General features: G+C 37.7%; 1 protein-coding gene across 2 annotated transcripts; it reads left to right on the top strand.

Annotated features, from left to right (window-relative positions):
- Positions 1–15,419: 15,419 nt before the first annotated feature.
- Positions 15,420–60,351, top strand: LOC104605819 (U1 small nuclear ribonucleoprotein C-like). 2 transcript variants are annotated; one of them, XR_016080842.1, is made up of 9 exons: positions 15,421–15,660; positions 15,900–15,952; positions 21,641–21,698; positions 21,819–21,861; positions 36,460–36,501; positions 36,587–36,869; positions 45,851–46,212; positions 59,979–60,049; positions 60,116–60,288. XR_016080842.1 is itself a non-coding variant. In XM_010270732.3 (8 exons), the coding sequence occupies exons 3-7, from the start codon at positions 21,691–21,693 to the stop codon at positions 46,198–46,200; spliced, it is 726 nt and encodes a 241-aa protein (XP_010269034.1). In that variant the 5' UTR covers positions 15,420–15,660; positions 15,900–15,952; positions 21,641–21,690; the 3' UTR covers positions 46,201–46,212; positions 59,979–60,351. The 2 variants fall into 2 exon arrangements, 1 of the variants encoding a protein (XP_010269034.1); XM_010270732.3 differs by having other exon boundaries at positions 15,420–15,660; positions 59,979–60,351.
- Positions 60,352–68,276: the final 7,925 nt, after the last annotated feature.

Raw genomic sequence — 68,276 nt, 5'->3', positions numbered from 1 at the left:
TGGGAAATATATAGTTCCTGCAACATTGTTTTATCTATTTAAGATTTATCATGTCACAGTGGATATTTTATTTTTATACTTGTCTATTATATTTATTATTACATTATAGAATAGAATGTATTTTATGTGGGTTTATTATTACATTACATTATAATGTATTACATACTTACATGTAACTTTTTCATTTTACACTTAACTGTATTACCATTTTACACTCAGAGTCTGGAGCGATTGTTGAACACGACATCTTTTGAGTAAATAATCTGATTTCTTTCTATATAAAAATTGGGTCATTGCCCAATGGTAGTCTTGGCTATTTGGAGTTTCAAGAGGGATGAGCCAGATATGAACCTAACCTTAGGATTTGCATGAAGTGGCTGCTTCTAGACTCAAAGCTACGGGAGTCTTTCGGCTATTTACAAATCGGGAAGACCGAAAGTCGGTCTATTTCCGTTTGGCACGTGGAAGATCTAGCCGCCAAAAGACGGGATGCTGAAAAGACGCACGAAGCCCATTTTGGGTTGATTTCGGGAAGCTCCAAATGAAGCTCCTGTGTCTTTCACATTTTAATCTCACGCGGAAAGACCTGAAACGACCACATAGAAAGATGTGCATTTGCCAAACGGTCTTTGGGCTGCCTAGATCTTATGTAAAAAGCTCAGTGCATCTTTTGATTGTTAGAGCTACAAGAATATATTCTCAAAAAGACTTCCCAAATGGGTTCTAAAAATAACCACCAGAAAGCCAATTTTTCTACTATTATAAGACTAATTTTTGACTTTCCAGTTTTTCACCAAACATGATTTAGTGCCCATTTGAGAGGGCTTTTCCCCTGGCCCCAGTGGGCTTTTAGCGCTACAAGACAAGCCCCACATGGAAAGTCAAAAAGTTACATTTGGTAAAAAACCTAAAAATACCAAACTGCATTGAGCTAGGAAATCAACTTGCATGTAAAGCTACTTTTGATAATTTCAAGTGTCTTGGTCAACATTGATCAATCAATGTTGAAGCCCTCCCAAATAGGCCCTAAGTCTAAGAATAACATCCATTTTTATGATTCTAGAACAAATCATTGCATCAGTTATAATTGGATTGAATTTGGATCAAACTCCTTTCCAATACAATATAATATATTTTTATAGAAAAAAAAAACACTAAGAGGCAAAATCCATGACGTTTTGAAAAAAAAAGGTGAAAATTGGTGAATGCAAAAAATAAATACATTTTTGGACAAAATTTTCCTTCCCTTCAAAGGTTCATGGGTTTTCTACCAAAAACAATAAATTCATTAATCAAGTTCCATCACCATTGTTGAAAATCAATGACATCATACAATTAGGGGTGAGCAAGAAAAATCGAAAAACCAAACCAACCAATGAAATCGAACCCAAAAATTCCAGTTAACTGAACCGATCGGTTTGGTTTCAACTTAGTATTTTGAAAAAAAAAATGAAGGTACCGATTTGGTTTCAGTTAACCAATATAAAAATCTAACAGTTAACCAAACCAACCAGTATTCATATATTTAGATATTTTATATATATTTTTCATATTATATATATATATATTATAAATGAATATATATATATATGTATTATATATTATAAACATATATATAATATAATTTATTATTTATTATTTATAGTATAAATATTTTATATGTATTTTCAAACTTTTTAATAATATCATATAATGTTTTATATTTATTATATATAATACTATGAAAATCGAAAACCTGAAAACCGTTGAACCGAACCTACAGTTAACTGAACCGGTCGACTGGTTAACTGATCAGCTTCGATTCGGTTCCAATTGCCGACTTTCCAAAAACCAATACTATCGATTAAAAAAAAAGCCCCTGAATTCCAAACCATGAGCACCCTTATATACAATAGAGCTTGCTTTAACTAAAAAAATGGCAAGCTTCTTGCACATGAAAAAAAAAACAACAACAATAAAACTATATCAAGTGCAAGGGAGATCGAGAACTCGAGAAGTTTCATAACCAGTAGAAGGTTTTGGAGCTAAGAAAAGAGAAACTTGGGAATTTGGATAGTGACTAGACCCGGAAGCCCATGTTTTGGCCAAATCATTACTAATGGGTCCTTAATCAATGTATCATATGTAGGGTATGGAATTTTCTTGAAGAACAATAATGAATTTTTCTTGACAGCAACATCATATTGGGACCCTAAGGCCATGTTTGGTTCAATTCTCATTCTTATTCAAGATGAAATTCTGAAATGGACAAGAATGGGTAAAAATAGGTTGAATGAGAAAAATATTGCTATGAACTAAACACATTTTTTCTAAAAATGAATTCTTTTTAGATGGACAAGTGTCCTATGTTGCCCATTTTCATTCTTTAAAACAAAATTGTCACGGTATTCATAAACCGTCAGCCTAGTTCTCCACTAGTCAATGTTTTCTAGTTAGCATATATGTTTCGTAAAAGTACTTTTGTAAAAGTGCTTTTATAAAAGTACTTTCGTAAAAGTATTTTTACAAAAGTGCTTTCATAAAAGTACTTTCGCAAAAGTGTTTTAGTAAAGTACTTTTATAGAAGTGTTTTTTCATAAAAGTGCTTTTATTAAAATGCTTTCATAAAAGTACTTTTATAAAGTGCTTTCATGTAAAAGTGTCGCAAAAGTACTTTTCATAAATTTATTTTTTATAAAAGTGTGTTTGTAAAAGTGCTTTCATGTAAAAATACTTTTAATAAAAGTGCTTCCATAAAAGTTTTTCGTGTAAAATTACTTTTATAAAAGTGGTTTCGCAAAAGTAAACATCTATGCAACAGTTTTGTAGGTAGAATTTTCTCAAAGAATGAAAATGAGCAAGATGGGGCATGATTATTTTTCATGTTGTAGGCTATTCAATTTTTGTGCTATGGGACTGATTTTTCATTCTACAAAGAATGTGGCCCATGACAATAATTTTTTAACCAAACACTAATGTTATTCATTCTTGCCCATGGCAACTGATAACAGTCAAAAAAGCAATGTTTTAAAAATTGAGCCGCAATTAGAATCGCGTTGGCCATCAAAAGGCGCATTCCAATTTAAAAAAAAAAAACAAAATAATTATAATTAAAATAAGAAATGGCTAAAAATCATTTTCTAGGTTGAATGGGTCAATGGTTCAGCCGCCCGGGTCAACAGATTGTTGACCAAATCAACATCTTTATCCAAGGAGCGGGTAATGGAAATGGTGCCTGGATGATTCCCAGGCCAAACTGTCCAACCATCCAAGTTAACAATGGTTCGGAAACACTTCAAAAAAGGCTTGGAATTAGTAGATCAATGTGGCCTAAAATCTTTTTTGTGATGTGGTGCTATACTAATTAATACTTTATTGCAAAGTGAATCATGCATAGATGCATATATCATTTTGGTTTATCTAAAAATCATGTCACTATCTAGTTAGTTTTATGTAGGGTGAATCCTCTCCCCTCAATTTGTGATATTTTATTCATTGTTTGAAAGCTCTTGTAGGTTGGCTAAATGGTGCAAACCTCTTAAAGTTATTTTAATGTAATATTCATCTCATTTATCAAAAAATATTAAAATTCAATAGCAATTAGCAAGAAAATGAAATGATCTAGATACTAATGCCCTTAGCATTTACAACGAGAACATCTTTTGTGTTTGCAAACTGAGAGAATTGGGATTCTCCATTTCATCAATCAATGATTGCAATATATGATAGTTGCAACTTATTTCTTGCAGATCTATAAATTTCTTCCTTTCTTAGAGAACCGATGAAAGGAAAAAAAAAGCATAAATCTACATAATGACTTTATATATTGTTGGAAAATATGTGCAGTAATATGGCGGTAATAGAAATGAAACTAGAATCCAAACAAACAAAACCAAATTGCATGAAAAAATAAAATAGTAATCTAATAAGGCAGCGATGAAAACTTATCGGTGTAGTTGGGTCGTGGCAAGTGTCCAGTCTCCTTAAAACCAAATTCGCTGCCTCTCAGAGTATTTCCATTGGTGCAAAAGGATTCCGAGCGATCAACCTCTAGGATACAACAACTCTCGACCATGGCGTTGTGTGCACTCACAATTTAAAGCAACAAACCAGTATGTTATGTGCGTCCAAAATGATTCAACCAGTGAATGATGAAAAACACTATGGGAGAGAGAGCAATAGACGCGTACAGAAGAATTGAGCAAGAACGCACCTTGAAAGGCCAAAGTTCAGTTCTATATAAACACATATGTCTTGGACACTAAGAAAACCCATAATTGAAATGTCTCCCACCAACTTTGGGAGTTATCCCACGCAATAAGAGAGTGGGAAGTTACAAAGAGAACATTTGGAAACGAATACTTGGTTAAAAAGTAAAAGCCTTAATGCAAAAAATAAAAAATAAGGATAAGGCAAGGGCCTTGGACCTACATGCGTGGAACAGCTTAGCATGGAATGGCGTGACACGGCAGGCTAGTGTGCACGTGTGTTAACCCAACCCAGCCTAGCCCGGCAAGGCATGTGCGCGCATGTGGTGGTCCACACTCCTGGTGCACTCTCTCTACAAGCCTTAAAGATAAACCCAAAACCATAAGGTAGTAGATAAACTATAGAGGAGTGCTCTTCCTAGTCCATGTAAAACTCAAGCTACTCCACTAATAGACAAAGCTTAAAAGACAAAAGGTAAAAGAGCAACAACAAAAGACAGTAATTTGAATTACACAAAAACCAAGGAAATATATCAACAATCCCTACATGAAACTAAGTCTTAAACCAATTCCTTTGTTATAACCCGGATTTACTTACAACACATATCTTACCCTCTATAACAACTGGTTCTCGTGGTTTGGTACATTTTGGCTATGCACCCATACCTGGATTTTCATAAGCACTCTACAAAACAAAGCCCTTGTTCTCATACGAGGCAGCCCCACCTCCACACTCATATAGGTGAATTCATCAAATGTGTACTGCAACAATTCATACCACTCATAAGGGTTATGAATTCATTAAGAGTAATTACCCAACCTCCACATGTTGCAGTTAGCATTATCTACACCATATGTTGGGCACTCTCAACATAATATGATAGTGCTCTACCAAGCTTATAGTGGCTTATTATTACACATTGAACTTCCTCCATGGGATCTCTAATTGTAGAGGTTGGGTTGCCACCACTGCTATTTTAATTTATGTGCTTTAAACTCATCCCCCTCAATGTATCTAAGACTAACTTTTTAGTCAGTTCCTTAGTAAGAGGATCTGTTTTTTCTTCTCTAACCTCATAAATTCAAATGTGACCACACCATCTCTTAATCTTTTTACCATGTTGTGTCTTAGCCGAATATGTCGACTCTTCCCATTGTACCTACTTTTTTTTGATTTGGCAATTGCCACTTGACTATTACAGCGTAAGGAAATAAACGGGACTAGTTTTTTCCACAAAAGTAAGTTGGCCAATAGATTATGAAGCCATTGCGCCTCTACACCATATTGTTCTAAACCAATGAATTCAATTTCCATTTTTGACCTCACAATACAGGTTTGTTTTGTGGATTTTCATTAAAAAGCTCCACCATCTAAACTAAATACATACCCACAAGTGGATTTGGCTTCATCTGAATCTGAGATCCAGCTTATCACAATAATCTTCTAACACAATTGGATATCAAATAAAATGCAATCCAAGGTTAATAGTACCTTTTAGATACCTCAAAATTCTAATTAATGCACTCCAATTCTCACATCCAAGATTATGGGTATATCTACTTAGTTTCCCAATATTTGGACATGTACAATTCATCAATAATATTAAACTACCCATGATTATAGCATACTCATGTTGAGAAACAGCATCACCATTATTTTTCTTTAATTTAACACTAGAATCATAAAGTGTTATTACTGGCACACAATCAAGTTGATTAAATTTCTCTAACAATCTTTCAACATAATGAGATTGTGTTAATGCTAAGCCATCTAGAGTTTTATTAATTTTTTTCAAGGATTACATATGTTTCTCCCATATCTTTCATATCAAAGTTAGATAACAAAATTTTCTTTGTGTTTTAAATTACTTGTGAATCCGTACCCAAAATTAACATGTCATCAACATACAAGCAGATTATTACACCTGAACTCTCATTAAATTTACTATATATACAACTATCAACATCATTTACTATCCATTATTTATTATAACGCTGTTAAATTTTTCGTTCCATTGCTTAAGAGCTTGTTTAAGTCCATATAATGATTTAACTAATTTGTAAACTTTATTCTCTTGTCCCGAAGCTCCAAATATCTTGGGCTAATCCATATATATTTATTCTTGTAAATCCCCATTAAGGAATGAGGTTTTTACATCCAATTGATGTATAATTAATTTATATATAGATTCTATGGCAATTAAGACCCTAATGGTTGGTATTTTTGTTACTAGAGAATAAGTGTAAAAAAGTCTATATCCTCTTTTTGTTTGTACTCCTTTGCTACCAGCCTTGTCTTAAACTTATCTATGGTTTCATCGAGTCTTGGTTGTTTCTTAAACACCCTCTTCCAACCAATGGTTTTAGTTCCAGGAGGTAGGTTCACCAATTCCCAAGTATGATTAGCCATAATTGACTGTAGCTCACTATTGATGGTCTCTCTCCAAATTGATAAATCTATAGATGCTATAACCTCTTGATATGTTTTAGAGTCATCCTCCACTAAGTAAGTGACAAAATCATCTCCCAAGTTTGTGTTTTTTATGGGTCTCTTACTTCTTCTAAGTTCTTGTTCATCACCTTTCTCATTAATCATACTAATTTGCTCACTTGTATGACCAACTTCTCTTGGTCTTTCTATATTTCTTTGTTTCATTGGAAACACATTCTTAAAAAATTTTGCATCTCTTATTTGAACTATAGTGTTTGGCTCTAGTATATTATTTATTGTTTGTAAAACTAAGAACCTATATGTTGCACTCTTTTCAGCATACCCAATAAACACACAATTATTAGTTTTTTGTCCTACTTTCCTCTTTTTTGGTTCAGGAATACCCACTTTAGTTAGACACCCTCACACATTCAGATATTTCAAATTTGGTATGTGTCCTTTCCATAGCTCACAAGCAAACAAAATAGCTTATCCCCACATGTTGGAAGGTAAACTTGAACTTATTAGCATTGCATTTAACATTTTCTTAAGTGTTCGATTTTTCCTCTCAGCTATTCCATTTTGTTCAAGTGTATATGGGGCTATTGTTTCTTGTATTATTCCATTTTCTCCACAATATTTAAGAAATAAAACATTCTCATATTCCCTACCTCTGTCATACCTTATTCTCTTTATTTTTCTACTTAATTGATTTTCAACTTCCGTTTTATATGTAACAAAGGTTTCCATCGCTTCATCTTTGTTTTCAATAAATAAACTTATGTACCTAGAGTAGTCATCTACAAAGGTAATGTAATAATGTTTTCCTCCTCTACTCATTGTGTTTCTAAAATCACTTAAATCAGTGTAAATTACTTATAATAATTTAGATTCTCTTTCAATTGACTTGGAAGATTTTTATGGTGTTTTGCTTCCACACAAATTTTACATTTTTCAAATTCAGCATTTGTCAATTTGGATAGTAATCCAAGTTTCTCCATTCTTTTAACAGAGGTAACACTCACATGTCCTAATCTACCATGCCATAGATCAATGGACTCAACAATGTAAGCAAAAGAACTACTAGCCTTCATTGATTCATTAAAAACGTCTAGAATAAACATCATATTACAGTTGTATCCCTTCCCAACAAATTCCCCATTACGGGACATAATTAACTTATTTGAGTTTAATGCCAACTTTGTTGAGCAAGAACCATAAATCAAATTTCTCCTAAAGTCTAGGACATGCATGACATCATTCAACTGAACCGTCTTTCCATACGTCAATTTTAACATCACTTTTCCCCTTCCAACAATAGGATAGGTGTTGGAGTTGCCCATAAACACTATTTCTCCTTCTTTCACACGTTCATAAGAGGAGAAAAGGCTTCTTTCACACATCTCCCAATAACTCCCACAAATTTTGGGAGTTATCCCAACAATAAGAGAGTGGACAGTTACAAATAGAACGTTCGGAAACATATTTTTGATTAAAAAGTTAAAGCTTTAATGAAAAAATGGAACTACGAATATAGCACAACATGACATGGTGTGGCACAGCAGGTGGGCACGTAGGTGTGTTAGCCTAGCCCAGCCAGGCCTGACCCAATGCGTACATGTGTGTGGTGATCTAGGTGCACTATCTCTACTAGCCCCAAAGACAAACCCAAAAGTACAAGTAGTAGATAAACTCTAGAGGAGTGCTCTTCCTAGTCCATCTGGGAAGCTACTCCACTAGCACACAAAGCTAAAAAGGCAAAAGGTCAAAAAGAAACAGCAAAAAGGCAATAATTTGAATCACACAAAATCCAATAAAAGATATCAACATATATTTTAAGCTCTTTCTTTGAAGAAACCCATAAAATCAATATCTGAAGAGGAGAACATCAGAGACAATGAACGAGAGAGTTGAGGCGGTGGAAAATATTTGACTCCCAAGGAAGGCGCACATATGCAAAATACAATTTTAGGGGAAAAAAACCATGATGTACCATGCATGGGAAAGGAAAAAAAAAAAGATGAAATCTTTGGAGGGTGTTTTAAGGAGGCTCAATTTTTAAGCTCCGTTCTCAACATTGATGATGGAACATAACCTAAAAATCTTTGATGAAGATTGATGGCTCCAATTTTATCGGTCGGACAATAAGAGGCTGAGAAGAGGACACTTTTTTGTCTAAAAAATAAGTTTACTTTTGGCGCTCACAAATTTCAACATTCTTCCCAAAACAACACTGGTTTGTCAAATATTGAAACTTTATTAATTTTTTCTAAAAGTCCTATGTATATGCTTGCATTTTTAATTCATTTTATTTATGTTATATCGTTTTTAATTTTTTAGGTTATTTTTTACTTTCATATCAATTTTGGGCATAGGTATATCCATTTCCACATAAACTATTTGCAAATAGGGGTGTTTACAATATGGTTAACCATGAGGTATTTTTTGAAGTTAAATTGGTACTACCAGTTTTGGGAATCCCCTAACCGAATCAATCGATTAACAAGTTATTGGTTTGATTTATTTGATTTCTTGATTTTTATATTTATAATATATATTTTATAAATAAATGTATAAATATATAATATATTTATATATAATGCACATGCATATACATATTATATATAATATGTATATGCAAATATATACATCAATTGGTTTAATTACCTTGCCAAATCATTTAGGTCAATTGAAAATAGAACCAATCCTTCAATTTTCAAAAATACCAAATCACTAACTTTCCATGGCACCAAATGGAGTGACCACTATGCCCATATTGGGGATGACAACAGGTCAAGATTGGCATGGGCTTGGCTCAACACAAACTCAACCCAATACTACAACAACCCAAACAAACCCAATCGTATATGATGGGTCCCGATTCACCTTCTAGCCCACTTCACTATAAAAAGTCATTGATAAAATTAATAACCACAATGATCCAACACCATTGATCTATCAAACCAATTCAATGGTTACTAGTTGTTGTATTTTGATACTTTTTGAAATTGTTATAAAAATAAAATCATATCGATTAACATGTGCAAACTTTTAATCTAAGCCATCAAATTCACTCATTATACTCTTTGGAAATGAGATATGACTAAAAGAACAAAATGATGGACGTCCAATTAGAATTAGACCCTCAAGTGTTGTGGGCCTTCGAATATTTGAGCCATCAAATTCTTTCACTATACTATTAGAAAGATGAGATGCGATAAAAAACAAAAAAGAAGGGCATTAGAATTAGACACTGAGGTGTAGGTGGGCCTCTAGAGGACTGACCCCTTATCCTTCCACTAACAGGGGAGGGAGGTGATCACTTCTCAATGAAAACAGCCTGAATCATTTTCCTCCACTTAGGTTATAGGGATGTCAATGGGTCAGGCCCGTAAATCTAGAGCATCGGCCCATAAATCTCACTCCCTACTTATAGGGATGTTAATGGGTCAGGCTTAGTATGGGTTTGCCTTAACCCTAACACAAATGTGTAGGCCGAACATAATGTCCCGCCACGTTATTGCCCTCGCTTGGGTTATAAATTTGAGCCACTGAAATCAATGGTAAGTAATGTTTCTTAGAATTTAATATGCATATAAAAATTTTCCTTCTTTGTCAATGTGGGACCAATAGTCTAGTAGTAATATAGTACATCATAAATGAGCAAAAAAATGATTAGCAAACTGCTCAATTGCTCATGTCTATAAATTGATGCTAAAATAGTAAAATATGATGAATGTTGAGTTGGGCCTTTTACTATTGAGGCCAAAGCTTCCAACCAATGTTATACAAACCAACCCGAAAAGTTTTGAAATGTTTTTAGTTAGTTTTGAAAAGTTTTGTAATTTTTTCATAAGGAGAGGGAATGGTGTAAAAAATTAAAGATCCGAGTGGACTTTCTAGGGAGAACCTCAACAATGACAAGAGAAACTTGCACACTACTCTAAATATGGAGGAAACTTTCTAATAGTAGAAGTTCAAAGCAATTTGGTTAATTGTAGAAACAACATCAGGGAACGATATCCAAGTTTCACTAAAAAGGAGATACCATTCACTTACTTAGGGGTTCTAATTAATAAGGGAAAGTTGTTTGTTTCTCTTTTTAAGGAGTTTAATGAGCAGGTACCCAAGAGAATATTGGGATGGAAAGGGAAACTTCTATCTTTCATGGGAAGTTGGTTCTTATTAAGGACATTTTGAGTAGTATTCCTACCTATATATTATTCTATAATAGCTACACCAAAAGGTTGGAAGAATTGAGAAAATCTTTATATCTTTTCTTTGGAATGCTACTGATGGTTCAAAGAAGTATTATTAGTCAACTTGGAAGGGATTATGCTATTCTTTCAATGAAAGCCGCTTAAATATTAGGAAGTGAGGGATGTGGAGCACTACTTTAGACTTAAAGCCCTATGTACCACTTATTTTTCTTAGATGATGTGGGCTAATTTTTTTTCCTTGTTTCTTTCCTAGAGGAAAGAGTCTATTCATTATAGATTATCCTAAGGTTGGGATGAGAACCTATAGAAAAATCCTTTATCTTAGTTTGACATTAGTAACGAAATATAATAATATGGATAGGAATGACAATGAGTAACCGTGCAATTTGTCCTTCCCATTCTTGAACCTGCCTAAGTACCTTTGATTCCAAACATACATGTTTAACTTTTCCTCTCAATTTCCTAAACATGTTAAATGCGCCTTGACCCATCCCATTTGATATCAAGTGAAACTTTTCTTCAAGTTCAATATCATGTATATAAAAAAAGTTCCTCAAAGTTTATTATCAACCAACAACATTCAACAAGAACCAACGTTACATAGAATATTTCCATATAAAATAACAAAACAAAATAGTATAAATCAAAAAATAAATAAAACTAAGTGACATAAGAGAACTGCTATTTCAATAACTCTTGTTACCTTTTAATCCTCCACTCGAACATCATCCTTAATTAAAGAGATGTACATCGAATCAACTATTGAAGAAGAACATACATATATAGATATTTTGCAATAAGATTATCATTTCAAATTTAGTTTTAATTTGAATTTTGACAAATAGATACCACTTGCAAATAATTACAACAATAAAATTTTAAAAATAACTTTAAATATTTAAAAATCATTAACAAGTATCTGACCTAAAAATAATGCTTGGATTGGACTTGAATTTACCCAAACTAATTGAGTCTCAATCTAAACTTAGACAAATAGATAGAATATGTAATCCCAAATCCTAATAGCATTAATTTAAAGCCCATTTGAATTTATAAATAATTACATCAATGATTTTTTAAAATTATTTGATAAAAAATTAAAACTCCTAGACAAATAATTTACCTAGAAATATTATTTGGATTTGATTTAAACTTGCTCAAACCAATTGATTCTTAATTTGAATTTAGACAAATAGATACAATTTGTATTTTCCAATATTAAATCCTAATTATTTTTTCTAATTAATTGAAAAGCAATGACAATAATCATAAACAGTAGGGATGGTGAAAGACAATAGTTAAATAGTAAAGGATAGTTAGTCAACTATGGCAAATTTCTTCATTTTTAAAGCAAATGACTAATGTTCAAGTCTCTTAATTTACATTCTCTTTAAAATACATATGTAATAAAGTAATATGTACAACAAAGAGTCATTAATTAACATAAGTAAAGAGGTGGACTAATGGTCATTAAGCAAAATATAGAAATAAGAGGCTATGGGTTTGAGTCTAACTAAATACATTTTAAAATTTCAATTGTTTAAGGACCCGGGTGGTTGCACAAAACCAGGACCGGTTCATTAGTTTTTTGTTGAAACTGGCTAGTTAATTGTTTTTACCGATTTTTAATCAAATGCAGTTATTGGGGCATATCTGGATCAGTTAAGGTCCCAAGTCATGGTTCAACCGGCCCGGTCCAGGTTTCTAAACACTAAAATTGGGAAATTTTGGAAGTTTAAATACTGAATTAGCACATTTTGAAATGGGTACATTTCTTAAACTACCCTTATGGTTTAGCTATTTGACTAACTATATACCCTTGCCATTTAACTATTGTCTTGCACCACCCTTATTGTTTCTAACAGTTGTCATTGCCGTTGAATTTAACATAAAGGATGAAAAGTTAAGTTTTACCCTTCTATTAAATCCTGTCCATCTTTCCTCAAACGTCAACACCTCCTTCCCGGTTCCATGCCGATCATCGTCACTGTAACTAAGATCTCCATCACCTATTGAACCATCATATGTTCTCGGCTAATTAAAATCCCCATCACCTGTTGAATGGCTAATCTTGTTCGCTCTCTACACCCTGTTGGCATTCGTTGTCGTTGCCTGTCATGCTAGAAACCTTTTTACCGTCTTCAACCACCTCTACTATGATTGATGGTGTGGTTGACTGTTAGGGTCTAGGTGGTATTGGCTGGTTTCCGTCAATAATGATTGTTAGGGGATGAGGACTAGTGGCTACCAATATGATCAACTCTAAGAAATCCAAAAGGATTGAGCTTTTGCCCCACCTCTTGAAGTCACCATAACTCCGTAATTTCACATGTTAGTGAGCTCAGTGTTTATCCCAACCTAGATTCTCTTCCTCTACCGTTTGTGGGTCCAATGAAGGGGTTGACTTAGACTCAAAAGACGGCAAATTGAGATCGAAACACGGCCACTTTAAAGAGCTGGCACTACTTCCATCACCTCCAAAAGAAAGAGGCAAGTTTCCCATGGCAAAGAGGGCCTAATCGAAAAAATCTGTTATTATTGTCGCTCCTCTACGTTGCTCCTCTCCTTTTATCTCATCACATTGTTTTTCATTGAATATTCCCATCGAAGGGACATCGTGCGGATGGCGGAAGGTTACCCGAGTGAGTGGTGCACCACAACCAGCATCATGAATGATCTTGGTGATGACACCCTTGAGGTATCCATTGTGCTCATCGAAGTCAAGGCTTTTGAATATGTCCGGTCCCTTTTGGTGGTGGGTGTGGGACTTGAACACTTACGTTGCGCTCTGATCCAACACCCTTGCGCTGATCTAGCGCCCATCCTTCTTACCATAACAGGCGAACACTAATCAAACACCCTTACATTACACTTTGATCACACGACCCATCCCCTGGGGTTAAGGTTTTACAATTGCGGGGAAAGATGTTCTCATTCTATCCCTTCTCTTTTCCCTATTTCTCCCCTTCCTCTTCTCTCTCTCTCTCTCTCTCTCCCTCTCTCTATCGTTTGCATCTTTGACTCTACCACAGATTTGAAGCCATTTCCAAAAAAGAGATTTGAAGCCATTGGTTCTGCTATCATCGAAGACACTTGCAGATGGAAAATGCCAAATCGAAGAACCAACATAATAGTCTTTCTCACGGACAATGAATCTTACCCGACTTACAAAAGGGGCGAATGGTAATATTGGGTTTAAAAAAAAATCATAGCTCATGTGGCGTCACATATGTACAGATTTTGGCGAAACATTAATGGATGGTAAAAATAGGGATAGAGCTAGTCAATTGTCAAGAACAACAAGGGGACAATAGTTAAATAGTAAGACTACAATTTGTTAATTAGCTAAATAGTAGGGATATTTAAAAAAAGGGAGAATTTATAATCAATACCTTATACGTTGGCTCGAGTGACAATTTGGTCCCCAAACTTTAAAATGCGACAATTCAATACTCGGACTTTCAAAATGTGACAATCTAGTACCCAAACTTTCAATACGTAACAATCTAGTACCTGCCGTTAATTAGTCCATTAATTAACCGTTAAGTGACTTTTGAAAAGTCAAAAATACCCTAAGAATGCCATGTAATTCTCTTTATCAACCATCTAAACATTGACAATAAAATGACCAGTCCCAAATTATAGATTATTTTAAACAATCACAAACTTTTTTGAATAAAAGTGGCTAGGATTTGACATTGTTCAATTTTTTGTCAACGTTTGGATGGTTAAAAAAGATAATTAGATGGCATTTGAAAGACATTTTTGACTTTTCAGATATTACTTAACGGCTAATTAACGAACTAGTTAACGACATGTATTGGATTGTTACATTTTGAAAGTTTGGGTACTGGATTGTCACATTTTGAAAGTTTGGGTACTGGATGTCACATTTTAAAGTTCATGGACTAAATTGTCACTCGAGCCAAAGTACAAGTACTTATCAAGAATTTTCCTTTTAAAAAAATTGGAAAAGTACGGATAGTCCCATTACAAATTTATGAATTCTAATGCAAACCTATAAATATTCAAAATGTCAAATACCCCCACTCTATACACCGATGCCCATGGTTTTTAAAACCGAACCGGTGACTGGTTCAAATGGACCGGCCGTTCGGGCCCGTTTTGACAAAAAATAAAAAAATAAAAAAAAAATAAAAAATTGAAAAACGATCAAAACCGTTCGAACGGTTTGCACGGATAATTGGCTGGTTCAGCAGTTTGCTGACCAAAATCAACGGTTTTGGGAAAAAAAGCAGTTTTTGGGGAAAATAGAACCGGTTTGGTGATCGGTTTCCGGTTTTCCGGTCCGACCGTCCGGTCCGGTCCGATTTTGAAAACCTTGCCGATGCGCGTCCGTGAATTTGCATCAATTGTTCGACACCTACCCCAACTGTACGCCTAAGAATTCTAACCGTGGGCCTAAACGTCATTCTCCCTAAAAAATTTGCCCTGCAATTTACCGTTTTTAAAATTACAACACGTGTGCTTTATTTTCAAGTGGGAGGAGGGGTGGGGTAGTAATTTTGCCAATACAGACAATGGGCATTGAAGAAAAGCCCCAACTCGGCAAACTCCCATCACTGCACCATCACTCCCTTTGTAACGTTCTCCCCTCTTTCTTTTCTGTCGAATCCTCGTTTCCCTCTCTCCGGCTTCCGACCATCTTCTCCGGTGAGACATCACCGCGAAATCGTGAGAGGTACCCTAACATCTTCTCGCCGCACCAGTGTTTGTCTCCCATACCAGAGATCGTGGGAGGAACCCCAAACCGATCTCACAGAGCTCAACTCTCTTCCTTCTCCGGCGACGATTCCCAGAGGTAACGTAAGAAATTTATTGGTTTTTACATTGATTTGTTTTAAAGGACAAAGAGGGGCGCCTCTGGCATCCGATATCCCATTTCGCAGAACTCTGTTTTCTTTCTAGGCCGAGGAGATATCAACGAAAACCATATACTTACTGTTTTTTTTTTCTTATTCTTTGGCTTAGCAGTAGTTGTATTTGTTTTTCATGTTGTTACTGTTTTTATTTTTATATTTTTTTGGTTCTGTTTTGCAGATTGTTGGTTCGAGTGACCAAACCCCTCCTATTTTCCTGTAAGGAGAACTCAGGTAACTTGATCTTATCCTAAATCCCTGTGGTTAAAATGAAGGAGAACTCATGATTTTTCCCTACCTGTAAAAACTTGAAGTTTCTAATCCTACATTCAAAACAGTTGTTTTCAAATGGCCCTAGTAATATGGTTGTAGCATTAGTAAAAAAATTGTTGGTTCAGTTGTTTGTAATACGGTTCAAACGCTTCTTCCTTAACAACTCTGAAGTCTGAACAACAACAGGTGGTTGGAGATTGGCGAACGATGAACTGAAAAAAGTGGATTCTGAAAAAAGAATCCATCATATACATCATATAAACTGAAAAAAGAAGAGAAAACCATCAAAAAGTGGATTCTGCTTTCCTTGCTGCTGCCTGATGAATGTTTCTTCTCATAAATCTAATCCAAGAAACATTCATCAGGCATATTGTTGATCAATTTGAATGTTTCTTCTCATAAATCAAATTCATAGTTAGCCTTGGTTAGGGGTGGCCACGAGTCGAGATTCTCACGAGCTATTCGAGCTCGGCTCGGCTCGGTTTAAACCGAGCTTCGAGCCGAGTTCGAGCCTGATATATAGGCTCGTTTGCTAATCGAGCCGAGCTCGAGCCTAGTGAAGTTTGACTCGTGAGGCTTGCGAGCCTAGTATAATAAATAAATATATTTTTTATTATGTACATACATACATATACATATAAATATATATATAATAAATAATTTTTATTTTATATAATAATATTTTTATTTTTATGTATAATAGTAAATAATTTTTATAATTCTTATTTTTCATGTAAAATAAACTAATTTTTTATATTTATATCTTTTATTTTTTATATGTATAATAATAAATAATTTTTGTAATTCTTAATTTTTTGTATGTAAAACAAAAAATATTTTTATATGTATATTATTTATTTATTTTTTAAAATTTGGCTTGCAGTTGAGCTCAAGCTAGGGGTGAGCATTATTCAATTAAAACCGAAATACCAAACCGAAAATTTTGGTTTGGTTTTGTTTTTTTCGGTTTTTAGGAATTTTGGCTTTCGGTTTCGGTTTTCAGATTTAGAAATTCGGTTAACCGACAAAACCGAATTAACTAAAATTTATTATATAATATGTAATATATAATGTATAATATATAACATTTAATATATAATATGCTATATATTTATATATTAATATATTATATAATGTATTATAATGAAATTCAATTTCATAATATATATTATAATATATATATATATATATTATAGGTTATAATATATAATATTGTATATATTAATTAAATTTGGTTTTTAACCAAAATAGTCGAAAACCGAACCGAAAATTTTGGTTCGGTTATTTCGGTTTTATTGTAATTCGGTTTCGGTTTGGTTGATGGGGGGAATAGAAATTGGGTTGAGAATTTGAAATTGGTGGTTAGTTTTTTTTTGAGAGAATGCATGGTTTAGAGTATCGATACGATATGCCCCTTCGGAACCCCACCTTTTTTTTTTATAAAAAAACCTATTTTTAGCTTCCTTAAAAGCAAAATTTGAAAAAAAAAACTAAAAAAAAGGTGTTTCTAAGTACTGATATGATACTGCCGATACGCGTATCGTACCGATACTTTAAACCATGAGAGAATGTCTAATTTGAGTGTTAATTGAATAAAAGCCACCAACTTGGTGTGGAGAACTTAATAATTGAAGGAGACTCCAAGATGGTTGTGGAATGGTTGTCTCACTTGGGGCTATAAGGACCTTCTAAAAAAAGTAAACTGCCTTAAACTTACAAGGAATATGACAGTTAGATTTCAGTGGGTGGACAGATCTGCAAATGCCTTGGCTGATTCTCTTGCCAAACAAGGGGTTTCTCGGGTTACTTTGTATTGGGCTTTGTAATTTTATTTTTGCTTAGTGTAATCAACTAAAGGGTAGGTGGTATCCTTCATCTCCCTTTCTTAAAAGGGAGGTAGCATCTTGTGCCTCTTCTTAGGCTGTATTTCCTTGTCTTATGAATTAATAAATCTCTATGTTCAGTTGTAAAAAAAAGGAATAAAGGCCTAGTGGTGGGTATCAATTTAGAAGAAAGGGAATTGAGGTTAGTGGCAGAGACTTTGGGTTGTGAGAGTGGGGAATGGTCGTTAAGATTTAGGATTACCCCTAGGTGATAACCCTAGGTCAGTCAGTTTTTGGGACCCAATCATGGAAAGAGTTGGGAAGAGACTAGTTAGGTGGAAAAGAAATTATATCTCTTGGGGTGGGAGACTTACTTTGATTAGATCTGCTTTAGCTAATCTCCCTGTATATTACATGTCAGTCTTTAGGATGCCTTAGGCAATCATGAGGGATTTTCTCTAGGAACCAAGGGAGGGAAGAAAGATCATTTGGTGAGATGGGAAATGGTGGTTAAAAGGGAGAGGTGGTTTTGGAATTGACAATGTGAGCATGAAAAACTTGGCTCTTGGCTGTGGCGCTTTCCTGTGGAAAATGAGAGATTGTGGCATAAAGTGGTGGCTAGTATTCATGGGCTATTTAGAGATGGATGGGATCCTAGTTGTCTACAAAGAGCTACTCTTGCTGCACCTTGGAAAGTTATACAAGGTATCCTTTCCTGTTTCCTTAATCATGTAAGCTATATAGTTTGGCTTCTGGTCATAAGATAAGGTTCCAGGAAGATGTGTGGATAGGGGAGTCCCTTCTACAAGAAACATTGCTCTGCCTTTCAGCCACAGCAGTCTCATTGACTCCAGCCAGCCCCTTTCTTGGCCGAACAAAGAATAAAAGATAAGAGACATTTGTAGGTCCAGGGTGTCGGCAGTTCTTGGGAACCTTGTCTCTGCAATTTTCACTTCTTTTTTGCATTGGTGGGTTGTACATTAGGAGCCATGACAAGAGCTTTGATAGGCAAAGAAACAGAGAGCGGTGGTGGGTTTTTATAGGAGTCACGGGAATTACAGTGGGCCAGAAGCTGGTGGTGAAGATGAGTTGAACGAGTTAAGTTGGGGAATGGTGGTGGGTTTTGACGCAGTGGTGGGTTACCACATCTTCCTGCAATAAAGGGTGAAGAGAAGGACCAAAGACTGTAATGGCACTCAAACTTTCAATACGTTCATGTTCTCTTTTCAGTCCTCAAAGTAAACAAGATAAAACAATCTAATGGAAGGTTTACTAGAGAATGGAGAAAATTGATGACTGAACATACTTACTGTCCAAGGGAACATGGATTAGATATGAAATATGATGAGACTAATATGGATTCAGGAAGACGATTAGAGAAGTTAAGTTGGGGATCGGTGGTGGGTTTTGACACGGCAGAGCTTGATCCCGAGAACTCGCTAGCACCCATCTGATTCTGTACGGCACTAAGCATCACTGGATCAATCTGCTCCCGAACAAATCTTCCACCTGCTCCCGAACAAGTCTTCCACTAATTAGACTCACGATAACATTGATCAAGAAACGGAGACATCAAATTCCTGTTTTGTCGTTATGCCAAAGATTAAGAGAAGACTCAAAGACGTCAATTGAATTTCAGCGGTAATTGGTTCAGCATTCTGCTTAAATAATCTTCTTTTCCCTGCTTTCTTTGCATTTTTTGATGTTAAAAATGTTTTTTTGATAAATAAATGAACTTTTTATTAATTTGGAAACATTAGCACATACAAGCAGCCCTTGGAGAGGCGCGAGCTGCGATCTCTCCACTAAAGAAGAAAACAAAATAATAATTACAGTTGTGCCAGGACTTCCCTAGCTGCCCCTTGCTTGGCTAGACAGTCCGCCATATCATTTGCTGATCTCCCCACCCATTGTATTCTTAGGTCCATGTTTCTTGTCAGCACCTTAAACTTTTTAATTTCATTCCTGAAGCACCAAACTACTGACTCTGGGTCCTACAACCAGCTTATTACAACCTTTGAGTCACCTTCAACTATTAGCTGGTTCACCCCTAATTGAGCTGCAAACTATACATCTTGCAAGGCAGCAAACATTTCTGCTCTAGTAGAGTCTCCCACTCCTAAAGGACCTGAGAAGATAAGTATCACATTCCCGACTTCATTCCTCAATACCCCACCTAACCCAGAAGGACCTGGGTTTCCTAGACAGCTTCCATCAAAATTCAGCTTCAAGAAGCCAGCAGGAGGAGCTGACCAGCTTGTTCTCACTTTAGTCTTGGAAGAGGAACAGCTTGCCACTGCTGCCCAATTCCATTTGATGTTAAAAATATTATGGACAGTTGAAAAAAACCCACCGGTCCCTGCCAGGAACCAGCCAATTTTCGCCCACTGGGATTTGCAGAGACTTGATATTATAAAAGGGTGTGAGTGGTGGTTCTGATCACAATAGCCAAAACAGGGTGTGAAGATCCATGGCTTTTGATGTCGGGTGCCTGTATTCACGCCGGTATAATGCCGGCAACCATTATTTTCTCTTTGGATATGGTGGTGTTGATTTACCTTAAGTGCCGATGCCGATGAAGTAGTTCTTGAAAATTTTCATCAGTTGGTTTTTATTTTGAAAATTTGAAGAATAGTGTAGGGAAAATTCAACATTTCATTTTTTTTTTTCTGTTAGTACTTGATGATGATGTCAATTGTCAGAAACCTGGGGGGGTACTTTAAGACAATATGTAAACAGTAAGGGTAGAGTTAGTCAATTAGCTAAAGGGCACTAGGGTAGTTTAAGAAATTTGCCCTTAAAATTATATAATCTTTTTTTTTTTTGGGTGTAGGGATTAAGAATTTAAGGCCCTAACATTGACTTGTTTGGGCTTGCCTCAAGGGGCTTGGTTGGGGATCTAGGGGCAGAGCCCCCACACCAACTGCTATGTTCAAAAAAGAACAAAAAGCACAAAAGATAAGAAAAAGGTGCATTCCTGGGTTGAAGCACAAGGTGCACCAAGTGCGTGCTTTTTGAAGGTGCTGCCTGGGGCCTAGGTGAGGTACATACCTTAAAATGTGCCTCACCTGTGTGCCTAGGTGGCCTTTTAAATCACTGCTTTGTTGTAACATATAAGGGCAACAAAGGTACACAAAAGAGAGGGGAGGTTTTAGTATTGCAAGGTGCAAAATGACATATTTGGAGGGTGGAAATTGGAATGGAAGGCAGCTGTTATATTGAAGAAAAAATTACAAAAATATGTATGAAATGAGGGTCTATTTAGGTTTGAGGACTTGTAACAATTGATTTTTATGTGGATTGATCTGAAGAATTAGGCCTATACAAACAACATTTCTATTTCTGTAGAACAGAAATATGTTCCTTAGGAACAATTTGCCAAACAGGTCACTTGTTTCTTAGGAGTAAGACACAGGATCACTGTTCAGGAATAGGAATTCCCCAGGAACAGAAGCAGGGATGACAAGTTGTGCCACCTTGAACCAGGAAAAAATTAATCTCTTTGTGGATTCGTTAGCGACTCAGAATTGGGGCCTGAGAAACTCAGCTAGGGTTTATCCTGCATAATTTCTTAGCTACAGACTTACTGTTATTCATTGAGCCACGAATTTAATTGATTTTCTCATTAGACCTAACTTCGATTTCACCTAATCACTACAAGTTCATATTTGTTAGACGCTACACTGGTGTATTCTGAATGGTCCTATATTATGCTTGGTTTGCTTTAAAAATTTAATAATCTTTATTGGAAAATAGTATTAGGTTATTGCATTATCTGATATCTCCCTCGTATTAATTTCATTGTTGTTTTCTTTTAACATTGCAGGTTTCAGTGGATCAGTATTATTTACTACCTATTGGTTCTAGCCATACATCATGCCTCGGTACAGCATTTTCATCCCTCTTGATATCAAAATTTTAATATTTTTGATGTATTATTTCATCTTTGTCTACATAACTTTATTGCTGTACTGATCCATCATTTGATTTTTGTTATTTTCCAGGTATTATTGCGATTATTGTGACACATACTTAACTCATGATTCTGTGAGTTACTAGTCTTCTTTCCACACTCCCATTCAGTTTTTTTTAAAGGGTTTCTGGATAGTAGGGTAACTTTTGGGGTTTAATATTAATAAAAGTAATATATTTAAAAAAAATTAAAAAATAGGTTAACTTTTTAAAAATAATATCAATAAAGGGCAAAACACTGTTCATCATATTCTTCTTGCCATTTGTTCACCAGAGCCGCCGTCCGCCCACCTCTGCCTCTGGCAACGGCAACCGCCCACCTCTGCCTCCGCCTCCGACAACGTTGCCGGAGGCAGAGGTGGCGGCGGCGGAGGCGTTGGTGGTCATTCCTCTGCCCGCCGCTGCCGCCACCTCTGTCTCCACCCATCTCTGGCAACGTTGCCGGAGGCGGAGGCAGAGGTGGGCGGAGGTGGCGGCATTGGACAGAGAAACCACCAGCGCCGTCGCTGCCACCTTTACCTTCGGCCTCCTCCGGCAATGTTGCTGGAGGCGGAGGCGGCGGCGGACGGCGGTTCTGGTGAACAAATGGCAAGAAGAAGAAGATGAATAGTGTTTTTGCCCTTTATTGATATTATTTTTAAAAAGTTAACCTATTTTTGAAATTTTTTTAAACATATTACTTTTATTGATATTAAACCCCAAAAGTTGCCCTTATATGCTATCACCCCTTTTTTAAATAAGCAAATGACATGGTTCTACTGATTTTTTGCTGCTCTGGAAGCTACTTGAGAAGTGGTTTAATATTTTATTATTATTATTATTATTATAGTAGAAAGCTTGCTAAATTAAAAAATATGAAATAAAAGGAGTTTCTTGAAGAAAGAAGGAAGAGAGAAGGAGAAGAAGAGAAGAATAGAAGTTGAAAAGAAAGGAGAGCAATACTCTGACCGCCCCCTTCACTTATTATTTATACTAAAAATAATAGAACAGTACAAAGACAACTATGCCCTTATAAGGTGACAAGACATAAAACAACATATATAAGACACAAAAACAGAATAAAATTTGGACTCACATAACTACTGTGGTCCCCACATCTTATCTAACAACTAACATAAAACATCTACTCATAAAAAACATCATAAAACTGATTAATCTTCAACACTCCCCTTCAAGTTGGGAGTAAATGTCACACATTCCCAACTTGCGTAGATCATGTTCAAGCTTGTTCTTTGCCACCCCTTTAGTGAGAACATCAGCCAGCTGCAACTCTGAAGATAAGGCAAACAAACTTCTCCGGTTGTTATCCTTTCTCTTATAAAGTGTTTATCAACTTCAATGTGTTTTGTCCTATCATGCTGAATTGGATTATGGGCAATATTGATTGTAGCCTGATTGTCACAATATAACATCATAGGTTCTTCTGCTTTCATCCCAATCTCACTCAAAAGAGATCTAACCCAAAGAAGTACTAAGACACCATGAGCCATGGATCTATACTCAGCCTCTGCACTTGACCTTGCCACAACCACTTGCTTCTTACTCTTTCAGGAGATCAAGTTTCCACCTACAAAGGTACACACTCCTGACGTAGACCTCCTGTCATCTAAGCATCTTGTCTAGTCTGCATCTGTATAGGATTCTAGCTTCAGATTCTCATGATTTGAGAAAAGAATGCCTCTGCCAGGGTGCTTTTTCAGATATGCAAGTATTCTCTCAATAGCTTCCCAATGCTGAACCCGAGGTGCATGCATGTACCGACTCACAACACTGACAGCATAAGAAATATCTGGTCATGTCATACACAAATACAACAGTCGACTCACTATTCTTTGATATCTCCCCACATCCTTTACCAATTCACCATCCACACCATTAATTCTGTGATTTGGATAAATAGGAGTGTTTGCTGGTTTGGTCCCCAACTTCCCAGTCTCTCGCAGTAGGTCAAGTACATACTTTCTCTGTGAAATGAAGATCTCATGCTTGGATCTTGTAACTTCAATTCCTAAGAAGTATTTGAGCTTACCAAGATCTTTGATCTCAAATTCTTGCTGCAATGATTTTTTGAGATCATCAATCTCCTCGAGATCATTTCCTGTCACCACTATATCATCCACATACACAATCAGAATTGACACCAAAGCATCTCTCCTCTTCACAAAGAGGGTATGATCAGACTGTGTCTGTGTGTATTCAAAACGGATGAGTGCCCCTCTGAACCTGTCAAACCAAGCCCTAGGTGATTGTTTCAGTCCATACAGAGATTTTCTGAGTCTGCACACCTTTCCTTTACCAACATTTTCATAAAAGCCTGTTAGAATGTCCATATATACCTCATCTTGTAAGTCACCATTAAGGAAAGCATTTTTGACATCAAGCTGGAATAAGGGTCATGAATAGGTGGCTGCTAGAGATAAAAGGAAACGAACTGAACTCATCTTAGCTAATGGTTCAAAGGTTTTCAGATAATCAACACCATAGGTCTGAGTATACCCTTTTGCTACCAACCTTCCTTGTATCTCTCTATCTTTCCATCAACCCTATACTTCACTGTGAATACCCATCTACATCTGACTGTCTCCTTGTTTGGGGGGAGATCAATTATTTCCCAAGTTTGATTTTTAACCAAAGCATCCATCTCATTTTGCATGGCTGTTTTCCACTCAAGTTTGGAGAGAGCCTCAGTAACATTCCTGGGTATAGACACAAAATCTAGGGGAGAAAGAAAAGCACGGTAGGAGGGTGATAAGGCATTGTAGGAAAGATGGTGTGAAATGCAATGGATTGTACACTTTCTCTTCCCCTTATGGAGTGCAATGGGAAGATCAAGGTCAATGGGATCAGCGGCAACAATGGTGTTAGGGACAGGAACATTATTATCAGAAAACATAACAGGCTCAGGCTCAAGAGGATACCTAGAACTGTATCTGCCGAATTTGGAGTTTTAGAAGGACTGATAGAGAGTGGTGTGGGTTGAGGATGTGTGGAGTCAACTATCATCTGCCGGCGTTGATATTTCTGTGAGGCTGCCCGTAGTGGCTCAGGTAGTGTAACTGGAGGTGTGGGTGCTGGCTGAACTGATGAAGGTGCTGGTTGAACTGATGAAGGTGCTGGTTGAACTGATGAAGGTGCCAAAGAAACAGGAAGAGGAACAGATTGTGAGTTCTCCTCCCCAAAACTCTCCCCCTGAGGAGAACCACTTGAGAAGAAGAAGGTGGGTTCAAAGAAGGTAACATCCATTGTGACAAATCTGCTCCTTGACACTAGGTCATAACAGTAATACCCCTGTTGGTTCTCAGCATACCCAAGAAAAACACATTTCTTGGCCTTAGGATCCAATTTCTTGCAATGAGAGCCAAGAATGTGAACAAAGGAAATACTCCCAAAAACCCTAAGAGGTATATGAAATATCTCCCCATCTGAAAAAAGTAGACTAAATGGCACCTTAAACCCCAAAGTCCGTGAAGGAACACAGTTAATCAAATGCATGGCTGTAAGAACTACATCTCCCTAGAACTGCACAGGAACTGAAGCACACACCATAAGACTGCTTGCCACCTCCACAATGTGTTTGTTTTTTCTCTCAGCAACTCCATTCTGTTGTGGTGTATATGCACAACTGCTCTGATGAATTACCCCATGTTCTAGGAGATACGTGGCCAGGTTCTTCTCAAAGTACTCTATGACATTATCTGATCTAAAAACCTTAGTTCTCACTCCAAATTGTGTGAGAACCATCTGGTGGAACTGTCGTACCAAGTTAGGAACCTCATCACGTGATCTCATCAAATATATCCAAGAATATCGTGTATAATCATCCACAAACAAGGGAAAGTAACAGAATCCTCCCATGGAAGGGATATGATATGGCCCCCATACATCAGTGTGAACAATATTAAAAGCAAAAGTACTTTTATTACTTGGTTTAAAAGACTGTCTACAATGCTTTCCTAACTGACAACTCTCACACTCCAAAATAGATAACTGAACAAACTCAAACAACTTTAGGAAAAGACATTTCAAAGAACTAAAAGAAAGGTGTCCCAAGCGATTGTGCCAGAGCATAATCTGGTTCACTGACTCTGATCCACTACTACTGCTGCTGCTAACATGATGGCCTTGATGTCTCGGAATTTCATCTAGAAGGTAGACTCCATTCACCTCACGACCACTCCCAATCATCTTCCTTGACTCCAGATCCTACAAAATACAATTACCAGGAAGAAAGGTCATGGAACAATTCGAATTCTTTGTCAAAGAACTAGCAGACAGTAGGTTGGTATGAAGTCTAGGGACATGTAAAACAGAAGACAGAGTTATATCATTGGTCACTCTAACTGTCCCTTTCCCAGCAATGGGAATATGTGAACCATCTGTTGTAGAGACTGTCCAAACCTCTCCAATTCTGTCCTCATTGCTGCTACTGCAATGGATTCCCAATCAGCTTGGGAAAGAGGGATCGAAGAGTCTCCTGTAGTGGCTACATTTGCATTTTCCCTCTTGTTCCTTATCCGGGCAGGCATAAGATTTGGATGAAGCTTCTAGCAAGTGTCCCTGGTATGCTTAGGCTTCTTGCAAGAATCACACACTAAGTCCTTATCGTCCCTTCTAGTCTCACTACTCCCCCTGTCTCCATTTGGCTTAGGTTTTGTTGTACCAACCATAGCCGACTGGTCAATCCCAGGCCGTCTCAGCATTACATTCCTCCTACTCTCCTCTCCAGAGACAAAGGCATAGGTTTGAGAGAGTGTCACACCCTCCCTAGAAAGAATATGCTGCCTAGCAATGTCGAATTCAAGGTTCAACCCTGCCAAGAACTCAAAAACCCTATTCCTCTCTACTAGTCTGTGATAGGTTGCTGCATCATTTACACTTTCCCATACCACAGTTTCTAAGTGATCTATTTCCTGCCATAGGGTTTTCAGCATGGAGAAATACATAGCAAGAGGTTTTTCTCTCTGTTTCATGCTTATCATCTGATTCCTTAACTGATAGGCTCTGGCTTCATTTTATTTATGAGAGTAGGTTTCAGTCACTCCATCCCAAATCTCCTTAGCAGTATTAGTCCATAGGAAATTTTTTGCAATATGAGGTAACATAGAATTAAGGACATTACCATGTAATTCTCCTGCATCCATCAGGAAGAGTCTGTATTAGGTTTCTTCTCCTCCCAGCGAGATACCCTAATTTTCTACGGGCACTAATAGCCATCTTAGCTGATTGTGCCCACTCCAAATAATTTGTACTATCAAGTTTTACTGTAGTAATGATCTCAGACCAAAAAATATCACTACTACCTCCAACACCCAGTCCCACAGTTCCAGTAGATTTCATCTCGGTATTCAACTCTCCATCTTACTTCAAACAGTTCAACAATAAGAAAAAAATAGATTGGAAACCTTCCAAAAACAATTTAATATCACACACATAGAAACAAACCCTTTCGGAAGAAGAAAACCCTAGGTGGAGAGAAATCTCTCTCCTCCCCATGCCTCCCAACAGAGAGGAGTGAATCGATCACTCTAGAAGGCTCAGAAAAATCCAAAAACCAAACCGCACTCTTCAGAATATCAAAAGAAAGCTAACAATACCTGGCCGCCCAAGATTAGATAAAAACAAAGAGTCCAACTTTTCTGGGACTCTTCCCCGTACTTCAGTTCTTCCTGATTTTGATGCCAAACAGTAGACCACCTTCTTGATGACTAGATCCCACCAAAAAATCCAAGAACTGGGCAATCTACTGCAGATCGATCAGCCCTTTATTACTTCATGCAGTTGGCTGATCTAGGGTTGCATGAGAATGCTTCTAGAAACCCTAGCCGCCGCTCTGATACCAAGTAGAAAGCTTGCTGATTTAAAAATTATGAAATAAAAGGAGTTCTTGAAGAAAGAAGGAAGAGAGAAGGAGAAGAAGAGAAGAATAGAAGTTGAAAAGAAAGGAGAGCAATAATCTGGCCGCCCCTTTCACTTATTATTTATACTAAAAATAATAGAGCATTACAAAGACAACTATGCCCTTATAGGGCGGCAAGACATAAAACAGCATATATAAGACACAAAATCATAATAAAATTTGGACTCACATAACTACTGTGGTCCCCACCTCTTATCTAACAACTAACATAAAACATCTACTCATAAAAAACATCATAAAACTGATTAATCTTCAACAATTATTATTTGTATTTTGATGCTTAAATGCAATAGTAGTGGGGATATTTCTTTTCCTTTTTACAAGGAATACTTGTATTCCTCCTCCCATCGTGTATTCCATTCCTTACTTGCATTTTTTTGATAGGTAAAATAATTATATTAAATTACAAGAAAATGATTGTTCAGAACATCCAACAATCACACAGGAGGAGTCTTCAACCATCTAACTTCAGACAAAATTTTTAGCATGACTAGCAACCTTATAAACAGGCCCATTTCTAGATCTATGAATATAGACAAAATTTACCTGGTTCATGTTTTTACTCATAGATTTAATATCACCTAAAGTTCTAAAACATGACCATAGAATAGAAGAGGAACAAGAGTCTATGGTATTAAAAGCATTCAGGGAGTCTGATTGGATTAAAATTGAATTCTATCCTTGATCCCTAGCAAAAAGAAGAGCTACCAAAATAGCCTTCAGCTCGGCTTCAATTGTTCCATCCTGTAAATTACAACTTACCCTGTAGCATAAAAAAAAAAAGAAATTATCAGAATTGAAACAGACAAGATTCAGATCCATCACCTCTATTCTGTATGTAACTACCAAGAGGTCCCAAAAAACTGGGGTTTGCAGCCCTCTCCTTGGATTCTCCATACGCAGTCGCATGGCCGTCTCATTAAAACAATGATCTAAGTCCTCCACTTGAAGGGTTAGAGACAAGCAGCGGTTATAATAGTGATGATTGACTCTACTATAAGTGTAACATACATACAGCAGCAAGTTTTTATATCTATAAATAGCCCATATTCTTGGACAAACAAAAGCACAACTTTTCAATGGTTTATCAGTGGAGATTGCAATGTTAACCTGAATGTGTTAGTTGTTTGGAGTAACAACACGAACTTCACCAATGTAAGCACCTAAATGCCTTCCTACTACATCCCTAACATGGTCAAGAGGCAGTGCATGAATCTGCACCCAAACCTCTGCCTCTTGAAGGATCCAAGAAGATTGAGGTTGCCCAACTTTCCATTCTTTCCATAAATTCCATTGGTTAAATACCAACCAAGACTGTTTTGCAAAATAGTATCATAATCACTTTGGAATTGAAACCATGCTTTAGAGTACCTTCTGTGCAGTGAGAAACCTAACATAGATGACCGGTTCATTCCTCATAAGCATACAAACAATTTTCAAGATCACCAAAAGGAACTTACACCTTTGGAGAAATTCTTCCAATAATGCACAGGCACCAGGTATTAAGAGTTCATCTGGCAGGTCACCATCAAGATTAACCAAGTCCACCCGACATTCTTGAATGCAAACTATATTTCTTGCAACTCATCCGTCTAAACACAACAGAAAAAGATAACCAAACAAACAAAAGCAATTGGGGAACAAAACTACAGGAAAACCTAAAGAGAAGAGACTCCACACAGGAGAGAAAACCCCATTTATTTTGTACATTTCTTTTATCCTTTAATGAATGAAAGTTTTAGTTATTGATAAAAAACTCCATAAAAGGGAAATAAGGATACCTATACCTTAATCAAGACTCTCACAAAGGAGGTCTACACACACAGATACAAGCAAACAAACAAGTAGAGAACTAAAGGATAGAGGAGCTTCTAAGTTCTATCTATAAGTATACCTACCAGGAGTAGCACTAGAAACAAAAAGATTGGAATTAGTACTCCAGAGTGAAACACAGGGAGTTAGTTCAGAGCAATTAATCCTTTTCACTTCATTTTAGTTCCTCACAGAATGTTCACCAAGCTACAGAGCTTATTACCAAAAAGAAAAGGATTACAGAGTAACCAGAAGGTGTTTTCTTCCTTACCTGCAGACTGCAGTTATTCATTTTTTTCCTGTTGATAAATGAAGGTATTGGTCAGTATAAGGTACAAGAAGGAGAAAAAATATAAACATATTCCTGAAACAAGGAGCGAAGTGAACAAACAATACAGGGATAAAAGCAAAGCTACACAATGAAATAGTTCCATAATAAAATGTCCCTCTAAGTCCTCATTCATCATAGCCATCAGTGCTCTTATTTTTTTTGATGAATGAATGGTATTTTATTAAATAGAGATAGAAATAGTACAAGCATGAACTACCCTAAGAGGAGGCATGAGGTGTTACCTCCCCTTAAAGGTGGTTCCAAACCCAACTATTTTCAGATTATAGTTACAAATTAGCCAAAAACAGAGAATCCCTTGAAGCCCCTTGTTTAGCTAAAGAATTTGCCAAAAGCATTTGCCGATCTACTAACCCACTGAAGCTAACTGACATGGTTCTCGTAAGCCATTTGACTTTTTTGATGATGTCCCCATATCCCCAAACAACAATTTCTGAGTCTGACATCCATCCCACTATCACCTTAGAGTCTCCTTCAACTATCAAATTAGTCACTCCAAGTTGGTTGGAAATCTGTAGTCCTTGTACCACAGCTAATATCTCAGCCCTTGTAGAGTCTACGTAACCCACTGGACTTGAGAATAAGGACAGAATGTTGCCATCCTTATTCCTCAAGATCCCTCCTATACCCGGAGGTCCTGGATTGCCTTGACTGCTCCCATCACAATTCAACTTTACAACTCCTTCCAAAGGGGTTTACCAACTTGCTTGTGTTCTATTTTTCTTGGATGATGTGGAGGCCATTGCTGCCCAACTCCTTTGAAGGTCATCACTAGAGTAATCCACAAAGAGATCAGTAGTTTTTAGCACAAGGATTGCCCTTGTCAGTATACAATCCTTTATTTCAGCAATGTTTCTCCATCTCCTGGAAAATTCTGGCATTTCTTTCCTCCCAAACGGTCCATAAGAGGGCTGCCCTAATACATTTCCACATTACTTTCCCTCTCTTTGTTGGCCAACCAAAAAAAGACGGATCAAAAAGCAAATTTACTTCAGGAGGCAGGTTCCACCTGTACCCAAACAACATAAAAACCCAATTCCAAATATTTACTATAAAAGAGCAAGAAATCAGTAAGTGATAACAATTCTCATTCTGCACTTTGCATAAAATGCACCAATTGGGGGACAAGCATGAATATGGTCTCTTTTTTTGTATATTGTCCACAGTATTAATTTTATCATAATACACTTTCCAACAAAAACCAGCAATTTTAGGTGGAATTGGCCTTGACCAAACTTCTTTAACTGGGAACAACAAAGGGGAAGGAGTAGAGCAAAGGGACTTAAAGAAGGAAGAACAAGAGAAGGAGCCACTCGAGGTCAAAGACCAAACTCTTCTATCTGGTTTAGGAGGGTCCAAACAAACAAAATCAAGTAAAAGTAAGAGCTCAGAGGCAGAAACCAATTCCTCATCTCTCAACCCTCTACGGAACCCAAAACCCAACTAAGAGACAATGGGAGAATGGGGGGAGAAAGAAACCTCGAAACAGGCTCCTTTTTATAGAGGGAAATAGAAAAAAGGGAGGGATAGAGGTCTTTTAATGGTTGGTTGCCCACCCAAACATCTTCCCAAAAAAGCACAGAATTACCATTGCAGACGTCATATCTTATCAACTTGAGAAATTTTGGGAGGATGCCAAAAATCGCCTTCCAAGGTGTAGTGAGTGTGGCCCGTTGAGATACCCCGGCATCCCAACCAGATTCAGAACAACCATGGATGCTAGCCACCACTTCATGCCACAATCTCTCTCTTTCCAGAGGCCACTTCCATAACTTGCCCAAAAGAGCTTCGTTCTTATTTACTAGGTTCCCTAACCCTAAGCCCCCTTGTTCCTTGCTTCGACTCACCACCTCCCATCTAATCAAATGATCCCTTTTCTCTGCACCTGGTTCCCACAAAAATCCCTCATCAACTTTTCTATCTTCTTGGCTTCCCTAACAGGCCATCAGTGCTCTTATTGGCTGGTTTGAATATCCATTGGAATGAGATTCTATCTGGAAATGATACATATACCCTATCTGAAAAAGTGGGAGATTTGCCACCCAATTGCTGTAGCAGAATCCACTTATACTAGATTTCTGGAAACCACAATTGGTGTTCGTTTTGAGACCCAGTGCTAAGAAAAGGAATTCATAACTTCTCCCGGAAGGGTAGCAGTTATTCACCTTCATTGTTTTTCTATGATCAGCAAGAAAATCTTATTAATTGTATTAATATGCGAAAACAATTAATTACATAAGAGCGGATATCCAGCCACCCATAGATACAGTAGACAATGATTCAATGCCCAAAATCAAAAGAGTTGCAATAATGCCCAAAACAACTGCTGCCTATAGACCCCCTGCTTTGCTATTGTATCGGCCAACCCATTTGCAGTCCTTACCCAGGCAAAAGTAGAGTTCAAATCCTTTGACAGGCTTTCTAGTTCCCTAAGGGCATGTCTATAGATCCAAGTTACATGGTGCCTAGTTGTGGTACAGGAGACAACCAGTTTTGAGTCTCCTTTTTTTTGATAAATACCAGTTTTGAGTCTCCTTCTACTTCCAAGTTCTTGAAGCTAGACTGCTTAGCTAATTATAAGCCTTGCAATAAAGCCATCAGTTCACCCTTAAGTGAATCTCCCAACCCTATAGGTTCTGAATACATAGCCTTCACCTTGCCTGAAGAATCTCTAAAAACACCTCCCATACCTGGCATTCCCGGGTTTTCCATGGAGCTCTCATCTTCATTGTTATTATGAAAGCACTTTGACTGTACTCCTTAGAGAGATACACGTAAAGGATGCTCTTATAAGGCATAGTGAAGTATTTTTTTGGAGTTTCAAGTGTGAATTGCCTGATTTTTAATTTTCCAACTATTGGCAATAAACTTACTATTGCTATTATTAGCAAGACTAGAGGGTTTGAGGTTGACAGGGTCTTTTTCAACTGTAGAAATCTGGTAGTAGAAGGAAATACAGAAGGTGGTGATCTGGCTTAAAAATGGTGGCCTAGTCCCATGGTATTACCATGAAGCATGAAGAACCTAAACAAGCTTCAACTCTTGCAACAATCAAATGACCCGGACTGCCTTTTTTTTTGTCAGATAACAGTAAGATCTGAGAGTGAACTAAGGTAGCGTTGTGTTGCACAAGGCAAATTGAATGTGACGAACAAATTTAATTGAAATGAAGCTATCTTAGGAATTAGGAAAATCTGGATCTAAGGATCTGCTAACTCCCTAGCAGGGGGGATTCATACTCCTTTTTTTTTGGATCACCAATGGTTTCTTGAGTAGATTTCTGAGTAATTTTCTCTTATCATAGTTTTCAAGATGTCTAGGCGTCTGGGCGACATTGGGCCCCTAGTCGCCTAGGCGATAAAAAATTTATAATATAAAAAACTAACTTTTGGCTAGTTACATAGTTTTATATACCATTCAGCATGTATATTAATTGAAAAAAATAGCAATTCTCTTTATTAAGAACATTAAATTTCCTCCAAAAATGTGGAAATCATCACATCTAAAAGATAAAAAATCTTTTACATACTATTAATTTCATTATTTTCAAAAATAATACTACTAGTAGAGCAATTTCATATCAATTAGCAGCTAAAGAAGTTTCTGTTTTATTTAATCAGAGGGAGAGAGAGAATAGAAAAAAAATAACCTCTTTATAATTCGATTCTTTCTTTCCTCTTTCTTTATTTTTTCTCTCCTCAAAACCATTTGATCTTTTAAATTTGAATAGTAAAACATTAAACAAAGTATAATTGCTATATATATATTATAGCATATAGTAAAATCTTTTATCACATACATTAATAAGATACAACAATATAAATGATATTATAAAAGGTGCTTGTCTTGTCATTTTTGTCGCCTGGGTGGGCGCTTAATCGCCTAGGTGGGCACCTAGTCACCTAGAAGGGCGCCTAGTAGCTAAAAGTCAAGGTGTTTGGGCGAGGCGCCCAGCCAAGGGTGCCCAGTCGCCTAGGCAACGCCTTGACAACTATGTCTCTTATGTTTTCCTTTTATTTAATAAAACTTTCCTTGGTCTGGTTATGATAAAGATGATCTGATTTATGCTCATTCATTTTAGTTTGTAGTTTCAAACCACTGTTAATTCAGAAGGAGATCAACACACTTTTGTTCTATAACCTAGATTGAGAGAACATTTTTCTCCCCATTTACTTATCTTTTTTTGATTTTAATTAAGAGACAAAGAGCGTTTAGATGCTTATACATTAATTTTCCAGAACTTCTTGCTGTTCTTCAAGGACTGAAGTTGGGATGGACAGGCTTTATGGTGGTAGTAGGAGACTGTCAGTTTGTGGTATTGGCAAGGATAGAAGATCCTTTAGTTCTGAGAATTTGATGAAGCAAGGCATTGGCATATGTCATGAACTGCTTGTTCACATTTTTTTTTTTGTTTATAAATCTCTTCCAAGGGCCTTGGCGCAACAGTTGGGTTGTTCCATTGCAACGTGGGTGACCAGGGTTCAAATCTTGGAAACAGCCTCTTTGTATGTGCAGGGTAAGGCTGCGTACATCTGTCCTTCCCCAGACCCCGCATTCGTGGGAGCTTCATGCACTGGGCTGCCCTTTTTTTATAATCTCTTCCAAAGTACTATTTGTCATATCTGAGTACTTCATACATGATTTACCAGTTGGGATACCAAAAATTTTGGGATGAAAATCCATAAGGCATATGATGAACCTAACTATTAGAAGCCTCAATACTCTCCAAAAGATGCTCAATGCTGTACTTCATGACAGGCTGACCTGACTGTGTTTTCTTAAACATCTTCTCTCTTAGAGTCATTCTATGAGCTTGGACTCTTTTTCTCTCTTACTTCTTTGCTTGAATGTTTGCTTTTCTCTCCATCCTTGCCTTTTCGTCCTCATGCTACTATCTTCAGTTTCACTATGGTCCTCTAGTAAATTTGTAGTTGCAGAAAGCTGATTCTTTGTTTCATTTTGCTGCTTCATCAATTTCTTGTACCTTTTCACATATTTTGCATTGTTATAGAACTCTCTTTGCTTTTTGATAAGAGCTGAACTGTAGTCTCTTCTCTTGGATTTCACATTCACGAACGCTTCGAGAGACATACCTCCTCTTCGCAGTCTCTTCATCTTATTGATTGATTTTAAGTTTGAGCTGTTAGCATTCTCTTCGTTTCTGTTTTAATCTTCCAATTTTTGGTTCTTCATCCCCACAAACTTGACAAAAACCAAATAAAAGAAACAAAGATAGTGAGTAATTCATGTAAGTAGCAGAAGACAGGATTGCTGACATGGATTAGTTGTCAAGGCGATGCCTAGGCGGGCGCCTAGGTGATGCCTAGGTGCCAAGGAGCCCTTGGAGTCTCACCTCGCCTAATTGCCAAGCAGTTTTCTATAGCATGTTATAACAAACTTTTATATTCTTAATTTTTTGAGGTTATAATTATAAAATAAACATTTTTAAACTAAAATATTCATTTTGTGTGTTTATATACCAATTTCTTTTTGTCATTTTCTTATTTGTTAGGGTTTAATCAACACAAACGTTGCTAAATGCTGTATTGAACCCTCAAAGACTTCAAAACCTGAACCAAGAAGTAAGAAAGAACATAAAATGTTGTCAAATCAACACATTTTCTTCTTTTTCTTTACTAATTTTGTGTTTTTATATACTAATTTCTTCTTCTTCTTCTTCCACCTCTTCTTTTCTTCTTTTCTTATAACAGAAATAGGGGTTCAGATTTTTCGAATTTTCTTTTCTTTCTTCTTTTTCTTCTCATGAATATGTTGGAATATGTTGATTTTCTATACTTTAACATGAAGTTTATACTTTTCTTATGAAAATTATGGATATTTATTAAGGAAATATGATTATGGAACCTAGGGAACTACACTAGGATACATGTTTTCACTTGAAAAAAATCCATCGCGCCCGCCTAGGCAACTAGGCGACTAGGCGACTAGGCACCCCCCTGTCACCTAGCCTTGGCCTTGAAAACTATATTGGATACTTGGTTAGATCTTTCAATAGCCTTGCTGACTCCTTAGCAAGAACCAAGATAAATAAAATAAGTTTTGGGGGCACTAGCCAAGGGATAAATCCATAAATTTCTCTATGGTTTTAATACAGTTATATATAATGTTTAGCCTTAGGTTATGGTTGTACTCATCCCTCATTCTAACATTAGTGAAACTGAGAGAGTCTCATTTTGGCATTTTTAATAGAACGGCTGCTGATTTAATGACATTTTAAAGCTCTTAAAACCTTTTAATTCTCTCAGAAATCTGTCTCATTGTTATGACTTTTTTTTTTTTTTTCCAAAATTTCATTGGATAAATGTTTAGGGGCAGTAAAACAAAGTTGGTGCTCCCAAAGTGACCTGGGTCAGCCTTATATCATAATAGAATATATATGAAAATAGGTTTCTACACTGCACCATGTCAACCCAGAAAGTAAAAAACCACATAATTTTGCTTGTATTTACTCTCACATTTTGAAAATTTCTTAAAATTTTCACACTGAAGTAGTATGTGTTTAACTTTATCCTCATATCTCAAGCTGAAACAAATGTACCTTCTATGTCACTCACCCTCCTTTTTTGTGTTGCAGCCTTCTGTTAGAAAGCAACACAATGCAGGGTACAAACACAAGGTAGTATATTTAGAGTAAACATGACTTCCTTTGGTGCACGTAAACAAAACCTCTTTATTACTGACACTCTATATGCCACTTTCAGGCAAATGTGCGTTCCTATTATCAGCAATTTGAGGAGCAGCAAACACAAAGTCTGATTGACCAAAGGATCAAGGAGCATCTTGGGCAGACTGCTGCATTCCAACAAGTTGGTGCAGCATACAATCAACATCTCACTTCTTTCCCAGCGAATCCTCAAAGACCCCGTCTTCCTATTCTGCCAACACCTGTTTTGCCAACAGGAGCTCCACAGGTACCTGGGACGTCACTATTGATTCCAGGAATCAGGCCCCCTGTTTTACCTAGACCTGTTGCTGGTCCTCCAGGTAAAATCAGTGTATCGAATTTCAAATTAGATTGTGGCTTCCATGGTTAATGGGGGTCTGGGACATGCACTACCATAGGAACTTCTGTATCAACAAGTGCATAGGCTAGCCTAAGCTTGGGGATGCTTGATCATTGTGCATATCTCATCCTTTTTTTTTTTTCATTAATAAAACACTTCTTATCAATCAGGAAAAAAGAGATGTTCACTTGGAATTTGGAAACAAAGGCTCTAGCATCTCTTATATGATGGTATAAGAGTTCTTCAACTTGCACCTTCTTAAAGCTCAGGATGAATGCCATTTTAGACCCTCTAAGTGTCAAAATATCTATTTGGCTTTGGTATCCATTGGACAAGATGTTCATCCTTAAGGCCTTGCTAGCTTCTTTGAATTGTGCAAGTTTCCATGGACACTACCTGGCCTGCGTCACAAATCGGTAATGGTGAAAGTCACCTTCCATTACCAATCCTTTGAGACCAAGAGGACAGCCCGGGATGTTAAAGAAGGGCAAGGATCCTGTTCTGATACTTTGTCTCCAATAGGACCATCAACAAGATGTGGTTACACTATCTTTTTTTTAAAGAAGGTAAAGTATGAATTCATTAATGACCAAAACAAAACCATGTACAACAAGAAGCTGTACACAGGGGATATACAACCTGCTGTCTCCACAGCCATAAGTCCCCACTCCCTGTTTCTTTACAAAAAGGTTCTCATAGACAAAAAAAGATGTATTGAAAATTTAATCGTTGAACATTCTCTGAATATCTAAACCATGAAAACATCATTCCACAATCCTCTGAAATATAATATCTGAGGAAGTTCCTTTTTTCTTGAATATCCTAGCATTTCTTTCCTGCCAAACGCACCCAAACACCACTGCAGGTATTGTATTCCAAGCCAACCTATCCCTTTCACTTAAACATTTTTTTTTTTTTTTTGATAAGAAGTAAAGTATCAGTTCATTCAAGAGAAAAGTACAACCAGAGGCTGTACAAAGGAGATACAAGAATAGATTCAAACCACAAAACCATTTGGAGATGCAAACTGACTTTTCATTTGTGTCATGGAAATTCTAACTCTTTTTAGCAAGAAGGCTGCTGAGAATGGGCTTTGGGATGGCTTTGCAATTGCACCGGGCAAGGAAAAAGTTAATATTCTTCAATTTTCTGACGACACTTTATGTTTTGGTGATGCTTCACCAAGTCAGCTGGAGGTGGTGCTTGGAATTTTGAGTTGGTATCTGGCCTCAAGGTTAATTTGAGTAAATCTCAGATCATCCCTGTAGGTCATGTTACAAATCTAGAGGACTGTGCAGAAGTTATGGCTTGTCAGACTGTCCATCTTCTGATCAAATACTTGGGGCTTCCTCTTGGAGCTAAATGTACTTCCTCTGAGATTTGGATTCCAGTGGTTGAAAGAATGGAGAAGAAATTGGCATCTTGGAAAGCTAAATATCTTTCTTTCGGGGGGAGAGTTACATTGATTAAGAGCGCTCTTTCTAATCTGCCTACTTATTTCCTCTCCCTCTTCCCTATTTCTTCCAAAGTAGCAAATAGATTGAAGCAATTACAGAACAACTTTCTTTGGAGAGGTTGGGAGGAGGAGAAGAAGGTTCATGTTGTAAATTTGGATCAAGTATGTCTTCCTAAGGAAGTTGGTGGGTTGGGAATAAGAAAATTGAAGAAGTTCAACTCTGCCTTCCTGTGTCAATGGCTTTGGAGATTTGCAAATGAAAGAAATGCATGGTGGAGAAAGATGATTGGGGACAAATATGGAGTGGATTGGGGTGATTGGAGATCCAAATCTTCTATTTCAAGAGGGATAAGTTCCATTTGGACAGGTATTTTGAAGAACTCTATTTTATTTGAGGAAGGAATCAGACATAAATTGGGAAATGGGGAAAGAATTAAATTTTGGATAGATTCTTGGTGTTCTGAAGCGTGTCTGAAAGATGCCTTTCCTCTCTTGGATCAAATTTCTGTAAATCAGGATTCCTCGGTGGCTGAGAATTTCAATGCCTCTGGTAACTCTTTCAGTTGGAATCTAATTTGTAGGTGGGTGCCTTTTTGATTGGGAAGTTGAAGAGTATGCAAATCTGTTGGGCCTGCTTCATAACCAGAGGATTGACTCGAACAAGGAGGATGCTTGGAGATGGAAATGGGAGGCTGATGGGAGGTTCACTGTAAAGTCTATGTTCAGCAAGGTGATAAGTTCAGGTCAGGGGAACTTTCCGGCTAGGCAGGTTTGGAACTCAATTAGTCCTTCCAAAGCGAAGTTTCTGCTCTGGACAATGGCTTTAAATAAGTGTCTAACCAAAGTTAATCTAGTGAAACATGGCATTCAGATTTTGGACATGTCATGTGGCTTGTGTGGTGGGGCAGCAGAAACTATTGAACATCTTTCTTTACATTGCCCAGTCTCGAGTCATATTTGGAGGCATTTCCTTCAGGCCTTGGAAGTCAGTTGGGTAATGCCAAATTCTGTGAAGGATCTGCTGTTTTGTTGGAAAATTGAGGGTCTCAGCAAGAAAGGAACCTTGGTTTGGAAAACTATTCTGGCTGCAGTGCTTTGGACTATCTGGATTGAAAGAAATAACAGAATTTTTCAGGGCAAAGCTAAATCTCCAGAGGAAATGGTGCAGAAAGCTGTGGGTAAACTACTGTCTTGGGTGTCGGCAACGGAGGAGTTTAAAAATTAGAATTTGAGATTGTTGTTTAGTTCTCAGACTTGGATGCATTTGTAATCTGAGGTGGCTCTAGGCAGCCTTTACTGGCCTAGGTTCCTTTGTACTGTTATTTGATTTAATAAAATACCTTACCTCTTACAAAAAAAAAAAATATTAAGCAGAGAACTACAAAAAGAACCGTCAACTTTAAACTTAGTCGATGACCAAGAACAGAGCTTCCCCACGATCTTCTGCCACACTTCATCTTCTTGACAGCTTTTGATTTGAAATATCCTTGAATTTCTTTCTTGCCAGATCACCCACAGCACTGCACCTGGAATCAGATGCCATAAACATTTCCCCATTTTGCTTAGGCCTTGTAAATTCCAGCTGTTGACAAGTAGCCAAAGATTTTGGGCAGCAACTTTTGATTGCAAAAATTCTGAGAATCCTCACCCAGATTTTGAGTGAAGCCACAGTGAAGTAACAGGTGACCAACAGACTCCTCATCATTGTTGCACAAGACACACCTTCTAGAGTTAATCACCACACCCCTATTAGCCAGATTGTCTCTTGTGGGAATCTTATTTAAATAAGCAGTCCAGAAGAAAAAAAGATACCTTCGATGGGCTGTGATTCCTCCTGGACCAGTTTGGTATAGAAAGATTTCACTGAGAATTGACCTTTGCTCTCTGCTAACCAGACCCTTTTGTCTGCTGCATTGACATCAATTTGGTTGTTGTACAACCTTTGAAGAAGCCTACCTGCTCAATCTCCCAATCATTCAAAGCCCTTCTAAAAGTAGGATTCCAGATAATCATCCAATTTTGCTCTTTCACTTAAACCTTGGAGCCACCAGTCTTTTGAAAATTTCAGTACTCCACTACTGGTTCCGAGCAGCAACTGCAGACTGACAACAATCCCAAGATCTTGGACCATACCTCCACAGTGAAGTCACAATGTAGAATTAAGTGGGTTACAGATTCTGCATGGTTATCACACAACACACAGTTAGGGGAGTCCACCATCATACCTTTCCTCAATAGGTTATCTCTTGTGAATATTCTATCAAAATATGTGGTCCACAAAACAAAAAAAAAGAAACCCACCTTTGAAGGAGCATCCTTGCACCAAATTATCTTGACAGGGACACATATTGGTCACCATACCTCCACAGTGAAGTCACAATGTAGAATTAAGTGGGTTACAGATTCTGCATGGTTATCACACAACACACAGTTAGGGGAGTCCACCATCGTACCTTTCCTCAATAGGTTATCTCTTGTGAATATTCTATCAAAATATGTGGTCCACAAAACAAAAAAAAGGAAACCCACCTTTGAAGGAGCATCCTTGCACCAAATTATCTTGACAGGGACACATATTGGTCACCATACCTCCACAGTGAAGTCACAATGTAGAATTAAGTGGGTTACAGATTCTGCATGGTTATCACACAACACACAGTTAGGGGAGTCCACCATCGTACCTTTCCTCAATAGGTTATCTCTTGTGAATATTCTATCAAAATATGTGGTCTACAAAACAAAAAAAAAGGAAATCCACCTTTGAAGGAGCGTCCTTGCACCAAATTATCTTGACAGGGACACATATTGGTTCTCTGATCTTGCTAAAAATTTTAGAAAGATTTCACTGAAAATCTGCCTGAGTTTTCCCATCCCCATTACTAGATGTATATGGCACTCGAAGTTATCTGTGAGTTGTAGCTGAGGCTACCAAAAGCTGTATTTTTAATTTTTCACTTTTAATGAATTGTTGCTTATTGAAAAAAATTAACTGTGAGTTATTTTAACCTCAACTCAAAATTGGATGGAAAATTATCTCAGGTCTGCCATTCAACTTGTGACTTAAATTTAAGGTATCAGGCCAGCTTCCACTGGGCCATTGGCCTCGCTTGTGTCCTCTGCTTCCTTGGTTGAATCTCCCTTGATAGCTAGAGATGAGGATTGAGTCTCTTGTCCATTTGAGGGCCTAGTAAGAAGGTCTAGTAAGGCCACTGCCACCATGGCTGGCCGGGGGTTCAAGAACTTCCATCCTTTTTCCATTTGATTGATAGTGTGTTAGTTTGTGGCTGTATTTGAGTCCTTCAAATTTTTATCTGTTTTGGTTGCTATTGGTTTGGTTAATTTCACTAAGCTTAGAAATCTGTGTTTAACATTGTGTTAACTATCCAAATTAGTTGGAGTATCTTTATGAATTCTCTCTGGTTTTTATTCAGTTTACATATTACAACAATTAAGAATTATTTTGTCAGTTTTGAGTTGGATCTGGAGTCTATAAATATTGCCCTTGTATTTGGATTTTTTTTTTAGTTTGAATAAGTAATATTATAGTAAATTTTGTTGTGGGAGATAACTATAAAAAATGAAATTGTTGTGGGAAATTTTTAGGGGAAACTGGAGGGAGATAACAAATAGCAGTTCTGAGTAGGGTAGAACACATTTAGATTGGACACCACCTCCAGAAGAGTGCTTAAAACTGAATTTTGATGGAAGCAGTCAAGGAAATCCAGGCCGGTCTGGTGTAGGTGGGGTGGTGAGGAACAAGGATGGGAACATCTTGGCACTTTTCTCGGGACCACTGGGGGAAGGAGATTCTGCTAGTGCAGAACTGCTTGCTTCATTACAAGGAATTCAGATTGCTCCCCAGCTTAGCCTAGCAAATTTGATAATAAGAGATTCCAAGGTGGTGGTGGGATGGGTACAAAACCCGGATTCTGTTCCTTGGTACTAAAGAGATGAAATTAAAAAGTTTAAATGGTATATGAGGGACATGAGTGTAAGAGTACACTGGGTCAGAAGATCAGCAAATTCTTTGGCTGATTGTCTTGCTAAACAAGGGACAAACAGGGATACTTTATATTGGGCTTAGCTGTAATTTGCTTTTAATCTGTTTCTTTTGTTCTAAATTTGGGGGAGGTTGCAACTCGTGCCTCTCAAAGGGATTCTTGTACTGATTTAAGCTCTTAATATCAATAAAGTATTAATCATTTATCAAAAAAAAAAGTTCTCTCTCTCTCCCTCTCAATTATTTGTTGTCACTTCTGTATAGTGACTATTGTTCTTTCTTTTCTTCACTTTATTCTGATTTCTTATCGTGAAATCTCTCTTCATCATTGCAATGTCAACTGAAGTGAAGGTTTTTATTAATATAGAAACAAATAATACAAATGGCAACTGAAATATAAAAAATGACAACTGAAGTGAAGGTTTTTATTAATATAGAAACAAGTTAAAAGTAATGTACAAGATGGATTACCCTACCCCTCCAACTGTTTGCAAACCTGCAAGGGCTACTGGATCATCGATAAATTGGTCCAACAACTAGTAAGTAGTAAAGTAAACAAATAAAATATATGCTTATTAAGTCAACATTAATAGTAACCAAATAGTAAAGTACACAAATAATGTTAAATGGTAGGTTGCATATCTTGTCCTCTCACGGCTTTTTTTTTTTGAGAAAAGGTTAATCAGATTTCATTAAAAACAGCAGAAAGTACATGAGCAGATGTACTGCACAGAAGAAAGAAAACTCAAACAGCAAAAAAGAAAAATTACAAGGGGAGAAGCTTGTTGCTGTACAGATTTTCTAGTCTTGCTCCAATTTTAGCTAATTCATCTGTAATATGATTCAACTCCCTCGGTATCCACAGCAGGTTTGCGTTTATATTTTCCAAGGAGTCTCTTGCGTCGGCTAGATAATGACTCAACCTCCATGGGCCCCCCTCCTTGTCCTTCAACCATTTGATAGTATCAGCAGAATCTCCTACAATGGATAAGTTCTGAATGCCCAATCTTTTTATTATTCTGATTCCAGTGAGAGCAGCCAGAAATTCAGCCTTTGTTGAATCAGCATTACCTATTGGGCCACTAAAAACCCAGCAGATATTACCCAGATTATCCCTCAAAATACCCCCTATCCCAGCTACACCGGGATTGCTTGCAGCACTTCCATCAAAGTTTAAAGTCATCCATCCTTCATTATGTGATATCTGTAGTCTCTAGATTGGTTGAGGGTAGGTTGGAAGAAACAAGATCGTTTGGATATTTCTGTTAAGGTCATTGAGAGAGTCCTTGGAACAGCTCGGAATTAACAGTCCAGAAATTACAATGAAAGGAGATATCTGAGATTAGTTCTTCAAGAGATCTGATTTTGTTGTCAAATAAGCGGCTGTTTCTTTACTCCGAAATTCCCCACAATACTGCATGTAACACAATTTGCCAGTACACTTTACCTCTTCTGCTCAAGCCTGAACCATGCTACTGATGGAGAAACTCCTGAATATGCTTTGGAAAGACCCAACTGTATCCAATCAGGTTTAAGAAATGACACCAAATCTTTTGAGAGAAATTGCAATAAATAAATAGGTGATCCGCTGATTCACCTTCTCTTAGGCAAAGCGCACAGGCATGAGGAGAAATATATGATCTTCCCAGATTTTTTTTCCCTAAAGAAGGTCACAAGTATCTATTCTCTGTAGGCATGCTTCCCAAACAAAGAAGCAAACTCTTAGTGGAATATGACTGCTCTAGATCTTCTTGAAAGGGAATGAGGAACTCTGTTCACCTGCAGTTAGAGCCTTGAACATAGATTTGGAAGAGAAATCACCATTTGGGTTGAGGGTTCATACTCGGGTGTCAATGGAATGAGGGGAAGTGTAGACTTCTTTAATGGTATGAAAGAGGTTCAAGAGGTCTGAAATCTCGGTGTCCCTTAGGGGTCTTCTCACGTTCAGGGTCAAGTTGTTATCGGCAGGTATATCTGGGATGCAAGAGGAGACAGTTGATTCTTGGTCTAAGGAAAGGTAGAAGATTCTAGGGAAGGATTCTGCAAGAGTGGTGCTCCCCCACTAGAGATCTTTCCAGAATTTTATTTAATTACCATTTCCTACTTAACTACAATAAAGTAATGACCTGGGTGGGTTGTTGAAAATTGTTTGGGTTGTTAAAACTCAGATGGTTTTCAATGGTTCTACTGAGTTGAGTGTGAGTCATCTGGTGAAAAACTGGAAAGACCATTGGTTTCTTTTTTGAATGGTCTAATTATCCAGTCTGTTTGGAGTCTGACAACATTGCCTACAAGGATACTCTTCTAAACGGTTACAGCCTCAACTATTATGGATCTTAAGGTGAAATTTGCAAACAAAAATGTGGACTTTATATGGACTTACACTAATTTGAAGAGTCCTAACTTCAACATATGTGACGACTTTGAGAATATATAGCAAATCTTGAAATAGACTTTCTAAATATAGATTTCTCAAGCTCTTATGGTATTTTGATGAATTTCTAATAATAAAATAAATTCCAAGATCATAGTTTTCAAGGCGCCAAGGCGAGGCTAGGTGACATGGGGGCGCATTGTCGCCTAGTCGCCTAGGCGATGGATTTTTTTAAGTAAAAATCACATATCCTAGGGTAGTTCCCTAGGTTCCATAACCATCTTTCTTTAATAACTATCCATAATTTTCATAAGAAAATTATAAACATCATGTTTAAGTCTAGAAAATCAACATATTTATGAGAAGAAAAAGAAGAAAGGAAAGAAAATTCAAAAAATGTAGGGGCTGAACCCCTATTTTTGTTACAAAAGATGAATATTTTTTCTTTAATAATCTCTATTTTATAATTATAATCTAAAAAAACATAACAATATAAAAGTATTTTATTATACAGTATGCAAAACTGCTTGGCGACTGGGCGAGGCGAGCCTCCAAGGGCGCCTTGTCGCCTAGGTGCCCACCTAGGCATCGCCTTGACAACTATGTCCAAGATAGCTTACTAGAAAAACAAATCTAAAAACCAAAGAACTGATAAAAAAGGAATTCAATATTCATACATACATACATATTCCATTTATCAAAAAAGAAATGTGAAAATCCAGTAACCAAATTGAGATTCTTGTCTAGGCTCGTACATTGGTTTTTTACCTAATTTTCTGAAACCATGTTCACTTTACTGTTATTTTATATTTTTAGTCAGCTTGGATATGCACACAAAAGCTTTTTAATGTCTAATAATTATGAAGCTTGGGCATGTTTGGATACATAGAAAACTAATGCGGTAATGCCAAAAAATTCAGTTTGATTTAACAAATTTATCTTTCCTCATCTTTTTTCTTCACACCTCTTGGATTGGTGATTAGTCCTTGATTTGCTCCTGAGGATTGTTTCAGCTTATGTACCATATATTGATGAACCATTTGTTGGTACTTCTGCACAAAGTATGCACTTGTCATTGCTGTTTAATGTTGATGATAATGGATTGCATTACCTTATTATTGGCTTTTGTAGGTTATGCGGTTGCTCCATCTATGCCATCAGTATTAGGCCCATCTGGCACACCTTTGCCCATGCCAGTAAATGGATTGCCAAGGCCTCCGACAATTAATGCTCCAACAACTGTTCCTGGGGGCACAGCAGCTCCAGCTCCAACTTCTAATGGTGCACCTTCTATGGTTACACCGGCAATATATCAAGCAAACCCAACCACTGCAACAAGTGGAGGTTTTGACAGCTTTAATACCACTGCTGCTTCAGGTCTACAAAGGCCAAGTCCAAGCGGAACTACTGCTCCTTCAACTACCTCTACTGCTTCACAAGATGGTTTTACTTATGGTCAAAATGCTGAGGCCAATCATTAGTATGGTCAACAGGTATATCTTTTGAATCCCCATCCCTTCCATCTGCTTCCTCCACTTTTTAGGTAGATGTTTTTTCAATGTTTTTGTTGTACATTTAGAGGGATTAGAATATAAATTGCATTGCTTCAAGCTATAATATAAAACACAAAAGATTTCTCATAACCCTCTCTTGATAAAACTTCATTCTTGTAAATTTGGTTTGAATTGCATTACTTTAAGCTAAAACAAAGTGAAACATGAAAGATACACCATTGATTTTTGTCCTTTTGATCAATAATGAGAGGGTATTATTTGGATGATGATGATGATGATGATGAATGAGAGGGAATACCCAAATAAAGGGGATCCTGTTACATGTCTTAGAGACACGACCAGAAAACAAAGCAAGAAGTGAACACTATTAGCTTGGTGATGAAGATCCCAATGCAACAAAGACCTTCTGTCCCTCCCATTTGTTTTTTGATCAATAACACACTTCATTAAATTCATTAAAACTTTCAATGATAATTACAAAGAGGAAGACAAACTTTCTTATCTTCCAGCTATAACTTGAGCCCCAAGAGAAGGAAAAAGAAAAAGAGAAAGAGAAGGAGAAATAGAAAAAATAATTACAACTGTGCCGAGAACATTGACTCCCTCTCCACCCCTTGTTTAGTTAACCCATCAGCAAAAGAATTAGCTGATCTTTTTACCCAACTGATTTTAACCTCCATTTCTCGAGCCAGCCATCTAAATTTCCTCCTTTCTACCTTCAATTTACTTCCTTTCTACCTTCAAGATCCCCACTAGTGTGGCTTTTAAACTGGAGAAATTAATGAGGGATTTTTTATGGGAACCGGGGGATACAAAGAAAGATCACTTGGTGAAGTGGGAGGTGGTCTCTAGAAGTAGAGATAGTGGAGGGTTGGGTATAGGAAACATAAAGCTAAGGAATACAGCCTTGTTGGGAAAGTGGTTATGGAGATTACCTCTGGAACAGGACAACCTGTGGCACAAAGTGATAGTGAATATACACGGGGTGGCAGAAAACAGGTGGGATACTGGTCTTGACCCTAGGGCATCTCGGTCATCTCCTTGGAAAGCTATCCATGGCGTTTTACTCTCATTTCTTCCATTTATCAGACTTGATGCTTGTGCAGGGAATAAAGTTTGATTCTGGGAAGATGTCTGGTTTGGGGATGTCTTCCTCAAAGATAGATTCCCGCCCATCTACTCTCCTTCGTTGAATAAAGAAAAAACCATTTCCTGTGTCTATCTGAATGGTTACTCTTGGGATTTGGGTCTGAGGAGGGGGTTGAGGGAGTCCGAAATGGGTATGGTTGATGATCTGATTGCCCTTCTTAATACTCTGTTCCTTGATCAGTCTTGCTTGGATAGTAGAATTTGGTCAGCCTCTCCTTCTAGGTTTTTCACTAGTGCTTCTTTTTACAATGCTCTTCTCCATTCATCTAACTTGGCAGGAACCTTCCCAACAAAGGAGGTTTGGTGTAACCTTGTACCCCCAAAAATAAGGGCCTTTTGCTGGGAGGTAGTACTCCAGAAAATCAACACCTTAGATATGCTGCAAAAAAGAAGACCAAACTATTGCCTTTCACCCCACGTGTGTAGCCTCTGCTTGGCTTGTGGCGAGACCATTACACACTTATTTATATCCTGTCCTTTTGTAGCCTTTGTTTGGATTTGGTTTTCCTCTCTCTTTGGATGCAGGTGGACCCCTCCTTCGGATGTAGTAAGACTCTTTGATCCGAATTCCTTTAGACCTCCAAAGAAGAAGGGGAGAGCAATGTAGAGAGAAACAAGAGCAGCTGTTTTGTGGTCAATCTGGGAAGAAAGAAACAATGGGATCTTCCAGGGTTCTGAAAGATCTAAGGAGCAAATCATTGACTGCATATCTACCAAGGTCATTCATTGCCTTAAAGCATCCCCTTTATTTAAAGATTATTCTGCTGATGATTTGTTTAGAGGATGGTACACTGTGGCAAACTCTTCCTCATTGAGGTCTGTGTTAAAGGAGCAATGGATCCCTCCTGCACATCAATGGGTGAAGCTGAACTTCAATGGGAGTTCCTTAGGAAACTCGAGTCCCTCTGGGGTGGGAGGAGCTTTCAGAGATAGGGAGGGCAGACTGGTTGCACTGTATTCAGGTCCTATCTATAGGTGATGGAGACTCTTTGAGAGCAGAGATTATGGCCTTGCTACAAGGTCTAAGACTGGCTAAACAATGGGGCTTACACCAGATTGAGGTAGAAGGGGACTCTAAACTATTAATTGGGTGGTTGCAGTCACATAACTTGGGGGCCTGGGTACATCGACAAGTCATGAGGTCAGCGAATGGACTAGCCGACACCCTTGCAAAGCAAGGAACTTTCAGGGAAAACTTGTTTTGGGCTGTTCTGTAATCAGAAAGTACTTTTCTTGGGGTAAACACCCTTGACTGGGTGGTGACAATGTATTCTCTTTAATATGTCTAATGAAAGTTACCGTTTCTGATAGAAAAAAAATTTCCTGCTCATATTGCTGTAATTCCATAAGCCACTGTAGTCTTTATTCAGCCATCCAACCACCACCTCCCAGTCCCCTTCAAGTACAAGTTTTCTGATATTCATCTCCCTGGCTTTCTGGATTCCTTCCATAACCGCATGGATCTCGGCTCTGAGAGAGTCACCCACTCCAATTGGGCCTGAGAACATGGCATTGACAACCCCATTCTCATTCATGAAAACACCCCCAACCCTTGATTGTCCAGGATTCCCTATGCAGCTCCCATCAAAGTTTAGTTTTATGTAACCCGCAGGGGGGGAGTCCAAGACACATTCATCACTGTTTTGGTCTGGGTATTGCTAGCAATCTCACTCCAGTTCCTCAACATGTCATTTACTGTATAATCTGTGAATAACTCTAGTGATTTCATCCACTGTCTACCCTTATAAGGATCAAAGCCTTCAATTCATCAGTACTTCTCTCTACTTCTGAGAAAATCCTGGCATTTCTTTCTTCCCACAAGGATCAACAACTCGCAACCCTTAGTCCTCTCCACATAATCCTGCACCTTTCATGTGCCACCTGAAAAAAGGAGAAAATAGATTTTGCAAATTTGATGGAGGGTTCCAACTACACCCAAATAGGGAGAGCCCACTCCCAAATAGACTTTACATATTGGCAAGACACTAGTAGGTGAAAACCCGTCTCCCCATCAGCTTCACAAAGAACACACTAGTGAGGGGACAAACAAGTATTGGGTCTCTTCTTTTGGAGTAGATCACTAGTGCTGAATCTTTCCAGAAAGGCTTCCCAGCAAAAACTACCAACCCTAGGAGGGATTGGTCTACACCAAACCTTATGAACAGGAAAAGGGAGGGCTATAGGACTGGTGGATAGGCTTAAAACTTTGAAGAAAGAGGCACAGGAGAAAGAACCATTGGGGGTGGGAGTCCAAATTCTAGAGTCCACCTTAGCAGGGTCTAAGAAAATATTATCAAGAAGCTGAAGGAGACTCGAAATGCTGTCAAGGTCTGAGTCTGTCACAACCCTTCTCAAACCCAAATTCCACCCAAACCCAGAAGTGGAAGAGGAGGGGGTTGTGAAGGAGGAAACTGGTCCTTTAGAGGGGTATCCCCCACCCAAGTTTGTTCCTAGAATTTTATAGCATTACCTGAATTCAAGTCATACCTGATAAGAGGGGAAAAAATTGGTAACAACTCATGAATGACTTTCCAAGGTGAAGCACATGTAGTCCTAGCTCGGATTCTTGCATCCCATCCATTTAGCTCCAGCCCATGTATGCTGACCACTATCTTGGCCCATAACCTCTCCTTCTCTAATGGGAATCTCCACAACCATTTCCCTAGAAGGGCCGGATTCCTTTTTCTAATGTTCCCGAGCCCCAAACCACCACTATTTTTACTCCTGGTCACCACCTCCCAACCTACTCTATGATCCCTTTTCTCCTCTCCTGGCTCCCAAAGGAAGTCTCTCATCATCTTTTCCAATCTATTGAAAACCTTTACTGGGATTTTGAACGCTGAAAGGAAATAAATAGGTCAATTTTCTAGAGTAGCCTTAATCAGTGTTATCCTCCCACCCATAGAGAGGTAATTCCTTTTCCAAGATACAAGTTTCTTTTCAAATCTTTTCACCAATGGATTCTAGAAGCACTCTCTCTTTGTGTTATCACCCAATGGCAACCCCAAATAATTTAAAGACCACTTTGAGACTTCACACCCTAGCACTTCTGTAGTCTCCCTGATCTCACCTTCCTCCATATTCACACCCACTACGCAACTTTTCTCAAAGTTCATCTTCAGGTTTGACATTTGTTCAAAGAGTTGTATCACCAATTTCAAGTTCCTTATATACCTCATATTCCCCCTTCACAGAACAGAATCGTGTCATCTGCAAACTGTAGATGGGTGAGGGGGGTATCCTCCCTTTCTACTCTCCAGCCTCTAATAAGACCCCCAGAATCTGCTATGTAAATTAATTTCCCCTGAACATCAGCAATTAGTGTGAATAGGAAGGGAGACAGGGGGTCTCCTTGTCTTACACCCCTAATGGCTGGGAAGAAGTCAACCACTGTCCCATTCACTAGTACCAAGTAATGACAATTACGAACACACCCCCCATAAATCCATTTGCACCATCTAGCCCCAAATCCAAATTTGGTCATAACTTTCCTCAAAAATTCCCATTCCACCAAGTCATAGGCCTTTTCCAGATCCAACTTACAGACCACTCCCTTCTTTCTATCATTCTTGAAATTCTCCACTCTCATTGGCAGTTAGAATTTGATTTGTTATTTGTCTTCCACTCGCAAAAGCTCCTTGATTCGGTGAGATAATATATGGCAACACTTCCTTCAACCTCAGAGACAACACCTTTGCAATGATCTTATACAAGCTATTTACCAAGCTGATTGGCTTGAAATCCTTTGGATGCAATACATCTTTTTTTTTCGGGACCAAGGCTAGAAAGGTGGAACACCCGGGTTAACCACTCCTCTCCTATGAAATTCCTCAAAAACCAACAAAAGGCCATCTTTCACCATATCTCAACAGTCTTGGTAAAAAGCCATTGTGAAGCCATCCGGTCCTAGAGCTTTTGTTCTATCCATAGAGAAAACAACCTCCTTAATCTCTTCCAAATCATACCTTCTCTCCAGCCTTCTCCTGTTATCATTTCCTACATCTGGCCAATCCAATCCTTCTAAACACACCCCTTACTTACAGGCCTTCTTAGAATTGATTTAAAGTGTCCCACAAAGGCTCCTGCAATTTCATCTTGTTGTGTTAGCTCAACTCCATCTTTCTCCAGTTTAACAGTCTTGGTAAAAAGCCATTGTGAAGCCATTCGGTCTTGGAGCTTTTGTTCTATCCGTAGAGAGAACAACCTCCTTAATCTCTTCCAAATCATACATTCTCTCCAGCCTTCTCCTGTTATCATTTCCTACATCTGGCCAATCCAATCCTTCTAAACACACCCCCTACTTACAGGCCTTCTTAGAATTAATTTAAAGTGTCCCACAAAAGCTCCTGCAATTTCATCTTGTTGTGTTAGCTCAACTCCATCTTTCTCCAGTTTGGAGATAGATTTTCCCATTCTCATCCCATTTGCCAAAGAATGAAAGAAACTAGTATTTCTATCTCCCTCTTGTAGCCATTTACATCTAGATTTTTGCCTCCAACTAATTTCCTCTTTATGTAGGTAGTCCTCAAGTTGACTTCTCAAACCTCTTCTTTGTTCCTTGTCTGCCTCTCCAAAGTCTCCCCTTTCTTCTTTCAAGTCAAGGCTCTCAATCTTGTCCATCAAGGTTCTCTTCCTTTCTTCAAGCCTTCCAAACTTCAATTGATTCCACTCCTTGATCTTTGCTTTCAAGAATTGTAGCTTCCTATGGAACCTCATTCCTTCCCAATCCACCACTGGGTTGCACTCATACCACCACTCCCTTATTCTTTTAGTGAATCCAGGATGGAGCAACCACATATGCTCAAACCTAAGGGGGTAGGTCCACCATTCCTCCTTTCCTCCTTGCAAATCACTATAGGCCATTGGTCAGAGGTCAATCTTGGAAGAGCCCTAGATTCTAGATTTCCCTAGTGTTCTTCCCAATTCAAAGAGAACAGAAACCTATCCAACTTGGAACAGGTGGGCCTTGATTGGAGATTTGACCAAGTGAATGTCTTATGGGCTAATGGTATTTCTTTGAGTTCAAAGGCATCCACAAACCTGTTAAGCTTCCTCATACTAGTTGTCACCATCTGATTAGTATTATTGGTTTCCTCTGTGAATCTAACCACATTGAAGTCCCCACCCACACACCAAGGCCCATCCCAAAGTCCTCTAATATCAGCCAATTCCTCCCACAATTCATTTCGTTCTCTGTAATCATTTGGCCCATAAACATTTGTAAGCACCCACGTAAAATCATCCTCTTGTTGCTTGAACTTCACTGAGATTGAGTATTTTCCAATCAGTTCCTCCAGACCTTCCACCACATCCTTCTTCCACATTGTCACTATCCCCCCCTGAAACACCCCAAGAGGGAGCAACCACCCAATTAATCCCCTTGGCTTTCCAAATACTTATTGCCCATCTATTATTAAACTCCATTCTCTTGGATTCCTGCAATAATACAATGTCTGGGTCATACCTCTTTATTACCTCTTTGATCGTCGCTCTTTTCCTCGCACTTCCGATACCCCTCACATTCCAACTAAGAATCTTCATAGACACTTCTTCATCAAGTCCCTTCTACAAAAACCACTACTTCCCCCCCTTTCCTTCTATCGCCTTTTACCCCAAACTTCTTGTCACCTTCAACATCCCTTTTCAGACTCTCAACTTCATTCAGTTTTCTTTTCTTTATTTTAATTTCCTTCTTCTCCTTCTGTAGGCCACCTTTCAAAACATTCAAATCTTCCATTCTGCATCCCAACTTCCTCATGAATTCTGCTATCAGGTCCTCCCTATTGGATTCCTCCACCCTTGTCCTCTCTAGATATTCCCCTCCATTTCTCCCCTCCTCTCCTTCTCCCCTTCCACCTGATCCCTCCCCTCTTCTCTCCTCTATATTCTTCGTCCACATCATATTTTGTTCAACTTCACTAAAGATTTTTTCAATAATCTCCCAAACTTTCTCATTCCTATTACCTTCCTCCCAACAGCTCCCCACAATTCTCCACTCTCCTTTCCATAACTCATTGAATACCCACCACCTTGGTTGGCAGCACATGCAAGGGCTGTTGAACTTGGAACATGAATGGAATATGGAGCATAGGACACAGAAAACACATTAGTAGCACAAACTGAATTCACTTGGTTACCTGGGTTTGAATGGAAGGATGAATGGGGGCACGGAATGTTGTTCCCATCCTCCCTTTCTTGTTCAAAGGTTGGTCAAAGTCTGTCTCCCTGAGTTGGTTGGTAAGCATTTCTGTCCTTTGGGCAATTTGGCAATCTGTCCTCTCTACCCATTGTTTACCCCTTATTGGTGTATTCCCGCTCTGCCTCAGGTTCTCCAAGTTTACCCCTTCTTTTGCACCTTGCACAATCGGAAGTCTTGGGAGCGCAGCATTCTGACTAATGTCTCCAGCCTCATTTACATCAAAAGACCCAACTCTTCTTCCATCAACTATCAGATTTCTTTGGCCGTCTGGGTTCAATCTCCATTTCTCCTCTATGTCCTCCTGGAATAGGCTTGTAATGTTCAGCATGCCCAAGTCACCTATGTCGTACTCACTATCATCATTCACGCTTCCAATGCTGGTACCCTCATCCAAACTGTTCTCCGGCTCTTTGTTGTTTACTCCACAGTGCACCCAAACTTCATCCAATTCCTCCCTTTCTTGCATACCTGGGATTCGGTTTCTCTGAGGAGCGACGCAAAGAACAAGGGTCTTCATAGTTTTGGCGGGGTACCCACTGTAGATCATTGTTGTTCTCGCTCCGCCACCGCAGTTTTCCCCTTTTTGAATTCGCCGCATTGGAAGAAGATAGACCAGAAGATCTATCTACAATCAACACATTTACTAGTCCCTTAGCCCGACCCACGTGAGACTTTAAGTTATCACGTGGGTCACTAACAATTCCCCCCTGATCAAAAGTCAACCCACCCAGCTTCTTTTCCAGCCCTCTGCCCCGACCCACGTGAGATTTTAAGTTATCACGTGGGTCACTACTGATACCCCCGGTTTGAAAGTCAACCCACCCAGAATCTTAACCGGCTCAAATTGAGCCATTCGACATCCCGGGTCACAAAATCTTCGCCACATTTGCATATGATGGGCCGACCATTTTGAATTATTTCCTCTTTCAATGTGGCCGCCCAGTACCCCCTTGGAACCCGAGTCTTCCTCTTCCCCAAAAAGTTCCCCCTGTTCCTTTCCTTCCCCTCCCACTAAAACTCTGCCACGTATGCTTCCTTCCTCCACATCGCCTTCTTCTTCCTCCTTCGAACAGCTCCTCCACAGTGACACTTCCACTTCCGTCAGGACCCATATCTTCCTCCATAGTCCCTCTGAGAAGAAAGTGACCAGACGGGTCACCTCCTCCGGCTTGATCCCCCGAATTCTTACTTTGATCGCCGTCAAGTCACTGAAGCTGCAGTCCTCCATTGATCCACCCATCATGTGGACTATTTTATCTACTATCGACTTATTCCAGAAGTTGAACGACACCCCAGGAAGCTTGATGTTGAAACAAGCTACTGTAATATCTCGTTCATTACAAGACATACGCCATTCTTCGATGACACCTTCCTGTGTTTCAATAGAAGAGAGTTCTATTTTCGCCTCCCCTATGTCGAGAATGACTCTGTTTTCACTAAACGGCACTACAAGAATAGATTTTTTAATGCTAAAACTCTTCATTATTTCCTCTGCAACGAGCTGCCAGTCCTTAATCTTTTTTCCAGCTATCAACACAAATTTGTTATTTCATTTCTGTTTATCAACTTCCAACTCCAATTTACTCAGAGCAAGCAATGTATTCCTCCACTGCCTTCTGATTTATTTGCTCTCCCTTTTCTACCAGAACACTCTCACTCTCCCCCACCTCTGCTTTCTCTGTTGAAATCTTTTGCTGAACCTTTTCATTCATCTCCGTCAATACCAGGTAGTCCTGTAGCTTATCTGCAAAACACTTCCAACCTGTCTTCCTATTTCCTTCCGGAATACACACGAACTTCCTGTTGCTTTCCCCAAAACGTTCTGTTATAATTGTGAACCACCCCTTTCTGTTGTTTCTCAGCTCAGCAATAAAGTTCTTCCCATATTCAGCTGACCTTTCCATCCAGCTTGTTTCTTGCTGTAAGTAACTGCATCCACCAAACCCTTCACCCAATTCACTGCATCCCTGCAAAGAAAAAGTTATTTTTTTTTCTCTTCTCTGATCTTCAGGCACACCTGTCCCTTGTTTCTGCAAGCTTCAAACACGTACTTTTTGGCTTCAAACTCCAGCCTTCTTCTCCATGTAGTCGCTGGCTTGAACTCCATCGCTCTCCTTTTCTCCATGCAGAGCATATCTGCTGTTTTCTGCGGTTTTTGTCTAGCTGAATTTGGAGATGCAAAGCCAGAAAGTGCAGAGACATCTTGTCTTGAACTTGCCTTCTTTAGTTTGTCTTGGTGAGCCTTTCTTTCTCTCACTGCTGACTGAGGAGGTCAGACACCACATTCGAAGCACTTGAACAGGCGATCAACATCGTCCATGGGATCTGAAAACATTTCACTGTGTGTGTGTCTCTCTCTCTCTCCGTGGTGGTGTATCTTGTCGATTGGGGCCTGGGAAAGAAAGAAGGAAAATAGGTCCCAGAAGTTTAGAATGTGATTGTGATCAATGATGGGTAGCACTGATCCTTTTCATAATTGGAATAGAAACCATCTAAATCTAAAACTCTGATGAAGCTTCCGAACTTCTCGGTTGTAGACTTCATTATGCTGAATTACAAGCCCATCCCTTTGACTTTCCCCAGAAACTTTTCCAATGAGTCACTTCTTTTGGAGCTAAAAAATATGGCTTCAAAATCTGGTAAGTGCTTTGGCAAGGATTTGACAGTTCCAGAAAGGCCTCCATAGAATTTCTTGATTGGTGTTATTTGATCATGCGAGGGAGCACCGTCCAAGGGCAGAGAGTAGGCGCACACATGCATTGCTGAGGTCGATCAGGTCCCGACTCTTCTAATGCGTACCCGGCTTCGTTGATAGGACGACACCATCTTTCTCACAGACACAGACGAGACGACGACTTCACTGTCGGGGTAGAAGACTTGTTCTCTCCTGATCCTGATTCCTAGTCTTTTCTTTTTTGTATTTTCAATTTCATTCGCCTTTTCGGTTTCACTGCCTTACCGGTGGCGGTGGGTCTTCGTCCCTCCCATTTTTTATCAATAACTGAATCAGATTCATTAAATTAAAACAAAGAGATACAAAGAGCACAAAAAGGAGAGATAAACTCTTGTAGCTCTCCCTAACACATGTTTAGATTATAAAAAAGTTATGTAACATATATTTACAACCAAGGTTCAAAGTATCAACACGTATCGGCCCGTATCGGCCGATATGTATTGTTCTGGGACCCCTCTGATACGCCCCTACAGTGGGTGTATTGGGGGTCTGACCGGTTCAGGGGGGGGAGGGGAGGAGCTCTAAACCGGCCCCCCTGAACCGGTTTTGAAAAAAAATAAAAAAAAGTAAAAAAAAAAGGTATCGATATGCCCGATATGCTGGTATCGGTGAAAGAATTAGCATCTCTTTTCACCCACTGTACATTAGCTTCCATTCCTCGTGACATCCACTTGAACCTCCTTTTTTCATTAATGTAGTCCGGTCCCACTGTTAAGTAAGGATTCATAATTTTGGAGAGCTGATTTGGCAGGCATTTTAATAAATCCACTTGATTTGCATTACAGCTGAGTCTGACACTTACTTTTGGAGAGTCAGGCGTGAGTTGACTGATTGACTAACGGACACATGTTGGCTCACAAGTCCCCTCCAAAGGTGGGGTGTCCATGCAACACTGATTGGGAGGGCTACCTTCCCAGGATGGTTTATCTCTGTTATTGTATGAGCATGTACATTGGTGAATTACACTTTCCTCTACATTGGATCAATTTACCTTTCTTTACTATATATGAATAGGTAAGGTAAAGATTTATAAAGCAACAGAAAAGAAAATAGAACAAAGAAAGAGCTCAAGAGGCTGACCCCAGGCCCAGCGAAAACAACTAAACTATCTGCTGGGCCAAACTAAAAAAGCACCACACCAAACACAAACGACCACATAACCCAAAGAGCCACCAAACACAGAAACAGATGGTCCAAAAAAGCACCCAAACAACCACCCATACCCAGAGGTCCCAGACCAGACATAGAACCACAAAGGACGATACAAAACATGAGCCTGGAAATGGCAAAGGAACCTGGGTGAGACACACTACCCACAAAACAAATCACCAGTAAGACTGCAGTATTTCTACCTCTGCCACCTCTATCCCTACCTCGGATACTGTGAGACTTCACCACCAGATCACCTTATAACTCTGACAAAAGTATTGCTTTTCTTCAGCCTGGAAGAAAATCCAGGATATCAAAATTTCAAATGATCTGTCCAAAACATAACTGCTCACAGAAGTTTGGTCACAACCATGTTCCACCTGACCTTTCTTCAAATGTGCACATATTTCTTGGTCCCTTAGCTCTTTGGCTCTGAGTCATTTTCGTATACTTTCCTCACTCTCTGGACGGGTAATGCCAAGGAACTTTCCCACTGATAAAAGTATATTAATGTGGTCCTTATTGAAACAGCAGAACCGCACAAGGATTAGGAACAAGAAAAATGTCTTCATGAGTTCATTCAATTTATTATTCTTTTTTGTAACTGTACAATGGATAGGGTGAATGGAGTCTTTATGTCATTGTTCTGGATTGTATGGGCTTGTCCTAATGATTAGGGCTGTTTACAAAAATGCACCAAACTGACCAAACAGGCCCTATTTGATCCGATATGGCCAGTTTCCAAAGTTTTTTGGTCAGTTTTGGTTCATCAATATGCATAATCCGATTGATTGGTTCAGTTTTGGTTTATAAGTTTGTAAACCAACAATAATCCGACCCAAACTGACTATATGTTAGTATATATAGTAGTCTAGTATTAGTAAACAAAAAGTATATAAATGGAATTTCTATTCTAATATCTAGCATACCCCACGAGAAGTTGAAAGCTGTAGCATCAACAGGTTATAGGCATTCCTATTTCAGTTGAAGTGTAAAGCTGTATCAGTAAATTACTCATCAACAAAAATAAAGGCTGTAGCATGACAGGGAGAAAGAGAAACCCAAATGTCATTCCTATTTCAGTTAAAGCGTAAACAGTTGACTGAGTACATGCTGTTAGGCTCATTTTTTCAAGTCAACAGGCTCTATTATAGTCAACCAACAAAACTGAGAAACCAATTACTCATCTTTTGGTTGGCAGAAACTTCAACCTGAGTGGTTTGGTTTGGTTGAGAGAATTGTGTGCAACCAAACCGTTGACCCATGTACATTCCTACTAAGGATGTAAGTTTTCTTATTTTTTTGAACAATGTATTCTTATCAAGGTCACCGATCTTTTACTTTATCTTTTTTTGGTAGATTGCATATATATTATCAAGGTATATGCTTTGGTGGATTATTCTTTATGCTGTGTATTGGTGGTTGGGAAGAAAGAAAAAAAAATGCATGAGATGTTTTGGTCAGAATCATTGTTATTTATATGGCATGAAGAATATGCACCACAAGAAAATAAATTTGTCTAATCTGCTATTTTTTTTTTTTTTTTTTGTCTTCCCGTGTGTTGGATGGGGATGGGTGGAGTCTCTGGAATATGTTCTAGAGCTGGGTGGGTTTATTGCAAGGATGTGAATAGAGTTTATTGTTGCCATGGATCTCTTGTAGATTACAAAGATTTATTATTATTATTTTTTGGTAAGGTTGTAGATTAGAAAGATTGAGGCTTTGTAATTTGGCTCTTTAGACTATTATGGGGTATATTTTGAAGGAGAAAGGTGGAGGTTTTTTTTCCCCATTCTTTTTGGGTGAGATGTAGTGATTATTTCCAAGCTCAAGTGCAGTTTTAAGCTCGTGTTTGATGTAGACCTTAGGCCTTGTTCGTTTACAACTTTACAAGTTATCTGGGTAAGTGCACTTACCCAGGTAAATGTTTCATGGTTACCTGGGTAAATTCACTTACCCATGTTCTTTTGATTTCCAGGATTCGTAAGTAATAGAATGACATTTTTACCAACAAAAAGTTAGAATTAAAATGGGCAAAATGGTTCCATTATGTTTTATAAAAGTTTTTCCCAGGTGGGAAAGTTATCCACCTCGGAGATGGTAAGTTTTACCTAGGAAAGTAAAGGTGATTTTACCATGGGGCCTGCTGCTTAATACAAAAAGAACATGGGAAACTTGGTCAATGGGAAAAAGATATCCATTGACCAACTTTCCCATGCATGTTTACCGGTAAACAAATAGGGCCTTGGTGTTAAAAGTATTTAAGCAGTTGGAGTACTTGACATTTGGTGACTCCTGAAAGCCTATTTTGTGGGAGGGTTAATCCATGTGTACTTTGATAATGTCTTACTTGATGATGCATCTTGACATGCTTGAAGACTGATTTTTCTTGATTGCGCATTTTGTTGACCCACTCCCCCCAACACTTTATCATTGGACTCATCAATGTCTCAATCTATGCTTTTATTTTTTAAAGTTATGATGTGTGTGATTCTAACAAATGGTTTGCTGCAGCCTGCCGGGTAGGACTTCACTGCACACTGCAATTGCCATATAGGATTTTTCATCTGCTGTGGATGGTCTAGGTTGTTGTTGACGGTTTTTGATTGCTGTTGCCATATAGGATTTTTCATCTGCTGTGGATGGTCTAGGTTGTTGTTGACGGTTTTTGATTGCTGTTGGATATTATTATACTTTAAGCAGCATGATAGAAAGTTGTTATATGATAGATATGAGGCGTTGTGTCTTTTGTTTCATGTTAGGTTTTTCTTATTATGGTTTTGACTTTTGAATCTGATTAAGACTGGGTTACTCTTTTCTCAAAGAAGCTTGTCTTGCTCGTGCACAAGTAATGAACTAAACACAGAACAAAGTTTGTGTTGCAAAATCTCATTATTCTATTTGATCGAGTAATGGAATTTGGCATCATACAAGAAAGATTGGTCATTCCTTTATCTAAATTGGTTCACTGAAGAGAGTAGGAATTCATTTTGTCGTGCTTTGTTCACAGGATGTAGGTTGAGAGTAACCCACTTTCCCACTTTATGATCTTGTTCCTACAATTTGTACCATTGTACTATGTTATTTTTTCTTTTGAAAAAACCCACTTTCTGATTGACTTTGTTCCTGCAATTTGAAATGAAAGAGGGGGCAACAGATTGATTGTCCGGTTTAGGTTGCGAATCTGGTTCAATTTTGCATTTTGGAAACATTAAGGCTGTGTTTGGTTTCGGTGTAAATTCATTTGCGCTGATGCAAAACTATGGTAGTGCAAATGATTTGGCTGCAAATTTTGATTTATTTTTATATCAAAATTTACCGTACTTTGTTTGGTTGCATTAAAAATGAAGTAAAATAAGGCCTAAAGAAGAATAACATAAAATCCAAAACAAAATTAAATCAAAATTTGCATTTTTTTCACTTGCACTCTCATACATTTGTACTAGTACAAGTAAAATTGCACTGCAACGGTGCAACCAAACTCAGGAGTACCTGTTAGGGATGCAGATCTGCATAGCCTATTTTTTGCATCTCTCTCTCTCTCTCTCTCTCTCTCTCTCTCTCTCTCTCTCTCTCTCTCTCTCTCTCTATATATATATATATATATATATATCACACATTGCAAGGGGGCTTAGGGGTTGCTCTGATAACTAAGCAAAAAGAATCGTAGTAATCCTATCTCATTGATACTTTTCCTTTGAAAATAGGTTATATTATTTGGAGATACCGCCAACTTTCCAGTGAGTTTTGTTGAGTTGTGTTTCTACTAAGGTGCTGTTTTGGAAGTCTTTTTAGGAAGATCTTCTGACAGTCTAATGGCTAAAAGTAGTAAGTTTTTTGGGGTCTCGTCTTTAAAGATCAAGACTGGTTTGTAAGTATCTGGTCTATCATGGTCTATGGGGGCTGTGAAATAAAAGATTTTAGGCATGGAAAGACGGGAAGTTTCACTTGAAGCTTCCTGATTTTTGGCTGTTATGGGCTTCCATGAACCTTTTAGGGTGTGCCGGTGTGGGTCTTTTTGGCTTCATGTCCTTAGTCGGCAAAATGGGAAAAGATACCAAAATTTGGTCTTCCTATCTTTGAAAAGCCCAAAAACCCACAAAGCATAGCTTGCCAAACACCTCATTTCCAATGGAGTTGGCTGTGTAAGGCTGAAAACATTATCCACTGTTCAAATTTGAATTTTAAACTAATCTAAGCAAATGAATATCAAGATGAGACTAATTGGGAATTTGGGATGCAAGATGTGATCTGCCACCCAAATAGTCTCTCTGGTTGTAATCCGACGGGGCATTGGAAGTATATATGTTGAATATTTACTTTCTACTTCATCAGGTGATCTCTTTCCCACCCCTCACATGGTGCATTGAGAACATCTCCCATACTTGTCATTGGGAGATGCTCCCCATACACAGTTGGGATGTGCAGAGGGACGTTTTGGGGCGCTTTCTGTGGGGGGTAGATGTGAATTTTTGAGTATATAGCACCAAAATGATAGTTTGAGTCCTTTGGTTAAGGGGATAAGGGCTTTTAGTGTTTTTTTTTTCTTTTTTTTGGTAACATATCAAATTATTGCATTAGAATGGAACAATTAGAGCCAAGCGCTACAGAATTCAAGCGAGGGATCAGCCACCTAAGGGGGAAAAGACAACCACACCCCAAATGGCAACTCTCTAGTAGCAAGGAAAGTCATTAGATATCCTCTCAACCCAATCCTCTGTGATCCAAATGGAATGTAGGACCCATTTTGCACCTGCTTTGTTAAGTAGAGGGATTTGGATGGTTTGGGTTAGAAATTGCCACCCCCTCAATATGCACTCAAACAAAATATATGAACAACAATGTGGTGAAGAAAATTTAAAATCGAAAAGAAAAACTGAAGGGAATGATTAATATTTAACCATTAACAGAACTTGAGAAAAAATGACTTTTTTTGGCTTTTACAACCCTTGAACTTTGCGAAAAGACCATTTTTGACCCTAAATTTTCAAAACAGCCATTTCCGCCCTCAAACTATGGTTGAGGCAAAAATAGACGATACTAGAGATGCTGTTGACAATTCTGTTAGACAAATAACATAATAATAAGGCCCATTGATGTGGCATTAGGGGTGCAAATGGATCAGATTCTGATCTGATCCGATTCGGAATCCGATATGAAATTAGCAGATTCAGATACCCCCTCTTCGGACTTTCAAATTGGATCGGATCGCGAAATTGGGTCTATTTGGAAATCGGATTAAATTCGAATCACCCCCTGATTCGATCCGACCATTCATGTATATGTTATAAAATATTATATATATAATATATTTTTTATAATTATTATAAAATGACATTTATACCCCATTTTAATATTTTGTTTTAAAATAATATAATGTAGTTTAATTAATTACATAGGTTTAAAATTATAAATTTAAAAATGAGGTCCTATCTAACAAAAGTAAAAACTAAAAAGTGGAGTCCGAATACCTTAGACTCTTCCTCTCTTCTAACTTCTAAACAACTGAAAGAGTGAAAGTGAGAAGGAGGCGAAGAACCCTAGCTGCCACACGCCACTGTCACTATGTTGCTGCCTGCTGCCTACTGCCATCACCGGTGATCGGTTGTAAGTTGCGACTTTCCGACTTGCCATTCACCCGTTTGCTTCAATCTTGACCATTGCTAATCGCCGATTGCCTCGCATTCAACCATTCATGACTCAACAGCGCTGCCAGTAATCTTTCTTCCACCATCTTCTATTTTTTTCATTTCCTTTTCTATGAGTTTTATCGTATGGAATAGGTTTAGCCGTTTAGGTTTGTTCGAGTCAGATTTTGTTTAGCCATTTAGGTTTTTGTATGAGTGTATTTGTTTTTTTTTTGTATGAATATTAAATTGATTAATTGAATATGCTGTATGCAGTCAGTGAGACAGACGTGAGTCTGAAATTTCAAATCTCACTCTCTTTTGTTAGCTATTAGCCTATTATCAGTTTATCACTTATCATTTTATATTTTTTTTTTCTATACATGTTATTAGTTGTTGATTTGAATATGGAATACACAATCTGATTTTTGTATGGTTTTTATTTTGTTATGGAATTCCCAATCTGATTTTTTTTGTTATACATGTTTATTATATTTTAAATTCTACTTTAATCCAATTTTTGTATGATAATTTTTTGTTAATGTTAAATTGAATATCAGAGTAGGTTAGTCTGAATATTAAATTGAATATCATAATATTTGTATGTGCTAGAAGTTTATCTTAAATTGCTGAAAATTACAGGTTAAATTGCTGAAATAGTGAAATTTTCATGTTAAATTTATGTTAGAAGTCAATGTTAAATTGTTGATAATTAAGAGGTTAAATTGCTGAAAGTTTACAGGTTAAATTTGTGTTAAGTGTAAGTTAAATTGGTGAAAATTTATGGGATAAATTTATGCTTAGAAGTGTGTTAAATTGTTGATAATGCATAGGTTACAGGTTAAATTAGTGATATTTGAATCAGATCGAATTGGATATTTGATTTGAAAATGCTCAATCGAATCGAAACGGATTTGTATCATATATCCGATGAAAAGGTCCGAGTCGAATTCGAACCATTGAATACAAAATCCGATGGATTCGAATTTGAATTCGAATCATTTGAAAATTACATGTGGGTCCACATAAAGTTCCCATATGTTCACATGTGATCAAGAAAAAACAAAAATAATTATTAATAAAATAATGTATTATTAATAAAACAAAAAAAAAAGCTTTTTCAACTTAAATAATTTCAAGGGAAGAAATAACAAGTGGATCCCACTTAAAATTCCCACCTATTCACATCTGACCAAGAATAACAACAAAATAATTATTTTTATTTAATAAGGAATTAATGATAAATTATTTTTTGAATAATTAATTATTAATAAAACAAGAAAAATAATCTGGACCTTTCAACTTAAGTAATTTCAAGGGGAAAAGTGGATTCCCCTTAAAATTCCCACCTATTCACATCTGACCAAGATAAAAACAAAATAATTATTTTTATTTAATAATAAATTAATAAAATAATGAATTATTAATGAAACGAAAAATGAATTATTACTAATTTTGTGACCAAGAATAAAACAATAATGTTATTTAATTAATTAATTTACTTAATTAACTTTATACCATCATAGACCTTGCTTGATTAACTTTATTAAAATGGCATTTTCAGATTTAAGCAGTGCCACACAAGTATCATGAAAATCTAGGAAGTGTTGGGAATCTCTCCTTAGAAAAATAAACAGAAGCTTCAAAGACAATAGAAAGCAAAGGAGTGAGCAATATACATATGTATATTGAGATATACATATGTGACAAGTGTGACTTTTTCTTTGGAAAGAAGAACTATGCATGTGTCGTTGTGGTTTGGTGATCTACAAAGTTTAGGGTACGTTTGGTTCATAGTTGGAATTAGAATTGGAATCGGAATCGAAATCCTCTGTAATTGGAATGGTTCATTGCCACAGTTTGTTTGGTTCATACAGGACTAGGAATGGGAATTAAAATAATCAGGAATGGGATTTCATTCCCAAGGAAGGGGCAGGGAATGACTATTCCCTCAAATGGGGGAATGTCATTCCAGCAGTAATGAGAATGGGATTCCGTTTCCGCCCAACCAAACAGTTGGAATCGGAATAGCCCATTCCAATTCCGATTTCAAACCTCTATTCCTGCAAACCAAACAGACCCTTAGATTTTAAAGCACAAAAAATCTAAAGGAAGGAGGTCTTGGATTTTTAGGCTGTGTTTAATTGCCGTGCAATTTTATTTGCACTAGCACAAATATAAAGAGTGCAAATGAAAAGAATGCAAATTCTGGTCTAGTTTTATTTTGGGTTTTACAATTAATTCTGTTTTAGGGCGGGACCACACTCCTCATCCCCGACCTCGAATTTGAAACAAGTCCCCATCCCTCGAACTCGATCCTCACCAAGAAGAAAAATGACTATCCTTTCCTGATCCCTGATAGAGATAAGTTCCTTGTTGGGAACCAAATCCCCAAAAATTTTTAAATTATAAGTTTTTTAGAAAATGGACTTACTTAAAATAAGGGATTTTTTAATATAAAAATAGTTTAAATATATTTTGATATATATTATAAATAATATCATTATATATATTTATAATATTATGTATATATTGAATATATAATATATATTTAATTTATATAATCGGGGTTGGGTTGGGGTGGGGTGGGGAATTCATTCCCCATCCTCATCCTTGTCCCTGATTGGGTATTACTATCAACCCCCATCCCTGCCAGGGCAATCTCCAATTCTAACTCCGTTGGGTTGGAAAAGCCGGGTACCCAGCAGGGACGGGAAAAATTGCCATCCCTAAAGTTCAATTTGGAAGAAGTACAAATGCAAATATATACGGTACAAATACATACAAATTAATACAAAATAAAAGATTTTACACTCTACATATTTATATTTATACTCCTTCCAAATGGAGGCTAAGAGAAGTTAAAAGGGCATATTGAGAGCCTGTTTGGGAGGGCTGAAGCTTTCATTGAGCTGGTTTGGAGGAGCCCACTAAAAGAAGCTTCAGTGGAAAGCCTTTGGGTGGTTATCAACATTGGTTAAGAGTTGTCCCGGTGGGGGCCCAACTTATAAAGCCAGAAGCTGCAAAAGCCCTCCCAAACAGGCACTAGATAGGCTTAATAGAATAATACACATTAATTATTGAAAAATAATTATTAAATGATTGAAACAACAATGCATTACTAGACGGCTAGACCAATGGAGATAATATCGATCTTTTGGAGTGCAGCTTTTTTTTTTTCTTTTTTTTTTTTTAAAGACTAAAAAAAGGCGAAATTCATTCAGTAATGCTTTGAGTCTAGTCCCAGAGAATTACAAACAGCCCAGAAAAGCCGAAATAAATCGACCAAGACTGAATTTCTTATGCAGTATAAATTGGGTCTCCGACTTTTATCCATTTTTTTGTTAAATTATAAAGATGGGTCTGTGACAAAGACCTCTCTGTACTTTATTTTGCGACAAAGACCCCTTTACTATGACCATGAGACAAAGACTCCCTTTCGTTAGTTTTCCGTTTAAAAAGGACTCCCTTCCGTTTAAAAAGACCGTTACAATATTTTTTAATCCCCATTAAACAGAAATTTAACCTAATAAACAGAAATTTGAACTAGATCTCTAGTTCAACAGTTTGCTTGAACTAAGAATATTCAAGTTCGCTTGTGTGCTGTTGAAATGTTGAAGCACACAACTCTTGAGTCCATTTCAACAGAGTTCTTTGTTCAACAGATATCTCTGTTGAACAGTTCGCTTGGCAGAGATCTCTGGGATGATAAGCCCATTTCAACAGCCAGAGATCTCTGGGACGATGTTGAACAGTTTGCTTGGCAGAGATCTCTAAGTCGGAAGCCTAAGAATGGGCAGTACTGGCTTTCACGGCCAATGGTGCCATGTCGATTCTGTTCTCTCCATTAACACTTACACAAACGAGTTTCTGAATCTGAAAGAACAAACAGCGAAAGCGACTTCTCATCATCAACATTAGTGATTATAATATTGTAATCATGTTAATATAAGGTAAGAATGAGTTCAGTCCACGGAACTCGATTAATTCGGTCACAGAGTTGGTCCTCGTTAACTCAAAATCCCACTTTGTTTTCTTTTTCTGGTTACTTATTTTTTAATAAATCATCACTGATTCAGACATTTATGACCAATAATCGATACTGATTAGTAGCTAATTGGTTGGGAGAGAAAAACAGTGAGGGAAGGGAAAAGAAGAGAAGGGAAAACAATAGGTTAAATAGGTTTTATGAGAAAAAAGGTAAAAAAAGAAAATAGAAAAAGATTAGTGGGGTATTTTGATAATTTAATGCATTCTATCATCTGACTTAATGGTCAAGGGGGGTTTTGTCTCACGGTTATAGTACAGGGGGGTCTTTGTCGCAAAACAAAGGACAGGGGGATCTTTGTCACAGACCCCATAGTAAGGAGGGGTCTTTATAATTTACCCTTTTCTTTTTCTTGGCTTTTAGTCAAAGAAAAGGGCAAGAAGAAATTCCTCCTCAATGGTCATATCTCCACTAGGGCCATGTTTGGTGAAACTTGGGCAACTCTAGTCTCTAGGTGTGAAGGGCCAAAGAAATGCAACTTGATATTTATCACAAGTGGACTTAATCTGTACTCAATCTGTGGTGCTTATTTCTCGGTCCAAACAGGGCTTAAACATATACATGACTCTTCTCCATGGCATTCTTATATGGGCTTAGATTGGCCCAGTCGGCCCATCTAAAAGACAAACTGAAACTAAAGCCCAAGCCCTTACGGACAATAGAAATTTGCTTCGTATTGATATCAATCATCTGCTAAGGTTTACTGTGGCAGTTTTCTTTTCTTGCTCTTTGGGTTCCATTCTGCCCACTTGATTTGAAGATTCTGATATTTTACCAAATAGAAATGTGTAGATTTTAAGGCTGCAGTGCAAATTTATTTGTATTAGTACAAATGCATGGGAGTGCAAATATAAAAAATGCAAATTTTTGTTTAATTTTGTTTTAGATTTTACTTTATTCTGCCTTATGTCCTAATTTATGACATTTGTATTGCAATCAAACAAAATAATCTAAAATTTGAAATAAAAATAGGTCAGAATTTACACTCAAATCATTTGCACTGCCATGGTTTTGCAGTAAATTTATTTGCATTGCAAACAAACACAGCCTAAAGAATTGATCAACAGTGTGAAGATTTCCATCTCCTCCATTTGCCCATTTAAGCTATCCCATGTCTCATTCTCTTGTTTTTGGTGG

The sequence above is a fragment of the Nelumbo nucifera genome, chromosome 1, assembly GCF_055504915.1.
Source record: "Nelumbo nucifera cultivar China Antique chromosome 1, China Antique-T2T, whole genome shotgun sequence".
Classification (NCBI taxonomy): Eukaryota; Viridiplantae; Streptophyta; class Magnoliopsida; order Proteales; family Nelumbonaceae; genus Nelumbo; species Nelumbo nucifera.
The sequence above is the reverse complement of the archived record's forward strand: the minus strand, read 5'-3'. Positions and strand labels throughout refer to the sequence as shown.

What these genes read in the sequence shown, in the direction of transcription:
- LOC104605819 (XM_010270732.3), top strand. An exon ending in CATACTTAACTCATGATTCT is followed by an intron (nt 21,862 to 36,459) that starts GTGAGTTACTAG and finishes TTTGTGTTGCAG; the next exon opens with CCTTCTGTTAGAAAGCAACA. An exon ending in ACCTGTTGCTGGTCCTCCAG is followed by an intron (nt 36,870 to 45,850) that starts GTAAAATCAGTG and finishes TGGCTTTTGTAG; the next exon opens with GTTATGCGGTTGCTCCATCT.